The sequence below is a fragment of the Meriones unguiculatus genome, assembly GCF_030254825.1.
Source record: "Meriones unguiculatus strain TT.TT164.6M chromosome Y unlocalized genomic scaffold, Bangor_MerUng_6.1 ChrY_unordered_Scaffold_23, whole genome shotgun sequence".
Classification (NCBI taxonomy): domain Eukaryota; kingdom Metazoa; phylum Chordata; class Mammalia; order Rodentia; family Muridae; genus Meriones; species Meriones unguiculatus.
Window position 1 is genome coordinate 6,507,846 of NW_026843709.1, and position 72,089 is coordinate 6,579,934.

The following is a 72,089-nucleotide window of genomic DNA, read 5'->3' on the forward strand; positions in this document are numbered from 1 at the left end:
TTTGTGATGTCAAACCATTCTGATGTAATTATAGAATTTTGATGTCATAATACCCTAGTGACTACATAATACCATTATGATGTCATTATAGCATTGCAATGTTATAATAGCATTTTGATATTATATCATTGTGATGTCATAATACCATTGTGAACCTATACCTTTATGAAGTCATAATAGAATTTTTAAATGTCATAATGTCAGTAGAATGTCAAAATACCAATGTGATGTCATAATACATTTATACAGTTATTGTAGTATTGTGATGACATAATACCACTGCGATGTCATAATAGACTTCTGATGTCATGATAGAATTGTGATGTCATAATACAATTGTGAAATAATAATACCTTTGTGATGTCATACCATTATGATGTCATTATATCATTTTGATGCCATAATAGGATTGTTATATTATAATAATAGTGTAATAGCATTGTGATGATATATGAACATTGTGGTGTCAGAATACCATTATGAAATAATACCTCTGTGAAGTTATAATAGCATTGTGAATTAATAATAACATTCTGATTTTGTAACAGCATTGTGATGTCATCATAGCATTATGATTTGATCTAACATTGTTGGTATAATGTTCTCTTGAAATATATACACCTTACCCTTATTTATTCAAATGCTGATTTCTACCTCCCACTCTCTGGTTTCAATCCAGATATTGCGTTGTGATAATTGTTCTATGCATCTTGTTTCACCTTTGTGTAAACAAGCCAGAAAAAAGCAACTAGCCACAATGTTGAGCAATAGGAGGAGCCGGAGGGCAGGAAATGAGTGGGAGTAGAGAGGGCCAGGAAGCAGAGCTTGGAGAGCAGAGAGGGAGGGAAAATCTTGGAACAGAATGGAGAGAATGAAACAGACCTAAGACTTCACAAAAAGTAAGTATAATGGGTAAAATATAAATGTTAGTTAATTATAAGGGCAAAGAGGTTTAGGAGGGAGTAACTATTGACCAGCATTGTGTTCTAGGTTAACTAAATAAACTGTTTAGGATTAATAGCAAGCATTAATAAAAGATAAACCAATAATAAATATTAATCATCACCTACAACATACCGTTGTGAAGCCTTTATAACATTGTGATGTCATAACACCATTGTGATGTCATATCATTGTGAAGATATAATAGCATTGTGATGTCATAATAGCATTATGATGTTAAAATACATTGAGATGTCATATACCTTTGGGATATTGTGACAACATTATGTTGTCACAAGGTATGTCATCATACCTTGGTGATGTCATAATACCATTCGGAGCTCATCATAACATTGTGAGGTCCTACTATCGTGATATCATAATTCCATTGTGATATGATATCATTGTGATGATATAAAAAAATTGTGCATTTTGAGGTCATAATGCCAGTGTGAAATGAAAATTCCATTGTGATTTCATACCACAATGATGTCATAATAGCATTGTGATGTCTTAATAACATTGTGATGTAGTAATAGGATTGTGATGCCATAATTCCATTGTTATGTCATTACATCAATGTGATGTTGTAAGACCTGGGGTTTCATAGCTCAGGAGTTTAAGATCATGCCCTTCCCAGAAACTCCCCCAGACCAAGACTCATTGCAAAAGCAAGAGGTTTATTAACCATTGCACAATGGGGTCACCCCTGCTGGTCAGCAAATAGTGGCATCAGGAGACAAAGGCCTTTAGGTTTTTAAAAGAAAAAATTGTGGGAGATTTGAAGTTGCAGTCTTGGCAATTTAGGATTGGATGAGGAAGCTATAAAGTAAGATAATTGGTTAGTCTTAGGTGCTCAAGCTTGGCCAGTCCTGCCAAGTGTGGATGCAGCTGCAAATTTAAGGTGGGTGTGGTTAGGTCATCCTTGAAGATTAGGGGCTGCAGACTTTTGGCTGCAGGTCAAAAGCTACTCAGAAGAAGTCTGGGTTCATTGCTAAGAAATGGTATCTCAAAGACAAGGGTCTGGTCCTTTTTTTTCTTTTTTTGCTGAGTGAAGGTCATTGCTTGCCTTTTTTTATATCTGTCCTCATAAATGGGGTCACATTCCTCCATTCTCTGGAAAGGTACTAAGAGGCTTTAGCTTAACCTGAACCTAAAACTCAAAGCTATAGGCTTTAGAAGACATACAGGTTAAAAAGTTAGTCTAACCCTTTCAATGTCTAATGCCATATCGAGGTCATAACCCTATTGTGATTTCATAATAGCATTGTGAAGCCATCATAGCATTGTGATGTCATAATACCATTGTAATATCAAAATTCCCTTTTGCTGTCATACCGGAAGATTTTATTAATGACATATGTGACACTATTCCTGAACTAAGAGTCTTGGACAGGAACTGTCATCTCTCATTTGTGTTCTATCAGACGCCCAGTTTGAGGTATGTAGGGCTGTTCAGGCTTTCTCTCAAGCAAGCTATGTCCTACTCAGTGTTTAGTGAGGAACCCTCCTGGTCTTGGGGTTTATAGTAATGCCTAGGCCTTCAGGACAGAATAATGGTCCTACACTATATGCCTAGGACACAAGAACAGCTCTGTTTACTTCAGTGGTGCTCCAGACAAATCCTCTAAACATAGTGTTAATGCCAGGCCTGCTTGTTCAGCAGAATCTTTTCTCCATTTTCACAGCCATTCTATAAATTGTCAACATATTATTTTTACTGCTTATGTGGAAATTTCATATAATATACAACACACTACTTTTCCATTGCTCCCAAGTACAAATTCATAACCATGTGTCACACTAAATTTTTGTTTGTTTAAAATACACCAATTCCAGTATGTGTTGTTCATATACTCATTGAAAAATGATCAGTCTCAGTCCAAGTCCCTTAAAGAAAAGTGAGTTCATTCTTGCTATACCCTGCAACCACCTCCAAGAAGTCCTGAAGAGCTCTATACTTCATCCTCTTGATCACAGTTTTTCACTCTGTATAACCTATGCTGCCCCCTCACTCTTCTACTTCCAGTCCCACCCACCTTCCTTCTTCTAACCTTATGCCCTTTCTCTAGTTCCCTGATAGGAGAGGGGAACTCTTTCCCTCTTATCTGACCCTAACTTAACAGGACTCATCAAGGCTGGCTGTACCATCTTCCTCTCTGGCCTGATTCTCAGGGCATTGTTCTCCTTCTTTCCTCAATTCCCTCTACTTATGACACTCTTCCTGCCTCCTCTCCTGCAGGTTTCCCAGATCTCTGAGGGGATGGATAATTTCATAGGCAAATCCCATTTAGAGCCAGGTGTTTCAAGGTCTCCCTCTGCATGATATCATACTGTGGTTCTCTGTATGTAATCCCAATAGATGTAGAAGGAAGCATCTCTGTGGATCTAAGAAAATGGCATGGATCTATGAGTTGAGGGCAGAGAAAAACATATTTTAATAACTACCACCTGGATGACTTGAAAATTTCAATAGGGTAACCTGCTCCAACATGTTACTTAACTGCCACCCAATCCCCCTGTGGAAGACTGGCTTGGTCACAACAGATGACCTATTGGAACTTTATCTCCCATTATTAGGAGACTTCCTAATAAGTGAATACATACCATATTTGTCTTTCTGAATTTTAAGTACTTTATCCAGGATGATTATTCTTCTAGCCTAGAATTCCCTGAATCTTCTTCCACTTCCCATTGAAGCTTTTCTATTTACATGTGGAGTACCCAGAGAAGAAATGGCTGGAAAGTATTAGGCAGTATGGCCTTGTTAGATAATATAATTCCTATTGGATTGATATTATAGGAGGGTGTGCTTTAAGGGTGATATGTCAATGAAAATGAGCAGACAGAATGGAGTCTCTGTTTCAGTCTCTATCACTTTTTATAATTGTTTCTATCAGTCTTGGTTTCTCTATTTATGAAACTATCTCCCTAGCTCTTTCTCCCCAATCTGTAAATGTCTGGGAACATTTGGAGGTATGGACTTGTTAAATAATATAATTTCTTTTGTTTCTGTAACTTCTTTCTCAGCACTTTTGTCTTTTGTATACAGGAGGGCTACTGTTTTTTTTTTGAGTTAATTTTGTGTCTAGCAACTTTGCTGAAGGTGTTCTTCAGCTGTAAGAGTTCCCTGTTAAGATGTTTTTATGTCACTCAGGGATACTATTATATATCATCTGCAAATAGTGATATTTTGACTTCTTTTTTTCAGAATTCTATCTCCTTGATCTCCTTTAATTGTCTTATTACTCCATCAAGGACTTCCAGAAATATGTTGAAGATATGGAGAGAATGAGCAGCCTTGCTTTGTTCCTAATTTCAGTGGGTTGATTTAAGTTTCTCTCCATTTAGTTTGATGTCAATCCATATTTAAGCCTCAAGGTTTGACTATTAATATGATGTATATTATTGGCATCCTGGGCTCTTTTTTATCTGTGAAAAATAAACTTTGGTGACTTTATCTGCCAATACATTTTCTTTAGACAGGGGTCTTGCCAAATTAGAATGAGCTCTCAAATATCCTATAAAAACGAGAAAGTTTTTTATATCAAATTTTGAATTTGAAAAAATAAAATTCCAACAGGAGAAGATGTCTGAATTTGACCTAGGTAAAGTGAGCTACATATGCACTATTTGTAACAATCTTCAAAGACTGCTTATTAAAACGTTGAAACATAGCCAATACTGCAGAAAACTCTGCTCTTTGCTCAGATGTGTTAGACACTTGAAAATACATTTTTTCTTTTATAAGTATAGGCAGCAACACCAGATAATGAACCATCAGTAAATACAGTTAAAGTTTCAACTATTGGGCTAACTTTTGTTTTAAATGGAAAAACTACAAGTTGCACCTATAAAAACTGAATTAATTTGCATTTCTGTGCCTTAACAGGTTGAACTCTGTCATACTAAGCTGACAAATGTTGAAATACCATATATGTCAGATCTCTGACAAGTCTGAGGTCCAGCAATTTCGAGTTACTCTTTCTCTACCTTTATCAACTTCTATAATGTTCATCCTATAAAACAGGATATGTTCATATTATACACCTAGGAAAAAAAGAGCAGCTGTGTTTCCTGCTATGGTACTCCAGACAAACCCTCTAAATGTAGTCTTAGTGCCAGGAGTGATTGCTCAGAGATGCCATCTGAGCTCATAGGGTCTGAGGTAGTTGGGTAACCACTAGTTCATGGTTAGGATTCTCTGTTACATAATGAGTTCTTTGTAGTATGTGTTGTCATTTCAGTTCTTGATTTTAGCCATTTTCATGACTTTAGTAAGGTAAAATCTCAGGGCCTTTTTGATTTACATTTCCCTGATGGCTACTGATGTTGACCATTTCTTTAAGTGTTTCTCTGCCATTTAAAAATTCCACTGCAAAGATCAAAAAAACTCAAGTGACAACATATGTTGGAGAATTTGTGGAAAAAGGAGAACCCTCCTCCACTGCTGGTAGGAAATTAAAACTTGTACAGCCACTCTGGAAATCAATCTGGCATTTTCTCAGACAACTAGGAAGAGTTCTTCCTCAAGATCCAACCATACCTCTCCTAGGCATATATCCAAAAGACGCTCAAGTACACCATAAGAACATTTGCTCAACCATGTTTGTAGCAGTTTTATTTGTAATAGCCACAACCTGGAAACTGTTAGCTGGTTCTTTGAGAAAATCAAGAAGATAGTAGACAAAAACTTAATAAAAAGCCAGAGAGACACTATCGAAATCAACAAAATCAGAAATGAAAAAGGGGACATAACTACAGACATTGAGGACATCCAAACAATAATTAGGACTTACTTCAAAAGTGTATATGCCACAAAATTTGAAAGTCTAAAAGAAATGGACAAATTTCTTGATTGATTCAGCTTGATTACCAAAGTTGAATAAAGACCAGGCAAATCAATTAAATATTCCTATATCTCCTAAGGAAATAGAAGTGGTCATCAAAAGTCTCCCATTATAAGAAATCCAAGATTGCTAAAACAATGCTCTACAATAAAATATCTTCTGGAGGCATCGCCATCCCTGATCTCAAGCTGTACTATAAAGCAGCAGTAATAAAAACTGCCTGGTACTTTCATAGAAACAGAATGGTGGATCAGTGGAACCAAATAAAAGACCCAGAAATAAACCCACACTCTTATGGACACCTGAGTTTTGACAAAGATACCAAAGCCATACAATGCAAAAAAGATAGCATCTTCAACAAATGGTCCTGTAATAACTGGATGTCTACATGTAGAAAAATGCAAATAGATCAAAATTTATCACCCTGCACAAAACTAAAGTCCATGTAGATCAAAGGCCTCAACATAAAACCAGACACACTAAATAAGTTAGAAGAAAAATTGGAAAAGAGGCTTTAACTCATTAGCACAGGAGAAAACTTCCTGAACCAAAAATAGCATTGGCTCTAAGAGCAAAGATCAGTAAAAGGGTCCTCATGAAACTGAAAAGCTTCTGTAAAGCAAAGTACACAGTCATCAAAATAAAGGGACTGCCTACAGATTGGGAAAGACTCTTCAGCATGGCTCTATGTCATAGAGGGCATATATATATATATATATATATATATATATATATGCTGAAAAGCAACAAATCAAATAATCCAATTATAAACAATGGAAAAGAGAGGTAAACAAAGGATTCTTGATAGAGGAATATTGAGTGGCAGAGAAACACTTAAATAAATGCTCAACCTCCTTAGCCAACAGAGAAATGCAAATCAAAACAAACCTGAGATTTCAACATTAGATGCATCAGAATGGCCAAGATGAAAAACTCAAGTGACAGCACATGCTGAGAAGATTGTGTAGAAAGGGAAACCCTCTTCCATTGTTGCTGGAAATGTTAACTTGTAAAACCACTCTGGAAATCAATCTGGTGCTTTCTCAGAAAACTAGGAATGTACTTCCTCAATATCCAGCTATACCACTCCTAGGCATATACCCAAAACAGGCACAAGTACAAAATAAAGATATTTGCTCAACTATGATTGTAGCAGCTTTATTTGTAATAGCCAGAACTTGGAAACAACACATATGCCCCTCAACTCAAGAGTAGATGAATAAATTGTGATACAGGTACACAATGGAATATTACTCAGCAATCAAAAATAGGAAGTCATGACATTTGTAGGTAAATGGTGGAAACTGGAAAGGATCATCCTGAGTGAGCTAACCCAGAAGTAGAAACATATGCATGATATATACTCACTCATATAGATATATAAAAAAATATAATATTTAAAATAATATAATAAAAAAGCTAAAATGTTATGCTCAGGATGCGAGTAAGCACTGCACTCAGGGTCAGCCGCTTTGGACTCAGAGAAGAGCATGTCTGATTGCATGCGGGTTGAGGCCCCAGGTCCCGCCTCTGAGATAAAGGTATTGGATGGGTCTGATGCTCTAAATGAACATTGGTGCAAAGTCCCAATTTATTTCTAATATCACAGATCAGACCTCTATTCTTGCCTGATGCGTCTAAAACAAAAAGGGGGAACTGTAGAGAGCTGTGGAATGCTGCGCCTTAAAGATGGAGCTGGTTTCCACCTTCCACCTTCCCGATGGTGAGTGCTCTCTTTCACAAACAATTCCACATTTGGCTAAGGCTGAAGATCTGGCTTGCTTCCATGTATGTGGACCTATCTGTATTGCCCACATGGCATGCTGGGGTTGGCTACCCAGAGGCTATTTAAGCTGTGGGCTGGCTTTCCCCAGGGTCAGATGACTGTTCAAGGTTCTTGAATAAACTGCATTGAAAAAAAAAATATATATATATATATAATGATAAGGAAATATAATAAAAAAGACCAAAATCTCTAGAACTAAAGAAACTAATCAAGAGAGAGGACTCTGGCTAAAATGCTCAATCCCTTTGTCTCTGAGAGACAAAGAGGATGGACATCAGAAGAAGGAGAAAACAGGGAACAAGTTAGGAGCCTGCTACAGAGGGCCTCCGAAAGGCTATGCCCTGAAGACTATCAAAGCAGATGCTGAGACTTGTGGCCAACTGTTGGGCAGAGTGCATTGAATCAAATGAAAGTAGTGGAACATAGTAAGATCTGGAGATGACAGGAGCTCCAAAAGAAGAGCAAAAGAACCAAAAAACAAATGACCACAGGGTTCATTCCTGAGGCCCCTACTCCAACCAAGTATGGAGATAAACTATAACCCTGCACAGATGTAGCCCATGGCAGTTCAGTGTACAAGTGGGTTCCAGAGTAATGAATACAGGGACTGCCTATGACATGAACTGATTGGCCTGCTCTTTGATAACCTCTCTTTGATGGGACAGCAGCCTTACAAGGCCACATAAGGTGACAATCCAGCCACTCCTGTTGACATCTCATAGAGTAGGTTAAAAAGGAAGGAAAAGAAGACCTCTCCAATAAGAGGACTTGATGAGGGGCATGTGTGGAGATTGGGGCGGTAAAGTGGGATTGGGAGTGGAGGAGAAAAGAGTTTATGATGGAGACAAAGTGAAAAAAGTGTAATTAATAAAAATTAAAAAAAATAAAAAAAGGAATATATGACTTTTTTCCTGAACTATGAGTCATATCTGGGTGTATGCTTTCAGCTCCCCAGAAGGAGGCATACAGGGCTGCTCAACCTTTCCTTCAAGCACGCTGTCCACTTGTCCTCCTTAATAAGTGGCTCTGGAAACTCTTACTGGCTTTCACCTCTTTCATGACATCATTCTCCCTCTAAGCCAACCAGTACCAGAAAGAATACCAAGGATTCTATGGGGATGAGTAAACAAACTTTCCTCAGAGTCCATTATCTCTGATCCTATGCATATGTGACTTATTCTTGTGAAACCCAACAAGCCTTTATCTCATCCCTTTATCCAGATCCCAGACCTTTATTCCTGTTTACCTCTGTGTCAATGTCAGTGAGGAAATGAAACTTTAATGTTTATTTAATTGGACAGCATCCTAAGTAAAGAAGCTGATGTAGGATTAAGGGGAATATACTGAAGACCAAGTTAGTCTCCAATTGTGGTCTTGGATCTGAAATTTCCTAGGTTGTGACTTTGAACTGAGTCATTACTTGTGTACTCACTAAAAGTACCTTAACATTTGTATTGATATAATAGGCTAGTGTGATCTAGGGTTCTCTGGGATATTGAGTCTTTAAGAGCAGGGAAAAGAGAAGTAAACTAGACAATTCCTAGGACAGATTGGAAACAGAGAAAGATTGATGTAAAAGTAGAAGATAGGGGAAATAAACTATTTGACAGCTGATGCTGTTCCACACTAGTGTTCTCAACCCTCTTTGAACAGGATTGCATTGTCTGACCTGTGTGGATGAGAAGTTGTGTCCTATTCAGTGATGAGTCCGGAACTATCCTGGTCCTGGGATTTGCAGTTAAAACTGAGCCTTAAGGACAGAGAAATTGTTCCCTGTTATATGCCTAGAACACAAAAGTAGCTGTGTTTCTTTCTGTAGTCCTTCAGTCAAACTCTCTAAACATAGTGTTAGTGCCAAGACTTCTTGTTCAGAAGTGCTACCTGAGTTCAAGGGATCTGATGTAGCTGCGTAACCACTAGTCCATGGCTAGAATTCTCTGCTACATGATGAGTTCCTGGAAAGGATGCCTTACAATGGCAAATTCTGCCCTTCTTTTCTCCATGGAATGTCACTGTAATAGTTATCAACATATTATTTTAATTGAATATGGGGGAATTTCATTTAATATCCATCACACTCCTTTTCCATTGCTCCCTAGTTCAAATTCCGACCCATGTGTCACAATAAAAATCTTTATGTGGGGGGACATGATGGCAAGGCCAGGAGAACGCTACATCTGAGAAGCAGGACAACATTTTCCATACAGTGAACAAGAGCCTGTACTCTGGTCCCTAAGTTTCCCAGGGGAAAGGAAACCCTTACAGTGTGGGAATCATTCGGGTCCACTCTCTCTGGTCCCCCAGCCAGAACATGGAAGTGATCCCAGATCAAACAGGCACTAGATCACCAGACCAGAGCCACATGCCTGCATTTCCTGATCACCTTCTCAGGCTGCTTGCTGAGAACAAAGAACACCAGAGACTGAGAGTCCCAGCCACAAGAAAACCCCCACAGGGAAGGAAGGAAAAAATACAGACTTGGGTCATCCAGTATTTTCCTGGAAAAAGTCTCACAGACCTGCAGGTACAAGCTGCTATCACTGAACTGGGCTCCAGATAAAGGCCCAGTCAGCTGCTGTGTGTCAGCTATCTGGCACAGATAGAACTGTGTGCCCCAGGGCAACAGAGACTGGGAGTCCCTGTTGGGAGAAAACTCCACAGGAAAAAAAAGGAAATGGTACTGACGTGGGTCACCCAGTCTTTCTCTGGAAGAATTCTCACAGACCGGATCAAGATCTGAAGATAGAACTGGTAAAATTAATGAAAACACAAATGGAGGAAATTGTGGAGAGAAAGAACTTAGGGAAGAAAACAGAAACTACAGAGGTTAGCATAACCATTAGACTACAAAGATGGAAGAAAGAATCTCATGTCTGGAAGATACAATCGAAGAAATAGATGTATCTGTCAAAAAAATGTTAAATCTAAAAAAAAAATCCTCATACAAACCATCCATAAATTCAAATAAACATAAAAATATAAAACCTAAGAATAATAGAAATAGAGGAAAAAGAAGACTCCGTGCTCCAGGGCCCAGAAAATATTTTCAACAAAATCATTGAAGAAAATTTGCCCAACTTAAAGGAGAAGCCAATAAGAATATAAGAGGCCTACAGAACACCCTATAAATTAGACCAGGAAAGAAAATCCTCCAGCCACATAATAATCAAAACATTAAGTATACAGAACAAAGAAAAAAATACTAAAAGCTGCAAGGGAAAAAGGCCAAGTAACATATAATGGCAAACCCATTAGAATCACACCTGACTTTTCAACAGACTATGAATGCCAGAAGGGCCTGGACAGATATCATGCAGACCCTAACAGAACACAGAAGTCAGCCCAGGCTACTACACCCCACAAAAATCTCAGTCCTCATAGATGGAGAAAACAAGATATTCAACTACAAATCGAAATTTCAAAACACAAATACAGCTTTACAGAAAACACTAGAAGGGAAAATACAACCCAAGAAAACTACCTAATTTCAAGAAAACACAGGAAACAATTAACCTCGCTACTGTAAAACAAAAAGCAACCAAGCCCACAACCATATGACCATAGCCAACATCAAAGGATCTAACAGTCACTGGTCATTAATCTCTCTCAACATCAATGGACTCAATTCTCCAATAAAATACACAGACTAACAGAATGTAAATGTAAACAAAACTCAGTAAACTGTTGCATACAAGAAACACACTAAGGCAAAAATATAGACATTACCTGAGGGTAAAGGCTTGGAAGACATCTTCTAAGTGAATTGACCCAAGAAGAAAGCAGGAGTAGTCATTCTAATATGTCATGAAAAATACTTTCAACCAACATTAATAAAAAGAGATGGGGAAGGACACTTCATACTCATCAAGAGAAAATTCCACCAGGAAGACATCATAATCCTGAACGTCTAAGCCACAAATGCAAGGGCACTTATATTTGTAAAAGGAAAATTGATAAAACTTAAACCACATATAGATCCCCAACATTAATTGTGGGTGACTTCATCACCCCAATCTAAACAAAGGACAACTCAGCAAATCATAAATTTAACAAAGAAACAATGTCTATAACAGAGTTTATGAATCAAATAGACTTAACATATTTACAGAACCTTAGACCCAAGCACAAAACAATTTACCTTTTTCTCAGCACCTCATACCATATAGTTGGTCACAAACCAAGCCTCAACAGATACAAGGAGATTGAAATAATCCCTTGTATCCTGTCTGATCACCATAGTATAAAACTGGACCTCAACAACAATAACAGAAATAGTAAAAAGACTACACACACATGGAAACTGAACAACTTGCTACTAAATGACCGCTGGGTCAGGGAAGATATAAAGAAATGAAAGTCTTCCTAGATAACCCAACGAAAATAAAGACACAACATGACCAAACTTGTGGTCCAGAATGAAAGTGCTAAGAGGAAAATTCATAGCACTAAGTTCCTTCAAGAAGAAATTTGAGACAGCTCATTCAAGCAACTAAATGGCTCACTTAAACCCCCCCCCAAAAAAAAAAGTAGAAGAAGACACACCAAAATTGAGTAGACAGCTGGAAATAATCAAACTCAGGCTGAAATAAATCAATTAGAAACAAATAAAACAATTCAAAGAATCAATGAAACCAAAGCTGGATCTTTGAGAAAATCAACAAGAGAGAAATACCCTTAGCCAAGCTAACTAATAAAATGCAGAGAGACACCACCCAAATCAACAAAATCAAAAATGAAAAGGGGGACATAACTATAGACACTGAGGAAATCCAAACAATCATTAGGACTTACTTCAAAAGTCTATATGCCACAAAATTTGAAAATCTAAATGAAATGGACAATTTTCTTGATCGATTTGACTTACCAAAGTTGAACCAGGACCAGGTAAATCAACTAAATAGTACTATATCCCCAAAGAAATAGAAGCTGTCATCTAAAGTCTCCCATGCAAAAAAAAAAAGCCCAGGACCAGATGGCTTCAGCACAGAATTCTACCAGATCTTCAAAGGAGAGCTAACACCAATTCTCTTCAAACCATTCCATAAAATAGAAACAGAAGGAACATTACCAAACTCATTCTATGAAACCACAGTCACCTTGGTACCTAAAACTCACAAAGACTCAACAAAGAAAGAGAATTTCAGGCCAATCTCCCTTATGAACATTGATGCAAAAATACTTGCAAACTGAATCCAAGAACACATCAAAGATATCATCCACTATGACCAAGTAGGCTTCATCCCAGGCATGCAGGGGTGGTTCAATATATGGAAATCCATCAATGTGATCCACCATATTAGCAAACTGAAAGAAAAAAAAAACACATGATAATCTCCCTAGATGCTGAAAAAGCATTTGACAAAATCCAATATCCATTCATGTTTAAAGTATCAGAGAGATCAGGGATACAAGGCACATATCTAAACATAGTAAAGGTGATATACAGCAAGCCTATAGCCAACATCAAATTAAATGGAGAGAAACTTAAAGCAAACCCACTAAAATCATGGAAAAGTCAAGGCTGCCCACTCTCCCTATATCTCTTCAACATAGTGCTGGAAGGCCTTGCTTGAGCAATAAGACAGTTGAAGGAGATCAAGGAGATACAGATTGGAAAAGAAGAAGTCAAATCATCACTATTTGCAGATGATATGATAGTATATGTGAGTGACCCCAAAAACTCCACCAAGGAACTCCTACAGCTGATAAACACCTTCAGCAAAGTGGCCAGATACAAAATTAACTCAAAAAAATCAGTAGCACTCCTGTATACAAAAGACAAAAGGGCTGAGAAAGAAATTAGGGAAACAACACCATTCACAATAGCCACAAATGACATAAGGTACCTTGGAGTAACCCTAACCAAGGAAGTCAAAGACTTGTATGAAAAAAATTCAAGTCTCTGAAGAAAGAATTAGAAGAAGATATGAGAAGATGGAAAGATATCCCATGCTCATGGCTTGGCAGGATTAACATAGTAAAAATGGCCATTTTACCAAAAGCAATCTGCAGATTCAATGCAATTCCCATCAAATTACCAACACAATTCTTTACAGACCTGGAAAGAAAAATTCTCAACTTCATATGGAATAACAAGAAACCCAGAATTGCTAAAACAATCCTCTACAATAAAAGATCTTCCGGAGGTATCTCCATCCCTGATCTTAAGTTGTACTATAGAGCAACAGTTTTAAAAACTGCATGGTACTGGCATAGAAACAGAATGTTGGATCAACGGAACTGAACAGAGGACCTAGAAATAAACCCACACACTTATGGACACATGATCTTTTAGAAAGATGCCAAAACCATACAATGGAAAAATGATAGCATCTTCCACAAATGGTTCTCGTCCAACTGGATGTCTACATATAGAAAAATGAAAATAGATCCATACTTACCACCCTGCACAAAACTGAAGTTCAAGTGGATCAAAGACATCAACAGAAAACCAGACACATTAAATTGGCTAGAAAAAAATATGGGGAATACCCTAGAATTTATTGGTACAGGAGAAGACTTCCTGAACAGAACACCATCAGCACAGGCTCTAAGAGCAACAATCAATAAATGGGACCTCATGAAGTTGAAAAGCTTCTGTAAAGCAAAGGACACAGTCATCAAAACAAAGGGACTGCCTACAGATTGGGAAAGAATCTTTACCAACCCTTTATCTGACAGAGGACTCATATCCAGTATATATAAAGAACTAAAGAAGCTGAAAAGCAGCAAACCAAGTAATCCACTTAAAAAATGGGGAACAGAGCTAAACAGAGAATTCTCAACAGAGCAATATTGAATGGCAGAGAAGCACTTAAAGAAGTGCTCAACCTCATTAGTCATTAGGGAAATGCTAATCAAAACAACCCTGAGATTTCACCTTACACCCCTGAGAATGGCCAAGATCAAAAACTCAAGTGACAACACATGCTGGAGAGGTTGTGGAGAAAGGGGAACCCTTCTCCACTGCTGGTGGGAATGTAAACTTGTACAACCACTCTGGAAAGCAATCTGGCACTTTCTCAGACAACTAGGAATAGCGCTTCCTCAAGATCCAGCAATACCACTCCTAGGCATATATCCAAAAGAGGCTCAAGTACACAAAAAGGACATTTGCTCAACCATGTTTGTAGCACCCTTATTTGTAATAGCCAGAAGTTGGAAACAACCCAGACGCCCCTCAACTGAAGAATGGATGCAAAAATTTTGGTACATCTACACAATGGAATACTACTCAGCAATGAAAAACAAGGAAATCATGAAATTTGCAGGTAAATGGTGGGACGTGGAAAGGATCATGCTGAGTGAGTTGTCCCAGAAGCAAAAAGACACACATGGTATATGCTCACTCATATAGACATGCAACGTAGGATGGACCCACAGGAATCTGTGCATCTAGAGAGCCCGAGCAGGAGAGAGGACCCTGGCTAGAGTTTTCGATCCCCCTCCTGAGGGGCGGGGAGGATGGACATCAGAGGAAGAAAATAATAGGAAACAACCTAGAAACCTGCTACAGAGGGCCTCCGAAAGCAAGAAGAAGAAATCAGAAAACATACTAGGAACATACCACAGAGGGCCTCTGAAAGCCTCTGCCCTGCTGACCATCAAAGCAGATGCTGAGCCTGATGGCCAACTCTCGGGCAGAGTGAATGGAATTTTATGTAAGAAGTGGGAAATAGTAAGAGCTAGAGAGGACAGGGTCTCCACAAGGAGAGCAACATAACAACAAAATTTGTACACAGGGAACTTCCCAGAGACTCATACTCCAACTAAGGACTATTCATGGAGATAACCTAGAACCCCTGCACAGATGTAGGCCATGGCAGGTCGGTGTCCAGGTGGGTAACCTATTAATGGGAAGAGTGACTGCATCTGACATAATCTGATTGGCCTGTTCTTTGATCACCTCCCCCTGGGGGGAGCAGCCCTACGAGGCCACAGAAGTGGACAATGGAGCCACTTCTGACGAGAACTGATAGACTAATATCAGAAAGGAGAGGAGAACCTCCCCTATCAGTGGACTTGGGAAGGTGCATGCATGCAGAAATGGGAGGGAGGGTGGGATTTGGAGGGGACGAGGAGAGGCTTATAGTTGGATACAAAATTAATAAAGTGTAATTATTAAAAAAAGAACAATGTTGAGAGAGAGAGACAGAGAGAGAAAGGAAGACAGTTTGTGTAGACAGTACAGTAGATTTCAGGAGTACAGTACACTTTGGTGCATTTGAGGAAATTCAGTTGAGTGCATGAGTTGGTGCAGTTCAGTTTGTGGAGTTCAGAAGCAAGTTTTCCAAGTAGAGCAATTCAGTGAGAAGCAGAGAGAAGCCAGTTTGAATCAACAATATTGGAGATATTTTGAACCACAAAGAACAGCTGAGTTGAACCAGACAGCCAGAGTTCAAAACTAACTAGAAAGAGTGAGCTTATTCAGCAGAAATCTCAGAGGGTGAAAACATTCTAGATCTACGTTACCAGATGGAGTCTGGAAGCTAAAGCCTTTAGGGTCTGATTTGCCAATTATTAGATTGAATGGAGGGTAGAAGCTCTAGGCCTAGGCCTGGTGATAGTTATACCAAAAAGCTCTGGGTAAGCTCATGTACCCTTACATCTTGGGTATGTCTTTCATCTCATCCCTTCATCTGTGGAAATAAAGACTACAACTACAAAAAAAAAGATGTTTTGATTTAATATTCCAAAAACAGGTTTAAACATTGTTTTAACTATTGAATAAGCAGGTACCTCGGTTGTTTTTTGTCTTTGCTTCTGTTTTTTGTTTTTGTTTTTGTCTGCTGGCTTCCATTTTGGTTTCAGGTTTTGTTTTACTGTGACATCTGGGAAACTTGGAGATCCAAGTCTGGTCCAGGGAATCTCCAGAATGATCCAGTTCCTGTGAAACTGGCCCATAAAGGTTCTATGCCTTTTGGGACCAGTAGAGAGAGTCACTGGGATTCTATTCTGTGTGATAACAGGGTTGCTTGTGCCTGCTAAACTTATGGAAGCTGTGGAAAGGGCCATGGAGGCTATGCTCCTTTTGGCATCTATGTGTGTAGAGGGGACACATGAGGGGTCCACTCCTTCTGGAATCTGTGGGACTTGTGTCTGGTAGAGGCTGGTCAAGTCCTAGTATTTGGGTATTCTGGTTACTCCAAGGTGACAATGTTAGATATCTATGTTCCTTATGTATCTCTCTGTGTGTATGTTCATCTGTAGACTTGGATACTTTTAGACATGAGACAATTTGAATCAACACCTCTGAGTTTGGTCCTAGGCCATCGGAGTTAAATTCTAAGAAACGTTTTAAAATTTATCAGGTATTTCAAAATAGTAACTCCTGAGCAGTCTAACAAAGAACTTAAAACAGTTTCTCAACCCTTTGTGGGAAATGAAAAACCTTGGTGTTTATTATTATTTTTTTTATTTTACAAAGTAAAACCAAGCCAGGATGTTTAAGCCAATTAAACAAAAACTGCAGTTATTAAAATGTATCAGGAAAAAAATACTATAAAATATGATGTTCTTCATTTAAAAAGCTAGAGATTCTTCAATGGAAACTGTTTGATTATGCTCTTTTACAGGGGGAAAAAAAGACTAGAGTTCCATGTTAACCCAGGGTTATGCAGGGTTATTCAGATCATTGTTACCCATTATATAAAATATATGCCTGGTTGCCAGTAATTATATAAAGGATGTAATGCTTTTTCTTTCTGACGTATAGATTTGGTACAGCCAGAATAGTCCATTGTTGCTTAGGGCTACAGGTTAAGTTTAGTTCTCTGTTTAATGTTAAATAAAACTTTTGTCGTGTAATTTTTTGCTATTAAGTTTTAATACAATATGATAGAATTAATAAGATTTGCTAGCCCCTTTATAAATTATGTTTAATTAAAAGTTTTGCTTTGATTTCAGCTAAAAAGAGCAGATTTAAAGTCATGCTAAAGATTATAGTCGAGTTCAAGTTTGAATTTTACTTAGTCTATTTATTTACGTAGTACTTTTTAAGGTTAAATCTAAAATGGATAACCATAAAGTTCCCCCTTGTACATCTACCTAAAATTTGATTTTAAAACATAGATTTAAAAAATATATAAAAATTGAGATTATAACATCCTGTTTTATAGGAGGAGGTTTAGAGCGGATAATAAATGTAGATAAAGAATAACTCAAATACGCTAGCTTCACACTTGTCAGAGATCTGATAAATATGGCATTTTAATGTTTGTATTATGACAGAGTCCAACTTGTTGAGGCACAAAAAATTAATTCAGTTTTTATAGATGTACCTTATAGTTTTTCCATTTAAAGCAAAAGTTAGCCCAATTGTTCATACATTAACATATTTACTAATGGTTCATTATCTGGTGTTGTTGCCTATGCTTATAAAATAAAAACAATATCTTTTCAAGTGTTTATCACATCTGCACAAATGTTGGAGTTATCTGCAGTGTTGCTTGTATTTCAAATTTTAATAAGAAGTCTTTGAATTTTTACAGATAATGCATATGTAGCTCAGTCTTTGCCTATGTCAGAAACTGCAGGTGTATTACTGACATCTTCTCCTGTTGTAATTTCGTTTTTACAAGTTCAAAATTAGATACACACACACACACACATGCACACACACACAAACAAACAAGCAAAAAACAAAAAAAAACAAAAAAATATCTTTCCATTTTTATAGGACGTTTGAGGGCTCATTCTAATTTGGCAGAACCCCTGTTAAAAGGAAATGATTTGACAGATAAAGTCACCAAAGTTTATTGTCCACAGTTAAAAAGAGCCTGGGATACCCATAATATGCACCATCATAAGAGTCAAACCCTAGACTTAACTATGGATTGACTAAGGAACAGGCCCACCGTAAAGTCAAGTCTTGCAGTACTTGTCCTCAATTTCAGCCTGCTTCTCATTTTGAAGTCAATTGTAAAGGACTCATTCCAAATTGGTTTTGGCAAGTGGATATTACTCATATTCCTGAATTTAAACAATTAAGATATGTACATATTTGCATAGAGACCTATTCTGGATTTATTTTTGCCAGTCCTCAACTAGGAAAAGTGGCAAAGATTATTCTTGCTCATTGTCTACAGGCTTTTCATGTTCTAGGAGTTTCTAAGCAATTTAAAACTGACAATGGAACAGGATATTCTAGCAAATCTTTTAAAAGATTTTGTCAACCGTTTCAAGTTTCTCATATAATTAAAATACCTTACAATCCTCAAGGACAAGGCATGGTAGCACATGCTCACTAAAAAAAATTAGATTTATTTGCAAAAAGCAAAGAACGAACAGGGAGATATACCCTGGACACTTAAGAATTATCTTAATCATGTTCTATTCATTCTGATTTTTTTAAAAATTGGATAAGCATATTAAATCTGCAGCAGATAGATTTTGGCATACAGAGACAAACTTTTGCTAAAGTAAAATGAGATATCTGTTAACAAATCAGTGGCATAGGGCCGACCCTGTTCTCGTATGTGGACAAGGATCTGTCTTTTTTTTTTTTCAGAGTAAAATGTGCAGCATGATGGCTACCATAAAGTCTGGTGCAACAGATGAGGAGTTTTCTCCTGACAATAGTAATTATTTCAATGAAGACCCCTCTGTTCAAGATGATGGTTTATTGGGCTTAAGTACCTAATCCACCTCTACTACATCCAGTTTTCTGGGATGATCCAGAAGTTCTTGTTTATGTCAACAACACTTGGATGCTGGGTTTTTCTGCTTTTGAAGAAACACAAGTAAAACAGACTCTTAGCTTTTCAGAAATAGGAAGAGGTCATCCTTTTTGCATTATCAGAGAGAGTATTCATCAGGACTGCTGACCAGTATCCCCTGTCCAGATTATAGTTTGGGATGCCTGCTACTCTAAAGTTTAGGTGGCAGCTCAATCCTCTCTTTGCAACCAGGCAAAGTGGAACATTGGAGGGTATTATTGACCCTTCCTATGGGAGTTAAAAATGACAGTCTTACATCTCCAATGAGTTATGCACCCTGTCAGAAAGGGGATCGATGTACTTGTCCTCAACTGATGGTTCCTTGGACAAGATGCACTGGAGAAATGCCCATCATCTTCTCCTGGGACAATGAACTTGCATTTACAGTTGTGTACTGTACTTTTCTATTGTTAAGGGTAGTAAGAACTTGGCTTCTGGTAAAGGCAGTCAAAATTCCTTTGTTTTAGAAAAAGCTATTAGTGCTGGACTTTGGAGGACTTCAAATAAAAATTGGCAAACCTATACATGGAAATTGGGGGCTCCTGTGGATATATAGGCATTCTCTCTGGGAATGCAAGTAGCTTTGCTAAATTAATCAAGTATACTTCTGTTCTGTTTTGGCATGTGTTAATCCTTATTTATGGCTAATTGGAAACATTGTAGCAAGACATTTTAAGAACAAAGATACCTATTCAAATCAATGTCTATATTACAATCTCACTGATTGCGTTTGTGCTGATAATAATGCTGTTTCAGTATTAGTTTATAAGCAACCTGCTTTTGTTATGATTCCTGTTTTAGGGTATCTGATTCTTGGTATGATGAAACAGAATTCAATCGGACTAAGTTTCAGAATCACCTTGATGGTATTTGGTCTACCAAAAACTTTTCATTGGACATGTTAACAATGAGAAATAAGATCTATGACATAGAATCTGGCAAGAAACCTAAGATGGAATTGGCTAATTACAACAACTTCAACATATGCAAGTGCAGTTGCATGAATTTAAATTAAAGATCTCCGATAACTCATTTGATATGGACATAAGTCAATGATGTGTAAGAGTAAAATTGTATTTTTTTTCTGAATTAATACAGAGGCTTGTAAAAATCACACCCGAGACCTTGATGACTAGTGAGTAAAAATGCACATTTCACCAACCTAAGACAGTCTCTCCATAAAACAAAAAAGGGGGAACTGAAAGAGTCTGGTAATTGGAATTCTGCCTCTTGGCCATGGCAGATGTGAGTCTTATCTAATTTCCATGTCTCAGAGACTGTCATTGGTAGCCTCTGCAAGTGGGCTGTACTGAAACTGCAACCTCCCGGCAACCTTGACTACCAGACAGCAAACTTGGTGTAACATTGAGTGAATTCCTGGATGTTTTACCAGGTGGCACGGATATACTGTGAAAAAAATTTGCTTATACCCTATATAAATGCTTTATAAGTGTTGTTTGCATGTTCAGTAAACTGAGAATTGAAAAGAAATCTCTCCTGTTTCCATTCTTCATATTTTTGTCCCCCCATTTATACTCCCCCTTTTAGATATACCCTGTTAGACTAGCCCATAGGATTGTCAGGTTACCTTCTCTTTTCCCTGTTCTTAAAGACTCAATACCCGAGGGAAGCCCAGACCCAGCCAGCCTATTATATCAATAAGAATGTGAAGGTACATTTAGTCAGTAGGCCAGTAAGTTCTCAATTCAAAGTTACAAATTAGGAAATTTCACATACAAGACCACAGTAGGAAATCAACTTGCCATTCAGTACATTTCCCTTAATCCCACATTCTCAGATATTTATTCACTGGGGAAAAAGAGCTAGATAGACAGATTCAGAAATAGAGAGACCTATACCAACAGAAACAAAGATACAAAGTGACAGAGACCGAGAGACAGAGACTCCATTCTGTCTGGTCACTTTCATTGGCATATCAACCTCAGATTACACCTCCTATAATATAACTCCAATAGGAATTATTCTAATAAGGCCAAACTGCATAACCATTCCCAGACTTCTCTCTGGGCACTCCATATGTAAATAGATGAGCTTCAAGGGACACTGAAATTCAAATCATTAGGAAGGGGAAGAAGTTGGAGGGACTTCTAGGCTAAAAGAACATAGTTATGCTGAAAGTTTGTCATTCAATACAATGATTAAAATCCCAGAAACTTCCAAGGACTAAACAGGACTGACAATCTCCTTTGGGGAAAAGCTGGAATGTTTCCACAATGGAGTATTACTCAACTAAGAAAATGACATCATGATATTTTCAGGAAAAATGATTGAACCAGGAATTATTTTACTGGGTGAAGTATCTAAAATTCAGAAAGACAAATATGATATGTATATACATATTAGGAGGTCTACTAATAGTGTGGGATAAAGTTCCAATAGGCCATCAATTGTAACCAAACCAGTGTTCCACTAGAGAGATTGAGTTGGGGCCAGAAATTTTCAAGCCACCCAGGCTGTTGTTATTAGATATGTTGCTCTCTGCTGTCAAGTTATTGATCAATGCAATATTCTTGCATCCACAGTGATGCTTCCTTCTTCATCAAATTGGATTGCACACAGAGACACACAGTCTAATATTATGCAGAGAGAGATCTTAAAACACCCAACAACACTCAACTCTAAATGGGATTATGCTATGAAATACTCCCTCCCCTCAGATCTCTGTGAAGCCTGCAGAATAGTTGGCAGGAAGAGTGTAATAAATAGAGGTAATTGAGGACAGAAGGAGAACAAAACCCTGATATTTAGACCACAAAGAAAGATGATGCAGTAAGATATGATGACACCTCATGAGCTAGGGTCAGTTAGGAGGGGGAGGAGGACATACCCTATCAGGGAATTAGAAAAAGGGCCTAAGGATAAGAGAAGCACGGTGGGTGGATCTGGGAGGAGAAGGGGGATGGGGCAGCATAGAGAAAACAAAGTGAACAAATCATATTAAATAAATACATTGGAAAAACTGTGCTTTTCAGGACTAATGGCTTCTTCTTTTGGGTGGTCCCAGGGTATGGCAAAGATGAACTCAATTTCCTTTAAGGGACTTTGCACTGAAAATCTGATCATGTTCCAATGAATAGAAGAAAAACACATACTTGAATTGATGTATTTATAGAAGAAAAATTTTTAGTCTAACACATGGGAAGGAATATGAACCTGGGAGCAGTGGAAAAGTAGTATATTCTATGAAATTCCCTCACAATCAATAAAAAAGTTAGGTTAACAACTTTTATAACGACTTTTAAAAGGAGAAAAGATTCCTCTGAAGGAGTGCACAGTTTGACTTTGTAAGGCATGCTTTCCAGGAACTCATTATGTAGCAGAGAGTTATAGCCATAAACTAGTGTTTCTGAGCTACCTCAAACCTCCTGAGCTCAGGTAGTGCCTTGAATCAAGCAGTCCTGTCTCTAACACTACATTTAGAGGGTTTGTCTGGAGGACCACAGCAGGAAACATAACTGCTCTTGTGTCATAGGCATATAACTGGGATCTATTTCTCTGTCTTGAAGGCCCAGTTTTAACTTTAAACCACTGGATCAGGAGGATTGCTCACTGACTACTGAGTAGGACAGAATTGAGAATACAGCCAGTACAGAAAGATTTCAAAGACTTTATTGCCACTCAGTTCTCCTTTTACTTACACTCACTGATCTTTCTGTTTCAGCCAAACCATTCCCAGGAATTGCCTGGTTTAATTCTCTTTTCCTGCTCTTAAAAGCTCAACACCCCAGTGAACCCTAGACCTTTCCAAACTATTATATCAATAAGAATATGAAGGTACATTTAGTGAGGACATGAGTAACTGCTGAGTTCAAAGTCACAACCAAGTATATTTCAGATCCAAGATCACAGTAGTGACCACCTTGTCATTGGTACATTCCCATTAATCCCACATCATCACTTTGAAGCTTCCCTACTTAGGAAGCTGTCCAATTCAATAAACAGTAAAGTTCCATTTCCTACCTGACATAATATGTTGACAACTTTTACAATAACTTTTAGCATGAAGAAAAATTCTGCTAAAGGAGGGCAGAGTTTGACTTGTAAGGCATGCTTTCCAGGAATTCATTATGTACCAGAATGTCCTATCCATGTCTAGTGGTTATGCAGCTACCTCAGACCCCTAGAGCTCAGATGTCACCTTTAAAGTAACAGTACTGAAACTAACACAACATGATGAGGGTTTGTCTGGAGAGCCACATCAGGAAACACAGCTGTTCGTGTGTCCTAGACATATAACACAGATCCAGGTCTCTGTCCTGAAGGCCCAGTTTTAACTGTAAACCTCAGGTTCAGGAGGATTGCTCACTGACCACTATGAATGTCACAGATGCAGATCCAGCCAGCAGCCAGGCCAGCCAAGGCAACCCGTCTCATAGAAGTTTGATGACACTAGTGTGGATAGAACCAGCTGTCAAAGAGTTTACTGACCCTAGGTTCTCATTTTACACTCACAGATCTTTTTGTCTTTAAGCCAACCAGTCCCAGGCATTGTCTGTTTTCCTTCACTTTTCTCTGCTCTTAAATACTCAATATCCCAGGGAACCCTGGACAATGAGTACATATTATATCAATAAGAATAAAAAGGTACATTTAGTGAGTTCATAAGTAACTGCTGAATTCAAAGTCACAACCTAGGAAATTTCAGATCCAAGACCATAGAAGGAAACCTCCTTGTCATTTGTACAATCCCCTTAATCCCACATCACTTTGAAGCTTCCCTTCTTAGTAGGCTGTCCAATAAGTTTCATTTCCTACCTGACATTGTCACAGAGATAAACAGGAGTAATTATGTGCGATCTGGATAAAGATATGGGATAAAGACTTGTTCTGTTTGACAAGAAAAAAATCACATATGTACAGGATCAGACACACTGGAAAATGAGGAAAATTTATTTACTCTTCTCAATGGAAACGTCAAGCCTCTCTATGGTGCTAATTGGCTGAGAGGGACAATGATTTAATGCAACAGCTATAAGCCAGTAAGAGTTTCAGGAGCCAGTTATTAAAAGAGCCAAGTAGACAGCATGCTTGAGAGAAAGGCTGAGAAGTCCTGCATGCCTCAATCTGGGCAGCTGAAAGCACGCAACCCAGAGATATCAGTTCCTGTGTCCAAGACTCTTATTTCAGGAAAATTGTCACAGATTTCTTTCAAGTGGTCATTAATTAATTCATGTGTCCTTGACGTGTGACTTTCATATTTTGACAGATTCAATTATTATTTGTTAAATGCACAGAAATTTCCTTTGTCAGTGAAATACTTATTGTTTAACCACTCCCTGACCAAGGCAACACTCTGAACAACAAGCATATATATGAGACCTTGTTTTTATGGAGACCATCCATCCTGTTATGTCATCAAGCAGTCATCTTGTACTCCTTCATCAAAACTTATAGCTTTACATACTGAAACACAAGCAGGAGGCAGAGAGAGGGAGACAGAGAGAAACATAGAGAAAGAGTTACAGAGACAGATTCAGAAATAGACAGACTGAGACCGACAGAAACAATGATAGAATGTGAAAGATTCCATTCTGTCTGATCACTTTCATTGGTATATCAACCTCACAACACACCATTCTGTAATATAATTCTATTATCTAACAAAACCATACCTCCTAGGCCTTCCCAGACATTTCCTCACTGGGGAGTAAACATGTAAATAGATGAGCTTCAAGAGGACATTGCAATTCAAATCACCAGGAAGCGGACGAAGATGGAAGAACTTCTAGAATTAAAGACCATAGGTATCCTGATATTTTGTTATTCAATACAAAGATTAAAGTCCCAGCCACTTCCAAGGACCAAAGAATAGGACTTACAATCTCCTTTTGGGGAAAATGTGGATTAATCCATAACGGAGTATTATTCTGCTAAAAGAAATGACATCATGATATTTTCAGGCAAATGAATGTAACCAGAAGAAAAAAAAAAACATCCTGAATGAAGTGACTTAAATGCAGAAAGACAAATGTGGTATGTATTCAATTATTAGGAATCTCAGGTGTAGAAGGTACAATAGAAGAAATCGATGTATCTGTCAAAGAAAATGATAAATCCAAAAAATTCCTGACACAGACTGTCCAAGAAATCCAAGGCAATATGAAAAGACAAAACCTAAGAATAATAGGTATAGAGTAAAAAGAAGACTCCCTTCTCCAAGGCCCAGAAAATATTTTCAACAAAATCATTGAAGAAAATTTCCCCAAGTTAAAGGAGAGGACAATAAGAATACATGAAGCCTACAGAACACCCAACAAATTTGACCAGGAAAGAAAATCCACCAGCCACATAATAATCAACACAGTAAGCATACAGAACAAAGAAAAATTAGTAAAAGCTGCAAGGGAAAAAGGCCAAGTAACATATAATGGCAAACCCATTAGAATCACACCTGACTTTTCAACAGAGACTATGAAAGCCAGAAGGGCCTGGACAGAAATCATGCAGACCCTAAGAGAACACAGATGTCAGCCCAGGCTACTGTACCGTGCAAAACTCTCAGTCCTCATAGACAGAGAAAACAAGATATTCAATGACAAAAACAAATTTCAACAATACCTACAAACAAATCCAGGATTACAGAAGACACTGGAAGGCAAAAGACAACCCCCAAAAAATAGCTTCTTTCAAGAAAACACAGGAAATAAATAGCCTTACTACAGTAAAAAAAAAAAAAAAAAAGCAACCAAGCACACAACCTGATGACCACAGCCAACATCAAAATCAAAGGATTTAACAGCCACTGGTCATTAATCTCTCTCAACATCAATGGACTCAACTCTCCAATAAAAAGACACAGATTAACAGAATGGATACATAAACAAAACCCAGCAATCTGTTGCATACAAGAAACACACCTAAGACACAAAGATAGACATTACTTGAGGGTAAAGGGTTGGAAGACGACTTTCCAAGCAAACGGACCCAGGAAGCAAGCAGGAGTAGCCATTTTAATATCTTATAAAATAGACTTTCAACCAAAATTAATAAAAAGAGAAGGGAAGGACACTACATACTCATCAAAGAAAAATTTCACCAGGAAGACATCACAATCCTGAACATCTATGCCCCAAATACAAGACCACTCACATTTGTTAAAGAAACATTGATAAAATTTAAACCACATATAGATCGCCACATATTAATAGTGGGGGACTTCAACACCCCACTCTCAACAAAGGACAGGTCAACAAAACAGAAATTGAACAAAGAAACAATGTCTCTGACAGAGGCCATGAATCAAATGGATCTAACAGACATTTACAGAACTTTACACCCAAACACAAAAGAATTTATCTTCTTCTTAGCACCTCATGGAACCTTCTCCAAAATAGACCATATAGTTGGTCACAAAGCAAGTGTCAACACATACAAGGTGATTGAAATAATCCCTTGTATCTTCTCTGATCAACATGGAATAAAGCTGGACCTCAACAATAACAGAAATAGCAAAAGCCTACACACACAAGGGAACAACTTGTTACTAAATGACAGCTGGGTCAGGGAAGAAATAAAGAAAGAAATTAAAGTCTTTCTAGAAATCAATGAAAATGAAGACACAACATAACCAAACTTGTGGGACACAATGAAAGCAGTTCTAAGAGGAAAGTTCATAGCACTAAGTGCCTTCAAGAAGAAATTCGAGACAGCTCATTCAAGCAACTTAATGGCTCACTTAAAAACCTTAGAAAAAGAAGAAGCAGAAACACCAAGAAGGAGTAGACAGCTGGAAACAATCAAACTCAGGGCTGAAATCAATCAATTAGAAATAAATCAATACAAAGAATCACTGAAACAAGAGCTGGTTTTTTGAGAAAATCAAAAAGATCGACAAACCCTTACCCAGGCTAACTAAAAGTCAGAGAGACACCACCCAAATCAACAAAATCAGAAAAGAAAAGGGGGACATAACTACAGACACTGAGGAAATCCAAACAGTCATTAGGACTTACTTCAAAAGTCTATATGCCACAAAATTTGAATATCTAAATGAAATGGACAATTTTCTTGATTGATTTGACTTACCAAAGCTGAACCAGGACCAGGTAAATCAACTAAATAGTCCTATATCCCCCAAAGAAATAGAAGCAGTCATCAAAATCTCCCATCCAAAAAAAGCCCAGGAATAGATGGCTTCAGCACAGAATTCTACCAAACCTTCAAAGGAGAGCTAACACCAATTCTTTTCAAACCATTCCACAAAATAGAAAAAGAAGGAACATTACCAAACTCATTCTATGAAACCATAGTCACCTTGGTACCTAAACCTCACAAAGACTCAACAAAGAAAGAGAATTTCAGGCCAATCTCCCTTATGAACATTGATGCAAAAATACTTGCAAACCAAATCCAAGAACACATCAAAGATATCATCCACTATGACCAAGTAGACTTCATCCCAGGCATGCAGGGGTGGTTCAATGGTTCAATATATGGAAATCCATCAATGTGATCCACCATATTAACAAACTGAAAGAAAAAAAAAAAAAAACACATGATAATCTCCCTAGATGCTGAAAAAGCATTTGACAAAATCCAACTCCATTCATGTTTAAAGTATGGGAGAGATCAAAGATACAAGGTACATATCTAAACATAGTAAGGGTGATATACAGCAAGCCTATAGCCAACATCAAACTAAATGGAGAAAAGCTTAAAGCAAACCCACTAAAATCAGGGACAAGTCAAGGCTGCCTACTCTCCCTATATCTCTTCAACATAGTGCTGGAAGTCCTTGCTAGAGCAATAAGACAGTTGAAGGAGATCAAGGGGATACAGATTGGAAAAGAAGAAGTCAAATTATCACTATTTGCAGATGATATGATAGTATATGTGAGTGACCCCAAAAACTCCACCCGGGAACTCCTACAGCTGATAAACACTTTCAGCAAAGTGGCCAGATACAAAATTAACTCGAAAAGATCAGCAGCCTTCCTGTATACAAAAGACAAAAGGGCTGAGAAAGAAATTAGGGAAACAACACTGTTCACAATAGCCACAAATGACATAAGTAACCCTAACCAAGGAAGTCAAAGAATTGTATGAAAAAAAATTCAAGTCTCTGAAGAAAAAATTAGAAGAAGATATAAGAAAATGGAAAATGTCCCATGCTCATGGCTTGGCAGGAATAACATAGTAAAAATGGCCATCTTACCAAAAGCAATGTATAGATTCAATGCAATGCCCATCAAATTACCAACACAATTCTTTACAGACCTGGAAAGAAAAATTCTCAACTTCATATGGAATAACAAGAAACCCAGAATTGCTAAAACAATCCTCTACAATAAAAGATCTTCTGGAGGTATCTCTATCCCTGATCTTAGGTTGTACTATAGAGCAACAGTTTTAAAAACTGCATGTTACTGGCATAGAAACAGAATGGTGGATCAATGGAACTGAACAGAGGACCCAGAAATAAACCCACACACTTATGGACACATTATCTTTGAGAAAGATGCCAAAACCATACAATGGAAAAAAGATAGCATCTTCAACAAATTTTGCTGGTCACACTGGATGTCTACAAGTAGAAAATGAAAATAGATCCATACTTATGACCCTGCACAAAACTGAAGTCCAAGTTGATCAAAGCTCTCAACATACAACCAAACAAACCAATCAGCTAGGAAAAAAAGTGGGGAATACCCTAGAACTCATTGGTACAGGAGAAAACTTCCTGAACAGAACACAAACAGCACAGGCTCTAAGAGCAACAATCAATAAATGGGACCTCATGAAACTGAAAAACTTCTGTAAAGCAAAGGACACCATCATCAAAACAAAGGGACTGCCTACAGATTGGGAAAGGATCTTCACCAACCCTTTATCTGACAGAGGACTCATATCCAGTATATATAAAGAACTAAAGAAGCTGAAAAGCAGTAAACCAAGTAATCCACTTAAAAAATGGGGAACAGAGCTAAACAGAGAATTCTCAACAGAGCAATATTGAATGGCAGAGAAGCACTTAAAGAAGTGCTCAACCTCATTAGTCATTAGGGAAATGCTAATCAAAACAACCCTGAGATTTCACCTTACACCCCTGAGAATGGCCAAGATCAAAAACTCAAGTGACAACACATGCTGGAGAGGTTGTGGAGAAAGGGGAACCCTTCTCCACTGCTGGTGGGAATGTAAACTTGTACAACCACTCTGGAAAGCAATCTGGCACTTTCTCAGACAACTAGGAATAGTGCTTCCTCAAGATCCAGCCATACCACTCCTAGGCATATATCCAAAGGAGGCTCAAGTATACAAAAAGGACATTTGCTCAACCATGTTTGTATCACCTTTATTTGTAAAAGCCAGATGCTGGAAACATCCCCGATGCCCCTCAACTGAAGCCTGGATGCAGAAATTGTGGTACATCTATACAATGGAATACTACTCCGCAATGAAAAACAAGGAAATTGTGAAATATGCAGGTAAATGGTGGGACCTGGAAAGGATCATCCTGAGTGAGTTGTCCCAGAAGCAAAAGACACACATGGTATATACTCACTCATATAGTCATACAATGTAGGACAAACCCACCAAAATCTATCCATCTAAAGAAACTAAGCAAGAGAGAGGACACTAACTAAAATGTTCAATCCCCTCCTCAAAGGCAAAGGGGATGGATATCAGAAGAAGATAATAGGAAACAACCTAGAAACGTCCTACAGAGGGCCTCTGAAAGCCAGAAGGAGAAATCAGGAAACAAACTAGGAACATACCACAGAGGGTCTCTGAAAGCCTCTGCCCTGCAGACTATCAAAGCAGATGCTGAGCCTGATGGCCAACTCTCGGGTAGAGTGAATGGAATTTTATGTAAGAAGTGGGAAATAGTAAGAGCTGGAGAGGACAGGGTCTCCACAAGGAGAGCAACAGAAGTAGAAAATTTGAACATAGGGAACTTCCCAGAGACTCATACTCCAAGGACGATTCATGGAGATAACCTAGAACCCCTGCACAGATGTAACCCATGGCAGGTCAGTGTCCAAGTGGGTTACATAGTAATGGGAAGAAGAACTGCCTCCGACATAATCTGATTGGCCTGCTCTTTGATCACCTCCCCCTGAGGGGGGAGCAGCTCTACCATGCCACAGAAGAGGACAATGCAGCCACTTTTGACGAGAACTGATAGACTAAGATCAGAAAAGACAGGAGAACCTCCCCTATCAGTGGACTTGGGGAGGTGCATGCATGCAGAAATGGGAGGGAGGGTGGGATCGGGAGGGGAGGAGGGAGAGGCTTATGGGGGGGATACAAAATTAATTAAGTGTAATTAATAATAATAATAAAATGAGTAAATTAAAAAAAAGCAAAAACACAAAGCTCTAAAAAGGATTCCCCCAAGAAAATTTCCCCTCCCTCAGAGTCTGGGAATCCTACAGGAGAGTTGGCATGAAGAGTGATATAAGTACAAGGAATTGAGGATACAAGGAGAAAAATAACCTAAGAATCAGGCTGCAGAGGAAGATGAAGCAACCTGACTTGATGAAACCTGATAACCTAGTGTCATATAGAAGGGTGAGGAGTACTTCCACTATCAGGGAATTAGAAAAAGTTCATAGAGACAGAATGAGGAGGCTGGGTGGGACTGGAAGGAGAAGAAGGAGGGGGCAGGAGAGGCGATTTAAAGAGAACAAATACTAACAAATAAATACACAAAAAATCTGTAATCAAGGTGATGAAGGATAGAGCTCTTCAGGATTGATGGCTTCTTCTTGGAGGTGGTTCCACAGTGCAGCAAGGATGGACTCAATTTTTTTTAAGTGTCTTGGCACTGGGACTATGATCATGTTGCAATGAGTATATGAACAAGACATACATGAATCTATATATTTTAAAGAAAAAAAATAATAATTTGGTATGACACATGGAAAGGAATTTGAACCTGGGATCAATGGACAAGGAATGAATTGTATATTAGGAGAAATTCCCATAAATCAATTCCCACAATAACAATAATATGTTGACAACTTTTACACTGACTTTCTACGTGGAAAAAATAACCTGCTAAAGGAGGGCAGAGTTTGACTTTGTAAGGCATGCTTTCCAGGAACTCATTGTGTAGCAGAGAATCCTACCCATAAACTAGTGGTTACCTCAGACACCAGGAGCTCTGGTGGAACCTCTTAACAAAAAGTCTTGACACTAATACTGTGTTCAGAGGGTTTGTCTGGAGGACCATAGCTGCAATCATTGCAGCTCTTGTGTCCCAGATATATAACACAGACCCTGTCTGTGTCCTGAAGGCTCAGTTTTAATTGTAAACCCCAGAATCAGGAGGATTTTTCACTGACCACTTAATAGGACACAGCTGCTAATCTAGCCAGGTCAGACAAGGCAACTCTGCTCATAGACAGTGCTCACAGAGGGTTACAAACACTAGTATGTAACATTACTAGTTGTCACATAGTTTATTGCTCCTCAGTTCTCCTTTTACATTCACAGGTCTTTCTCTGTTTTAGCCAAACCAGTCCCAGGAATTGTCTGGATTCCTTCGCTATTCCTTGCTCTTAAAGGCTCAATACCCCAAGGAACCCTAGACCCTACCAGCCTATTATATCAATAAGAATGTGAAGGTACAATTACTGAATACTAAATGAGTTCAAAGTAACAACCTAGGAAATTTCAGATCCAAGACAACAGTAGGAGATCATTTTGTCATTCGTTACATTCCCTTTAATTCCACATCATTTTGAAGCTCCCCTACTTAGGAAGCTGTCCAATTCAATAAACAGTAAAGTTATATTTACTACCAGGCATTGTCACTGAGGTAAACAGGAGCAAATGTGTGGGATCTGGATAAAGGAATGAAATAAAGTCTTGTTGAGTTTCAGAAGAAAAACTTACGTGTGCACAGCATCAGAGATACTGGAGACTAGGAAAGTTTGTTTACTCATCTCCATGGATACCTCAAGATTCGCTCAGGTGCTAATAGGGTGAGAGGGAAAATGATGTCATGAAACAGCTGAAAGCCAGTAAAAGTTTCAAGAGCCAGTTATTAAAAGCACCAAGTGGACAGCTTGCTTGAGAATAAGGCTGAGCATCCCTACATGCCTCAATCTGGGCAGCTGAGAGCACACAACCCAAGGATGACAGTTCCTGTGTCCAAGACTCTTATTTCAGGAAAAGCGTCACATATTTTTATCCAAGTGGTTATTAATAGTCACATGTACTTGACATGGGAGTTTCACCTAATCACAGATTCCATTGTTATTTGTTAAATGCACAGATATGTCCTCAGTCAGTGAATTACTTGCAGTGAAAATGCTCCCTGACCAAGGCTACTCTTTGAACAAAAAAAGCATTTAATTGGGTTCTTGCTTATATTATTTACAGAGACCATCCAGGATATCATGTCATCAAGGAGTCATCTTGTTGTAGTCCTTCAGCAGAACTGAGAGAATTTCATACTAATCCATAATTTTCAGGCAGAGAGAGACTGAGAGAGACAGAGCAAGAGCTACAGAGACAAACTTGGAAGTAGAGAGACCCATACATACTTTCTGTTAACTTATTTGTAACAGATAATCCTAGCCATGAACTAGTGATAACCAGCTACCTCAGATCACATGAGCTCAGGTGGGACCTTCTAATAAGCAGTCCTGGAACTAACACTACATTTAGAGGGTTTGTCTGGAGGACACAGCTGTTCTTGTGTCATAAACATATAACACAGACACATTTCTCTGTCATGAAGGCACTGTTTTAATTTTAAACCTCAGTACCAAGAGGGTTTCTCACTGACAACTGAGTAGCATATAGCTGGTGATCCAGCCCAGTCAGCCAAGGCAACCCTGGTCATAAAAAGGTGCCAACATTAGTGTGGAACAGCACCAGCTGTCAAATAATATCTTGCCCTCAGTTCTTTTTTTATACTCATAGAACTTTCTCTGTTTCAGCCAAACCAGTCCCAGGAAGTGTCTGGTTTCCTTCTCTTTTCTCTGCTCTTAAACCCCAGAGAACCCTAGGCCTGGCCTGCCTATTATGTCAGTAAGAATGTGAACTTATATTTATTGATTATGTGAGTAACTGCTTAGGTCTAAGTCACAATCTAGGAATTTCAGATCCAAGACCACAGTAGACCACCACCTTTTTTTTTTTTTCAGTACATTCACCTTATACCACATCACTTTGAAGCTTTCCTACTTAGGAAGCTGTCCAAATAAATAAATATTAAAGTTTCATTTCCTATCTAACATTGTCACAGAGCTAAACAGGAATAAGGGTGTGGGATCTGAATGAAGGGATGAGAAATTCTTGTTGGGTTTCACAAAAAATGTCACATATGCACAGGATCAGAGGACACTGTGGAAAGTTTGTTTACTCATCTTCCATGGAAATCACAAGATTCTCTCTGGTGTTGATTGGCTGAGAGGGAGAATGATGTCATGAAACAGGTGAAAGTCAGTAAGAGTTTCAGGAGCCAGTTATTATAAGGGCCAAGGGGACAGCCTGCTTGAAAGAAAGGCTGAGCAGCCCTACATGCCTCAATGTGGGCAGCTGAAAGCACACAACCCAGAGATGTCAGTTACTGTGTCCAAGACTCTTTTTACAAGAAAAGTGTCATATATTTCTTTCAAGTATTCATTAATAAAGTCACATCAACATGTGAATTTCACATTATCACAGATTCCATTACTATTTATTAAATGTGCAGATATGTCCTCAGACAGCAAATCATTTACCAGGAAAATGGTCTGTGACCAAGGCAAACCTTTGAACAAAAAGCATTTAATTGGGATCTTGCTTATATTTTTACAGAGACCATCCAGGATGTCACATCAACAAGCATTCATCTTGTTGTAGTAATTCTGAAGAACTGAGAGCTTTTCATACTGAACCAGAAGAGCAAGGCAGAGAGAAGGAGACTGAAAGAGACAGAGATAGAAAAGAGCTAGAGAGACAGATTCAGAAATAGAGAGAAAAAGACCAAAAGAAAGAAATAGAAAAAAATGACAGAGACTGACAGAGACTCTATTCTGTCTGGGCACATTTATGGGCATATCAACCTCAAAACACACCTCCCCATTTTATAACTACAATAGGAATTATATTATCTAACTAGACCATACCTCCTAACACTTCCCATAGTTTTCCTCACTGGGTACTAAACATGTAAATAGATGAGGTTCAATGGGACATTGCAATTCAGCTAAGAAAAAGACATCATGATATTTTCAGGCAAATGGATGAAACCAAAACAATCATCCTGAGTGAAGTAACTAAAATGCATAAAGACAAATATGCTATGTATTCACTTATTAGAAGGTCTCCTAGTAGTGGGAGATAAAGTTCCAATAGGCCATTAAATTGTAATCAAACCAGTCCTCTTTTAGGGGGATTAGGTGACAGTGAATTGAGCTGTTGAGACAGAGCATCCTATGGAAATTTTCAAGCAACCCAGGCTTTTGTAATTAAAATATGTTGCTCTCTGCCCTTAACAGGTACATCAGTGCCGTGTGTTTGGATCCACAGAGATGCTCCTTCTGCATCAAATGGGATTTCATAAAGACACCCACAGTCTGATATTATGCAAAGTGAGACCTTAAAATACCCAGCTCTAAATGGGATTTCCAATTAAATTCTCCCTTCCCTCAGAGCTCTGGGAAGCCTGCAGGAGAGGAGGCAGGGTTGGTGTCATAATTAGAGTGCTTTGAAGATACAAGGAGAACAATGCCTTGAGAATCAAATTGCAGAGAAAGATGACACAGCCACCCTTGATGAATCATGATAAGCAAGGATCATATAGAAGGATGTCAAGGCCTTAGATAGAAGGGGCAGAAGGACCTCTCCTATTCAGGGAACTAGATGTAGGGCATAGCGGTAGATGAAGTAGGGCTGGTGGGACTGGAAGGAGAAGGAGAGGGAGCAGCAGATGGGATACAAAGTGAACAATTCATAATAAATAAGTAAGAAATACTGATCAAGTTACGAAGTATACAGCTCTTCAGGACGGATGACTTCTTGGGGGTTGTACAAGAGTGCAGCATGGATCAATTCAGTTTTCTTTAAGTGTCTTGGCACTTAGACACTGATCGTGTTCCAATGAGAATATCAACAACATATTCAATTGATGAAATTTAAAGAAAAGAAAAAAACATGGTGTGGCACATGGAAAGTAATTTGAACCTGGGATCAATGGAAAAGGAGTGTTATATATGTTCCATGAAATTCCCACATAATCAATAAAAATAATATATTGACAACATTTACACTGACTTTCAACCTGGAAACACAAATTCTACTAAAGGAGGTAAGAGTTTGACTTTGTAAGGCATGCTTTCCAGGAGCAAATTATATAGCAGAGAATACTGCCCATGAACCAGTGGTTACCCAATTACCTCAGACCCCTTGGGCACAGGTGGCACCTCTTAACAAGCAGCCCTGTCACTAAGTTTAAAAAGTATGTCTGGAGGACACAGCTGCTATTGTGTTCTAGGTATATAAAACAGACCCATTTCTCTGTCTTCAACTCCCAATTTTAACTCTAAACCCCAGGACCAAGAGGCTTCCTCACTGACCACTGAGTAGAACACAGCTGCTGATCCAGCCAAATCAGCCAAGGCAACCCTCCTCATTGAGGGCTGACAACAATAGTGTTAAATAGCACCAGCTATCAAAAAATATCTTAACCTCAATTCTTCTTTTACACTCACAGATTTTCTCTGTTTCATGTAAATCAGTCTCAGGAATTATCTGGTTTTCTTCTCTTTTCTCTACGCTTAAAGACTCAATGCCCCAAGTAACCCTAAGCCCAGGTTGCATATAATGTCAATAAGAATGTGAAGGTACATTTACTGAGTATGCAAGTAACTGCTCAGTTATAAGCCACAACCTAGAAAATTTCAAAACCAAGACTAAGTAGAAGACTTCCTTATTTTTTGGTACACTCCCTTTAATCCAATATCACCTTAAAGCTTCCCTTTTTAGGAAGGTGTCCAATTCAATAAACATTAAAGTTTTATTTCCTACCTGACATTGTCACAGAGTTAAACAGGAGTAAAGTTGTAAGATCTTGATAAAAAGATGAGATAAAGACTTATTGGGTTATACAAGAAAAAGTCACATGTGCACAGGATCATGTACAGAGATACTGTACACTGAGAAAAGTTTGTTTACTGATCTCCTTGGAAACCTCAAGATTCTCTAAGGTGCTGATTGGTTGAGTGCTACAGCCACTCCAGTGTCGCCATAGTAGCATAAGCTACAGGGTGGGGGGATATGATTTCCCCGGAAATACGCCCCCTGGAAGGTCCCTGACAAACTCATCCCACTTGGAAAAGAGAAAAGAGACGTGTTCTGAGATTTCTACGCTTCTTCAGTTGTGGCTCTGGGGCGGGAATAATAAATTCTTTGATCTTTCTCTGTGACACCTGAAACAGCACAACTAACTTTATAAAGAAATTTATTATTAGTAGATTGTTAAAGGCTTTAATAAAAATAATAAGTTTAAGAAAGGTAATGAGTTAGATTTAGTATTAATAGGCATTAAGAATAGTAAAAACATGGCCATAGTAGAGGACAATGCAGCCACTTTTGATGTGAACTGACAGACTAAGATCAGAAAGGAGAGGAGAACCTCCCCTATTAGTGGACTTGGGGAGTGGCATGCAAGCACAGGGAGGAGGGAGGGTGGGATTGGGAGGGGAGGACGGAGGGGCTTATGGGGGGATGCAGAATGAATAAAGTGTAATTGATGAAAAAAAAAGAATAGTAAAAATATAATAGGCTCCTTCTTAAGAAATAATAGCATGAGAGGTGCAGCTGGCGGGAGTTTCCCCCTCCCTTCAGTACCTTGTACCTAGAGAAGATCATAAATCTTGGGCTGGACATATGGGAGGAGGGTTAACAAAGGTGTAGTTAGATTTTGATATAGAGAGGGATTTTGGCAGGCATCTGACTTAGCTCCTGACTTTTCTCTTCACTGGTTAGCAATAATGAAACTATATTTGAAGTTTCTTTTCCTTTGTTTGCTTTGATCAAAAAATTTTTAGGCCAAGATTACTTGTGGGTACTGCTTTATGTTTGACTGCATTTTGAGTTAAAATGTAAACTTTGTATTCTTGGTAAAAGTCTAAATGTTCTGGGAAGTATGCCAATTTTAAGGTGCCTTTTGTGAAATCATTATAAAAATACTAGCTTGATTTCAGTAAAATTGCATCAGAGTCAAAACCATCAAGGTGTCTCTGTCTGTCAATTCTTCGCCAAAACCATGTCTTCCTGTCCATGTTCTCCTGAGCCTGACTGCGCCAGTGCATGGCAGTTGAGAGGGCAAATGATGACATGAATCCAGTGAAAGCCAGTAAGAGTTTCAGGAGCAAGTTATAAAAAGGGCCAAGTAGACATCCTGCTTGAGAGAAAGGCTGAACCGCCCTACATACCTCAATCTGATCAGCCCAAGGCACACAAACGAGAGATGTCAGTTCCTGTGTATAAGACTCTTAATTCAGGATATGTGTCACATATTTCTTTCAAGTGGTTATTATAAATTCATGTGTCCTTGACATGTTAGTTTCACATTATCACAGATTCCACTGATTTTTGTTAAATGCACATATATGTCCTTAGTCAGTGAAATACTTGCTGGGAAAATGCTCTCTGACCAAGGCAATTCTTTAAATAAAAAGTGTATACTTAGGACCTTGCATATATATTTTCACATATATATTTTCAGAGACCATCCAGGATGTCACATTGGCAAACAGTCATCTTGTAGTACTTCAGCAGAATTGAGAGCTTTTCATACTTAACCGCAAGAAACAGGCAGAGAGAGGCAGACAGAGAGAAATAGCTAGAGAAACAGGTTCGTAAATAGTGATATGAAAACTGACAGAAAGAAAGATATAAATTGATAGAGACAGACAAGAGACTCCATTCTGTCTGGTCACTTTCATTGGCATGTCATCCTCAAAGCATACCCTCTTATAATATAACTCTAAAAGGAATTAAATTGTCTCACAAATCCATATCTCTTAACCCTTCCTAGACATAACTTCATTTCCTCATATAAATATACGAAGTGCAAGGGGACATTGCAATTAAAATCACCAGGAAGTAGACAAAGATGGAGGGGTTCTAGGCTAAAAGAACTCAGTTATCCTGACAGTTTGCAATTCATTACAATGATTAATGTCCCAGCAGCTTTCAAGATCTAAAGAACAGGACTGATGATCTACTTCAGGGAAAATGTACATTATTTCCATAACAGAGTATTATTCAGCTAGAGAAAATAACATCATGATATTTTCAGGAAAATGGATGGAACCAGGAAAAAATCATCCTGGGTGAAGTAACTAAAATGCAGACAGACAAATATGGTATGTATTGACTTATTAGGAGGTCTCCTAGTACTGGGGGAATAAGTTACAATAGGCTATCTGTTGTGACCAAACCAGTCTTTCACTAGGGAAATTGGGTGGCAGTGAATTGAGTTTTTGGGCCAAGGTATCCTACAGAAATTTTCAAGCAACCCAGACTGTTTTTATTAAAATATGTTGCTCTCTGCATTCAAATGATAGTCATGCTCTTGCATCCAAAGGGATACTTTCTTCTGTATCAAATGTGATTGCATACAGAGACCCACAGTACTTTAATATGCAGGAAGAGACCTTAAAACACCTAGTTCTAAATGGGATTTTCATATGAAATTCTTCCTCCCCTCAGAGTTCTGGGAAGCCTGCAGGAAAGGAGACAAGGAGAGTGTCATAAGTAGAGGGACTTGAGGACAAAAGGACAACAATGCTCTGATAATCAGGCCACAAGGAAGATGATGCAGCCAGCCATTATGAGAACTGATAAACTAGGGTCAGCTGTAAGCGTGAAGAGGCCCTCCCTTATCAGGGAACAACTTAGGAAATTTCAGATACAAGATCACATTAGGAAACCATGTTGACATTATTTACATTCCCCTTAATCCCACATCTCTTTGAAGCTACTTACTTACTGGGAAAATGCTCCCTGACCATGGCAACTCTTTGAACAAAAAGCATTTAATTGGCACCTTGCTTATATTTTTACGTAGACCATGCATGATGTCACATCATCAAGCAATCATTTTGTTATAGTCCTGTAGCAGAACTAGAGCTTTTCATACTGAACCACAAGGGGCAGGCAGAGAGGAAGTCAAAAAAGAAATTGTTAGAGATACAGATTGAGAAATAGAGAGACTGAGAATGACAGAATCAAAAATAGAATGTGACAGAGACTGTGAGACAGAGACTCCATTCTCTGGTCACTTTCATTGGCATATCAACCTCAAATCACACCCTCCTATAATATAACTCCAAAATTAATTATATTATCTAACAAGGCCATACATCCCCCATTCCTCCCTGGGGACTACATATGTAAATAGATGAGCTTCAAGGAGACATTGCAATTCAAATCATCACGAAGTAGAAGAAGATGGAGAGACTTTTAGGCTAAAATAACATAGTAGGGGGAATCCAAATGGCGGCGGTCATTTTGCATAGTATTTAGAGGATCTGAAACTCCGATTTGGATGCAGGTCAACCGTGGACAACTCTGTGGACTTCTACTGGGAAACTGATTCACGGGCACTTCCCCATAAAGTGCAGAAGCAGTGGCGGAGGTAGCCAATCCTGCAATAGAGGAGGCAGAGGTACTGCAGCCAACAGGGTGGCAGCAGTGCAGTTACTGGAGTTACCACAACTAGCATCTGAAGCAGAGGAGAGGCCAGGTAGTTCACACAGCTTGTCTGCTCACAGTGCTGCCTGCTCCAAGTACAGATCTCTCTCCTTGATATTTGAGTCTGAGAACACTCAAATCCCTGACATTTCCCCCACAACCTCAGATCTCCAGCCTTGCCTTGGGGCGGCAGCGGGGGCGGGGAGGGAAGTAGCAGAGGAAGCATATAGTGCTTCCCAACTCAGAGAGCAGAGCCCAGCCTGCTGGTGCTCACAGCTTCAAAAACAGAACACATAGATGGGCACACAAAGTCCACAACAGAGTACTTGTCCTGCCTGCAGTGTCAGCCACCAACCTCAGAGTACAGCCTGCAGACCCCTCCACAGATTGAAGACCACTGGGTATTCAGGAAACAGGCACAGGCACTTTGTGCCCACAATCTGCGCTTTCTAACCACTCCAACATCCACATCCCCTCCTGTAGTTACTCACCACCCCCATTTCCCAAGCACCTACACCCCATATCTCTAGCACTCTCATTCAAGACTCATCCACATGCATGCACAATACACATGCACACAACTTACTCCCCCACAATAACGAATTCGTGCCAGTGGATTTTTCGTCCCTCAGGTACATCTTAAGCAGCAACACACACTCTCAAACTACTCGACCTCCTGAACTCTCTGAAGAATACTCCAGAGACCAGAGAAAGACGGATCCAGTCTGAAGTTCAGATTCAAGGAAAAAACAGTGAAGATTACATATAAGCAAATGGCCAAAGGTAGGCGTAAGAAAAATCAAGACACCATGGACCCACCAGAAACTCCCAAAGTCAATGGATATTTTAATTCAGGGAAATCACAGGAAAATTACTTTAAAACTATGCTTATGAGGTTATTATAGGAACAAAAAGAGGAAATGAACAGAGCTCCCAAAGAAATACAGAAGACTATAACTACCCACATACAGGAAAAATTAGAGACATTTAGAGAAGAAAAAACAAACAAAAAAATAGGAGCCACATTCACTCAGATGAAGGAAATGGTTCAAAACATGAAAACTAAATTAGAATCTATAAAGAAAACACAAACAGAGAAATCCCTGGAACTGGAGAACTTAGAGAAATGATCAGGAGCCACAAAGATAAGCATCACCAATAGAGTTCAAGAGATAGAAGAGAGAATCTGTTACTGAAGACACACTTGCTGAAATTGATTCCTCCCTCAAAGAAAATGTAAAATCAGAAAAGGTCCAAACACAAAACATACAAGAAATCAAGGATGCCATGAAAAGACAAAACCTAAGAATAATAGCAAAAGATGAAAAAGAAGACTCCAGGCTCCAAGGACCAGGAAATATTTTTAAGAAAATCATAAAAGAAAATTTTCCCAACTTAAGGGAAGAGATGTCCCTGAACATACAAGAAGCCTACAACACCAAATAAACTAGACCAGAAAAGAAATACTTCATGTCACATCATAGACAAAACACTAAACCTACAAAACAAAGAAAAAAATATTAAAGGCAGCAAGGGAAAAAAGGTCAAGTAGCATATGAAGGCAGACCAATCAGAAGCACACCAGATTTCTCATCAGAAATTATGAAAGCCAGAAAGGCCTGGGCAGAGGTCGTGCAGACTTTAAGGGAACACAGATGCCAACCCAGACTACTATATCCCGCAAAACTTTCAATCAACATAGAGGGAGAAAAAAAATATTCCATGGTAAAACTAAATTTAAGCAATACCTACACAGCAACCCATCCTTACAGAAGATACTAGAAGGTAAACTCCAACCTAATGAAAACAACTACACCAAAGAAAATATAGGATACAGATAATTTCCCAACAAAAAATTAAAAGACAAAAAAGCAATGAATCATAGTAAGACCACCAACTCCACAATAAAAGGAACTAACAGTCATTGGTCACTATTATTTATCAACATAAATGTACTCAACTCTCCCATAAAAAGACACAGACTAAGAGAATGGTTGAGGAAACAGGATCCAACATTCTAAGAAACATCCAAGAAACACACCTATACAAAAAAAAGAAAGAAAGAAAGAAAGAAAGAAAGAAAGAAAGAAAAAGAAAAAGAAAAAGAACACTACCTCATAGTAAAAGGCTGGAAAAATGTTTTTCAAGCAAATAGACCCCCAAAACAAGAGAGGGTTGTGATCCTAATATATAATAAAATTGAATTTCCACCAAAATTAATCAAAAAAGATGAAGAAGGACACTTGATACCTAAACCAAAGACACAACAAAGAAAGAGAATTTCAGGACCATTCCCTTATTGATGTAAAAATACTCAATAAAATACTTGCAAACCAAATCCAAGAACACATAAAAGATATCATCCACCATGACAAAGTAGGCTTCATCCCAGCCATGCAAGGGTGTTTCAATATATGGAAATTCATCAATGTGATCCACCATATAAAAAAAACTAAAGGAGAAAAACCACATGATCATCTCCTTAAGATGCCAAAAAAGCATTTGATAATGTGCAACATCCATTCATTTTTAAAGACTTGGAGAGATCAGGGATACAAGGCACATACCTAAACATAGTAAAGGCAATATACAGTAAGTCTATAGCTAACATCAAACTCAATGGATTTAAATCAATCCCAGTGAAATCAGGGACAAGGAAAGGCTGACCATTGACTTCATATCTTTTAACATAGTACTTGGAGTCCTAGCTAACACAATAAGAAACCTAAAGGAGATCAAGGGGATACAAATCAGAAAGGAAGAATTCAAAATATCACTCTTTGCAGATGATATGTTAGTATACATGAGCGAAGCCAAAAATTCAACCAGAGAACTCCTTCAACTGATAAACACTATCAACAAAGTGACTGAATACAAAATCAACTCAGAAAAATTAGAAGCCCTTCTCTATACCAAAGACAAAAGGGATGAGAAAAAAATTAGCCCCTAATAACATAAAATACTTTGGGGTGACTCTAAGCAAGCAAGTGAAAGACCTGTTTGAGAAAAAATTTACATCTCTGAAAAAAGAAATTGAAGAAGATATCAGAAGGTGGAATGATCTCACATGCTCATGGATTGGTAGTATTAACAGTGAAAATGGCCATTCTACCCAAAGAAATCTACAGATTCAATGCAATTCCTATCAAAATACCAACACAATCCTTTCCAGAACTTGAAATAAAAATCCTCAGCTGTATATGGAGATACAAAAAACACAGAATTTCCAAAACAATCCTGTACAACAACAGATCATCTGGAGGTATCTCCATCCCTGATCTCAAGATGTACTACAGAACAATAGTATAAAAACTGCATGGTATTGGCATAGAAACAGGAAGGAGGATCAATGGAACTGAATAGAATTCCCAGAAATAAACCCACACATCTGTGAGTACTTGATTTTTAACAAAGAAGCCAAAACCATTCAGTGGAAAAAAGACAGAACCTTCAACAAATGGTTCTGGTCCAATGGGATGTCTATTTGCAGAAAAATGAAAATAGATCCATACTTATCACCCTGCACAAAACTAAAGTCCAAGTGGATCAAAGACCTCGACATAAAACCAGACACATTAAATCGGTTAGAAGAAAAAGTAGAGAAGACCCTAGAACTCTTTGGCACAGGAGAGTACGTCCTGAACAGAACACCAACAGCACAGGCTCTAAGAGCAACAATCAATAAATGGGACATCATGAAACTGAAAAGCTTCTGTAAAGCAAAAGACACTGTCATCAAAACAAAATGACAGCATACAGACTGGGAAAGTATCTTCATCAACCCTAGAGCTGACAGAGTGCTAATATCCAGTGTATATAAAGAACTCAAGAAGTTAAAAAGAAACAAATCAAGTAATGCAATTAAAAAAATGGGGCAAGGAGTTAAACAGAGAACTCCTGCAGAGGATTGTAATGGCAGAAAAACACGTAAAGAAATGCTCAAAGTCATTAGCCATCAGGGAGATGCAAATGAAATCAACCCTGAGATTTCACCTTACACCCATCAGAATGGCTAAGATCAAAAACTCAAGTGACAGGACATGCTGCAGAGGTTGTGAAGAAAGGGGTACCCTCCTCCAAGCTGCTGGGAATGAAAACTTGTACAACCACTTTGTAAAGCAATCTGGTGCTTTTTCAGACAATTAGGAATAGTGATTCCTCAAGATCCAGCTATACCACTCCTACGCATATATCCAAAAGATGTTCAAGTACACACAAGCACATTTGCTCAACCATGTTCATAGCTGCTTTATTCATAATTCCCAGAACCTGAAAACAACCCAGATGCTCCTCAGTTGAGGAATGGGTGTAGAAATTGTGTTACTTTTACACAATGGAATACTACTCATCAATTTTTTTCACCTGAAATTTGCAGGCAAATTTCACGGTGAAAATGATCACCGTGAGTGAGGTAACCCAAAAGCCGAAAGACACACATAATATATACTCAGTTATATAGATCTAAAGGTAGGATAATATATTGAAATCTATACACCGAAAGAGGACAAACAAGAAAGAGGACTTGGGGTAAGATGACCAATCCTCACTTAGAAATGGGATGAACATTGGATATAGGAGAAAACAAGTAACAGGACAGGAGCCTACAACAGAGGGTCTCTGAAGACTCTACCTAGCAATGTTTCAAAGCAGATATTAAGACTCATAACCAAACCTTCAGCAGAGTGCAGGGGATCATATGAAAGAAGGGGGAGTTAGTAAGACCTGAAGAGAACAGGAGTTCCACAAGGACCAAATATATCAGGGCACAGGGGTCTTTCTTGAGACTGATTCTGTTTCTCCAACCAAGGACCATGTATGGATATAACCTAGAACAGATATAGCCTATGGTATCCCAGTATCCAAATAGGTTATCTAATAAGGAAAACAAGGACTATTTCTGACATAAACTAAATGGCAAGCACTTCCACCCTCTGCCCCCAAAGGAGGAGCAGCCTTGCTATGCCACAGAAGAGGACATTGCAGCCAGTCTTGAAAAGACCTGAGAAGCTAGGGTCAGATGGAAAGAGAGGAGGTCCTTCACTATTAGAGAACTTGGAAAGGGGCAGGGAGAAGATGAGGGAAGGACAGTGGGATTGGGAGGCAGTAAAGGAGGGTGCTAAAGCTGGGATACAAAGTAAATTACATATGATTAATATAAAAAACAAAAAAGTACATAGGAATCTTCATAGTTCGTCATTCAATACAATGATTAAAGTCCCAGCAAATTCCAAGGAATAAAGAACAGGTCTGACAATCTCATTTGAGAAAAATGTGGAATATTTCCATGACAGATAGTTCTTCAGCTAAGAAAATGACATCATGATATTTTCAGGCAAATGGAAAGAACCAGGAAAAACCATCCTTGGTGAAGTAACTAAAATGCAAAAAGACAAATATGGTATGTGCTCACTTATTAGGAAGTCCTCTAGTAGTGGGGGATAAAGTTGCAATAGGACATCTATTGTGACCAACAAGTCTTCCACTAGGGTATTGTTGGGCCAGGCCATCTTATGGAAATTTTCAGGCAACCCAGGTACTCATTAATAAAATATGTTGTTCTCTGCCCTCATCTGATAGCTCACTGCCATGTTCTTGGATCCACAAAGATGCTTTCTTCTCCATCAATTGGGATTGCCTACAGAGACCCACAGTCTGATATTATACAGAGAGAGACTTTAAAATACCCAGCTCTAAATGGGATTTCCCTATCAAATTCTTTCTCCCCTCAGATCTCTTGGGAAGCCTGCAGAAGAGAAGGCAGGAAGAGTATCATAATTAGAGAAAATTGAGGACACAAGGAGAACAAAATGAGCTGAGAATCAGGCCACAAAGGAAAATGATGCAGCCAGCCTTGAGAAGACCTGATAAGATAGGGTTGTATAAAAGAGGGAGGAGGACCTCCCCTATCAGGGAAGTATTGAAAGGGAATAGGGGTAGAAGAAGGAGAGTGGGTAGGACTGGAAGTAGAAGAGAGGGATGGGGTAGCAGAGGAGATACCAAGTGAAAAAAATCATAATAAATAGAGTAGAAAAACTCTGATCAAGATGATGAAGTATAGAGCTCTTCAGGACTTATTCATAGGGCTAGTGCAAGGGTGTGACAAAAAATAACCCAGTTTTCTTAAGAGACTTGGCACTGAGACTCTGATAATGTTCCATTGATTATATGAATAATATATATTAAAATTGATAAATTAAAAAAAACTTTAGTGTTACACATAGGTAGGAATTTGCACCTGGGAGCAATGGAAAAGGAACATATCTAATATTATCTGAAATTTCCACATAAGCAATAAAAATAATATGTTGACAACTTTTACAATGAATTTTAACCTGGATAAAAGATTCTGCTAAAAAAGGGCAGAGTGTGACTTTGTAAGGCAAGCTTTCCAAGAACACATTATGTAGCAGAGAATCCTAGCCATGACCTGATGGTTACCCAGCTACCTCAGACTCCATTGAGCTCAGGTGGCACCTCTAAACAAGAAGTCCTGGCAGTAACAGTACACATAGAGGCTTTGTTTAGAGAAGAACTGAAAGAAGCACAGCTGATCTTGTGTCTTAAGCATATAACTTGGAATCATTACTCTGCCCTGCAGGCCCAGTTTTAACAGTAAACTGCAGGACCAGAAGGATTGCTCACTTAACACACTATAGGATACATAGGCTACAAGAGCTGATCAAGCTAGGTCAATAAAGGCAACCCTGCTCAAAGAGGGTTGACAACACTAGCCTGGAACAGCACCAGCTGTCAAATAATATATTGTACCTTTGTTTTCATTTCATACTCACCGAAATTTCTCTGTTTTAGCCAACTAGTGCCAGGAATTGTCTGGTTTCCTTCTCTTTTTCTTGCTCTTAAAGACACAGTACCACAGGGAACCCTAGACCCTGCTAGCTTATTATATCAGTAAGAATGTGAAGGTACACTTAGTGAGTAAGCAAGAAAATGCTCATTTCAAAGTCACAACCGAGGAAATTTCATATCCAAGACCACATGAGGAGACTACCTTTTCATTCACTATATTCCCCTTAATCCCACATCTCTTCAAAGCTTTCTTATTAGGAAGTTTTCCAAATCAATAAACATTGAAGTTTCATTTCCTACCTGACATTGTCACAGAGCTAAAGAGGAACAAAGCTGTGATGTCTCAATAAAGGGTTGACATAAAGGCTTGTTCAATATCATAAGATAAAGTCATGTGTGCACAGGATCAAAAATACTGGTCACTGAGGAAAGTTTGTTAACTCATCTCCATGGAAAACTCAAGATTCACTCAGGTGCTGATTGGCTGAGAGGGAGAATGAAACAGGTGAAAGCCAGTAAGAGTTTGAGGAGCCAGTAATTAAAAGGGCCAAGTGGACAGCCTCCTTTACATAAAGGCTGAGCAGCCCTACATGTCTCAATCATGTCAGCTGAAAGCACACAACCCAAAGATGACATTTGCTGTGTATAATACTCTTAGTTCAAGAAAAGTGTCACATATTGATTTCAAATAGTCATTAATAAAGTCTTGTGAACTTGACATGTGACTTTCACATTATCACAGATTCCATTATTATTTATTGAATGCACAGATATGTCCTTAGTCAGTGAATTGCTTACTTGGAAATGCTCCCTGGCTAAGACAAATTTTGAAAAAAAAAGTGTGTAATTGGGTGTTTGGTTATATTTTACAGAAACCATCATGATTTCATGACAGCAAGCAGTCATATTTTTGTAGTCCTTCAGCAGATCTGAGAACTTCTCATACTGAACCACCAGTGGCAGGCAAAAGGGGAAAGAGCTAGAGAAACAGATTCAGAAGAGAGAGACCTAGACCAACAGGAAGAAAGATATAAAGTGACAGAGACTGAGAGACAGAGATTCCATTCTGGTCACTTTCACTGGCATCTCAACCTCAAAGCACACCCTCCTTTAATAAAACTCCAAAAGAAATTATGTTATCTAACTAGGCCATAACTCCTAATCCTTCTGAGACATTTCCCCACTGGAGACTAAACATGTAAATAGATGAGCTTCAAAGAGACATTGCACTTCAAATCACGAGGCAGTGAAAGAAGATAGAGGTACTTCTAGACTAAAAGAACATATTTATCCTGAAAGTTTGTCATTCAATACAATGATTAAAGTCCCAGCAAATTCCAAGGACTAAAGAACAGGACTGGTTTTAGGGAAAATGTGGAATATTTTTAAAATGGAGTATTATTCAGCTAAGAAAATGACATCATGATATTTTCAGGCAAATGGATGGAACCAGGAAAATCATCCTGGGTGAAGTAAATAAAATGCAGGTAGACAAATATGGTATGTATTGACTTATTAGGAGGATTCCTATTAGTGAGGGATAAAGTTCCATTAGGCCATCTATTGTGAACAAACCAATATTCCTCATGGGGAATTATGTGGCAGCGAATTGAGTTCAGAGCCAGGGCACACAAAGGAAGTTTACAAGAAACCCAGGCTGTTGTTATTAAAATATGTTGCTCTCTGCCGTCAACTGAGAGTCAGTTCCACGTTTTTCTATACACAGAGATGCTTCCTTCAGCATCAAATGGGATTGCATACAGAGACCCACACTCCAAGATTATGCAGAGAGAGACCTTAAAACACCCAGCTCTAAATGGTATTTCTCTTTTTAATTCTACCTTCTCTCAGATCTCTGCAAAGCCTTCAGGAGAGGAGGCAAGAAGAGTGTCATAAGTAGAGGGAATTTAGGACACAAGGGGAAAAATACCCTGATAATCTGACCACTGAGGAAGATGATACACCCAGCCTTGATAATACCTGATAAGCTAGATACCAGATGGAAGGGGATGGACGACTTCCCCTATCACAGAACTAGAGAAAGGGCCTAAGGGTAGGAGAAGGAGAGTGGGTGGACTGGCGGGAGAACTGGGAGGGGGCAGCAGAGGGGAAACAAAGTGAACAAATTGTGAAAAATAAATACATAAGAAAATCTGTGATCAAGATGATGAAGTATAGAGCTCTTCAGGACTGATGGCTTCTTCTTGGGGGTGGCTTCAGGGTGTGGCAAGGATGAATTCAGTTTTCTCTAAGGAACATGGCACTGAGACTCTGATCATGTTCCAATGATTATATGAACAACACATACTTCAATTGATGTATTTAAAAATACTAAGTGTGGCACATTGGTTGGAATTTGAAGTTTGGAGCAATGGAAAAGGAATGTAATGTGTAATATATGAAATTCCCACATAAGCAAAAAAATAATATATTAATAACTTTTCAAGTGACTTTTAACATTGAGAAAAGTTTCTGCTAAAGGAGGGCAGAGTTTGACTCTGTAAGTCATGTTTTCCAGGAATTCATTACATAGCAGAGAATCCTAGCGATGAAGTTACCCAACTACCTTAGAAACCATGAGATCTGGTGGCACCTATTAACAAGAATTCCTGACACTAATACTATATTAGGAGTGTGTGTCTAATGTACCACAGTCAGAAACAATTCTGCTGGTGTGTCCTATGTATATAACACAGAACCATGTCTCTGTTCTGAAGGCCAGGTTTTAAATGTAAACGAGGTCAAGGAGTATTGCTCACTGACCACTTAGGAGGACACAGCTGCCAATCCAGGCAGGTCAGACAAGGCAACCCTGCTCATAGAGTTTTGCCAACACTAGTGTGGAACATTACTAGCTGTTAAATACTTTATTGCCTATCACTTCTCCTTTTACATTCACAGATCTTACTCTGCTTCAGCCAAACCAGTCCCAGGAATTGTCTGGTTTCCTTCTCTTTTCCCTGGTTTCCTTCTCTTCAGGACTCAATTCCCCCGGGGACCCTAGACAATGCCAGCCTATTATATTAATAAGGATGTGAAGTTAAATTTACTGAGTACAGAAGTAACTACTCAGTTCAAAGTCACAATCTAGGAAATTTCACATCCAAGACCATGGTAGGAAACCACATTGTCATTAGGTATATTCCCCTTAATCTCACATCACTTTGAAGCTTCCCTACTTTGGAAGATGTCCAATTAAATAAACATTAAAATTTCATTTCCTACCTGATATTGTCATAGAGATAAACAGTTTTAAAGGTGTCAGAACTGGATAAAGTGATGAAATAAAAACTTTCTGGATTTCACAAGAAGCAGTCACATGTGCACAGGACCAGAATTACTGGACATTGAGGAAAGTTGGTTTACTTGTCTCCTTGAAAACATCATTCTCTCAGGTGCTGATTGAATGAGGGGGAGAATGATGTCATGAAACAAGTGAAAGTCAGTAAGAGTTTTGGGAGCCAGTTATTAAAAGCGTCAAATGGACAGCATGCTTGAGAAAAAGGCTGAGCAGCCCTACATGTCTCAATCTGGAAAGCTGAAAGCACACAACCCAGAGATGTCAGTTTCTATATCCAAGACTCTTAGTTCAGGAAAAGTGTCACATATTTCTTTCAAGTCGTCTTTAATAGTCACCTTTCCTTCCTTATGTGAGTTTCACATTATCAAAGATTCCATTGTTATTAGTTAAATGCACAGATATGTCCTCAGTAGTGAGTTACTTGCTGTAAAAATGCTCCCTGACCAAGGCAACTCCTTGAACAAAAAGTGATTAATTGGGACCATGCTTATATTATTTAAAGAGACCATCCAGGATATCATGTAAGCAAGCAGTCATCTTATTGTAGTCCTTCAGCAGAAATGAGAGCTTTTCATACTGAACCACAAGCACAAGGCAGAGAGAGGGAGACCGAGAGAGACAAAGAAAGAGCTTCAGAGACAGACTCAGAAATAGAAAGACTCCAGTCCATGCTTTCAAGGAACTCATTATGTAGCAGAGAATACTAGTCAAGAACTAGTGGTTACCAGCTACCTCAGACCTCATGAACTCTGGCGGCATCTCTGAACAAGTAGTCCTGTCACTAACACTATGTTTAGAGGAATTTCTAGAGTAGACAGCTGCTCTTGTGTCCTAGGCTTATAACATGGACACGTTCCTCTGTCCTGAAGGCCCAGTTTTACTGTAAACCCCAGGACAAAGAAGGTTCCTCACTGACCTCTTAGTTGGACCCAGTTGGTGATACAGCCCAGTCAGCCAAGGCAACCCTGCTCATAGAGGGTTGCCAACATTATTGTGGAACAAACAAGCTGTCAAATAATATTTTGTACAGTTCTCCTTTAATACTCACTGATCCATCTCTGTTTCAGAGAAACAGCTCCCAGGAACTACGTGATTTCCTTGTCTTTTCAATGCTCTTAAAAACGCAATACCATAGGGAACAATAGGCCATGTGTGCCTATTATGTCAATAAGAATGTGAAGGTACATTTAGTGACTAAGCCAGTAACTGCTCAGTTCAAAGTCACAACCTAGAAAATTTCAGATCCAAGATCACAATAGGAGACCATCCTGTCATTCAGTACATTCCCATTAATCCCACTTCACTTTGAAACTTTCCTTCTAAGGAAGCTGTCCAATTAAATAAACATTAAAATTTCATTTCCTACCTGACATTGTCATGGAGGTAAAAGGTGTAAAGGTGTGGGATCTGGATAAAGGGATCAGATAAAGGCTTGCTGGGCCTCACAAGAAAAAGTCACCTGTGCACAGTATCAGAGGTATTGGACCTGAGGGAAGTTTGTGTATTGATCTCCATGGAAAACTCAAGAAACAGGTGAAAGCTGGTAAGAGTTTCAGGAGCCAGTTATTAAAAGGGCCAAGTAGAAAGTCTACTGAGAAAGAGAAAGGCTGAGAAGCCCTACATGCCTCAATCTGGGCAGCTGAAAGTACACAAGCCAGAGATGACAGTTCCTGAGTCCAAGACTCTTAATTCAGGAAAGGTATCATATATTTCTTTCAAGTGGTCATTAATAAAGTCTCGTGTCCTTGACATGTGAATTTCCCATTATCACAGATTCCATTATTATTTGTTAAATGCTCAGATATGTTGTCAGTCATTGAATTACTTAATAGGAAAATGCTCTCTGATCAAGACAAATCTTTGAATAAAAAAGCGTTTAATTGGAACCTTGATTATATTTTTAAAGAGACCATCCAGGATGTCACATCTGCAAGCCGTCATCTTGCTGTAGTACTCAGCAGAACTGAGAGCTTTCCATACTGAAGCACAAGCACAATACAGAGAGAGAGACTGAGAAAGACACAGAGAGAAATAGAGATAGAGAGACAGATTCAGAAATAGAGTGACCAGGACCAAAAGAAACAAAGATAAAAATTGACAGAGACAGAGACAGTGACTCCACTCTGTCTGGTCACTTTCATTGGCATATCAACCTCAAAACACACACTCCCTTATTATAACTACAGTAAGAATTATATTATCTACCAAGGACATAACTAATTTCTTCCCAGACATTAACTCATTGGAGACTAAACAAGTAAATAGATGAGCTTCAAGGGGACAATGCAATTCAAATAACCAGGAAGTGGAAAAAGATTTAGGGACTTCCAGGCTAAAAGACTAAAATATCATAGTTATCCTGCTATCAGGATAGATTCACATTCAATGCAAGGATCAAATTCCCAACAACTTCTAAGTATGAAAGAACAGGAGTGCAGTCTCCTTTGGAGAAAATAAGTAATATTTCCATGACAGAATATTATTCTGCTAAGAAAATGACATCATGATATTTTCAGGCAAATGAATGGAACCAAACATATAATATTAATCCTGGGTGAAGTAACTAAAATGCAGAAAGCCAAATATAGTATGTATTCACTTATTAGGAGGTCTTCTAATAGTGGGGGGAAAGTTCAAATAGCTCTTCTATTGTGACCAAACCAGTCCTCCACTAGGGGGATGGGGTGGCAGTTGATAGAGTTTTGGGGCCAGGGCATGGTACAGAAATATCAAGCAACCCAGGCTCTTGTTTTTAAAATATTTTGCTATCTTCTCTCAACTGATAGATCAATGTCAGGTTCTTAATTCCAAGATGCTTTCTTTTGCATCAAATAGGAATACATATAGAGACCCACAGCATGATATTATTCAGAGATAGACCTTAAAACACCCAGCTCTAAATGGAATATCCCTATGATTTTCTTCCCAAGCTCACAAATTTGGGAAGCCTTCAAGGGAGGAGGCAGAAAGAGTGTCATAAGTACAGAGACTTGAGGACACAAGGAGAAAAATGCTCTGAGAATCTGGCCTCAGAGGAAGATCATGTAGCCAGCCTTGATGAGATCTGATAAACTAGGGTCATACAGAAGGGGATGAGAACCTCCCCTATCAAGGAAATAGAGAAAGGGTATAGAGGTAGAAAAAGAAGAATTGGTGGGACTTGAAGTAGAAGAGGGAGGGGGCAGCAGAGTTCATACAAATTGAACATATCATAATAATAAATAAATACATAAGATAACTATGATTGAGGTGATAATGTATAGAGCTCTTCAGGACTGATGGCTTCTTCTTGGGTGTCGGGGGTCCAGGATGTGGCAAGGATGAACTCAGTTTTCTTTAAGGGACTTGGCACTGAGACTCTGATCATGTTCCAATTGACTATATCAACAACATATACTTCAATTGATGTATGTAAAAAAATGAGAAAAAAATAGTTTGAGACATGGGTAGGAATTGAAAGGTAGTGTAATGTATTTACATGAAATTCCCACATAATTAATGAAAAAAAATTATGTTTAGAAACATTACACTGACTTTTTAAAATGGAGAAAAGATTCTACTAAAGAAGGGCAGAGTTAAACTTTACAAGACATTTATTCAAGGAACACATTATGTAGCAGAGAATTGTAGCCATGAACTTGTTGTTACCCAGCTACCTCAGATCCCATGAGTTCAGGTGGTACCTCTGAACAATCAGTCCTAGCACTAATAATACTCTTAGAGTGTTTGTCTAGAGGATACAGCTGCTCTTGTGTTGTAGGCCTATAACATGAACCTGTTTATCTGTCCTAAAGGCCTAGTTTTAACTGGAAACCCCAGGACCAAGAGGTTTTCTCACTGACCACTGTTAGGACACAGCTTCTGATCCAGCCAGGAGAGCCAAGGAAACCCTGCTAATAGAGGGTTGCCACACCAATGTTTAACAGCACCAGGTGTCAGATAGTTTATTGCCCCTCAGTGCTCCTTTTACACTCACCTTTCTTTCTCTGGTTGAGGCCAAACCAGTCATAGGAATTGTCTGGTTTCCTTCTCTTTTCTCTGTTCTTAAAGACACAATACTCCAAGTAACCCTAGGACTGGTTTGCCTATTATATCAAAAAAGAAGAAGGAGGAGGAGGAGGAGGCAGAGGAGAAGGAGGAGGCGGAGGAGGAGGAGGAGGAGGAGGAGGAGGAGGAGGAGGAGGAGGAGGAGGAGGAGGAGGAGGAGGAGGAGGAGGAAGTAGATTTAAAGATTTAATGACTATGGGAGTGACTGCTCCATTCTAAGTTACAACCTGGGAAATTTCAGAACCAAGACCACAGTATGACACCACCTTGATATTCAGTACATGACCCTAAATCTCACATCACTTAGAAGCTTCTCTACTTAGGAAGCTGTCCAATTCAATAAACATTGAAATTTCATTTCCTACCTGACACTGTTACAGAGGTAAACAGGAGTGAAGGGGTGGGATATGGACAAAGGAATGAGATAAAATCTTGTGGGTTTCACAAGAAAAAGTCACGTGTTCACAGGATCAGAGATACTGCTTACTGAGGAAAATTTGTTTACTCATCTCATTGGAAATCTCAAGATTCTCTCTGGTACTGATTGTCTGAGAGGGAAAATGATGTCATGCAACATGAAGTCAGTAAGAGTTTCAGGAGCCAGTAATTAAAAGGGCCAAGTGGACAGCCTGCTTGAGAGAAAGGCTGAGGAACCCTACATGCTTCCATCTGGGCAGCTGAAAGCACCCAACACAGAGATGACAGTTCCTGTGTTCAAGACTCTTAGTTCAGGAAAAGGGTCACATATTTCTTTCAAGTGGTCATAAATAAAGTCACGTGTCCTTGACATGTGAATTTCACATTATCACAAATTCCATTATTAATTTTTAAATACACAGATATGTCCCCAGTTAGTGAATTTCTGTGAAAATGGTCTTTCAGCAAGGCAATTCTCTCAACAAAAGTGTTTAATTGGGACCTTGCTTATATTTTTTAAGAGCCTTTACTAGATGTCATGTCAGCAAGAGGTCATCTTTTCATAGTCCTTCAGCAGAACTCACAGTTTTCATACTGAACCACAAGCAGCAGGCAGAGAGAGGGAGACTGAGAGAGACAGAGAGACAGCTATAAAGATAGATTCAGTAATAGAGAGACTGAGACAGAAAGAAACAAAAATATGAGGAGACAGAGACTGCATTCTGTCTTGTCACTCTCATTGGCATACCAACATCAAAGCACACCCACCATATAACTCCAAGAGGAATTATATTATCTAACAAATCCATACATGCTAACCCTTGCTAGATTTTTCTGCATTGTTGACTCAAAATGTAAATAGATGAACTTCAATGGGTCATTACAATTCAAATCGCCAGGAAGTAGAAATATTTGTAGGGATTTCTAGGTTAAAGAACATAGTTATACTGAGACCTTCTCATTCAATACAATGATTAAAGTCCCAGAAACCTCCGAGGTCTAACGAACAGGACTGACAATTTACTTTGAGAAAGATGTGCTATAATTCCATAAAGGAGTATTATTCATCTAAAAAAAATGATATCATGATATTTTCAGACAAATGTTTGCAAATAGGAAAAATTATCCTGGCTGTAGTTATTAAAAGGCAGGCAGACAACTATGATATGTATTCACTTATTAGAGATCTAACAGTGTGGGGAAAAAGTTCCAAAAGTCCATCTATTGTGAACAATAGTATTCCATCATGTATTCCATCATGAAGACTGTGTGGCAGTTAATTGAGTGGTTGGGCCAGGGACTCCTATGGAATAGTTAAAGCAGCCCAGGTTGTTGTTATTAAAATATGTTGCTCTCTGTCCTCAACTGATAGATCATTGCCATGTTCTTGTATCCACAGAGATGCTTTCTTCAGCATCAATGGGATAGCATCCAAAGAACCACAGTCCTATAATATGCAGAGAGACACCTTAAAACCCCCAGCTCTAAATGGGATTTCCCTATGAAATTCTCCCTCCCCTTAGATCTCTGGGAAGCCTAAGGAGAGGAGACAGAAAAAGTGTCATAGTAGAGGGAATTGAGGACACAAGGAGAAAAACTCTCTGAGAATCAGGCTTCACAAGATGATGATGCAACCTGCCTTATTGAGTCCTGATAAGCTAGGGTAAGATACAAAGGTGAGGAGGACCTCCCCTGTCAGAGACGTAGAGAAAGGCCATAGGGGTAGAAGAAGGAGGGTGAATGGGACTGGAAGGAGAAGAGGGTGGGGGCAGCAGAGGAGATACAATGTGAACAAATCATAAGAAATAAATACATAAGAAAAACTGTATTCATGGTGATGAAGTATAGAGCTCTTCAGGATTGATGGCTTCTTCTTGGGGGTGGTGACAGGGTGCCGCAAGGATAAAAACAGTTTTTTTCAAGAGAATTGGCACTAAGACTCTGATCATTTGTCAATGATTAGATGAACAATATATACTTCACTTGATAAATTTAAAAAAAATAGTTACATGGGTAGGAATTTGACACTGGGAGCAATGGAAAAGGAGTATAATGTATATTACATGAAATTCTCATATAAACTATAAAAATAATATGTTGACAACATTTACAATGACTTTTAACTTGGAGAGAAGTTTCAGCTAAAGGAGGGTAGAGTTTGACTTTGTAAGGCATGCTTTCCAGGAACTCATTATATAGCAGAGAATCCTAGCAGTGAACTAGTGATTACACAGCTACCTCAGATGCTATGAGGTCAGGTGGCCCCTCTGAGCAAGCAATCCTGGCACTAACACAACATTTAGAGTGCTTGTCTGGAGGATCACAGCAGGAAACACTGCTGCTCTTGTGTCCTATCCATATAACATGGACCCATTTCACTGTGTTGAAGGACCAATTTTAAATGTAAATACCAACACCAGGAGTATTCCTCACTGACTGACCACTAAGGACACAACTGCCAATTCAGCCAGATAAGCCAAGGGAACTCTGCTCATATATGTTTGGCAATACTAGTGTGGAACAAAACCAGCTGTCAAAAGGATATTTCATCTCATTTCTCTGTTTGCAGTCACATATTTTTTCTGTTTCAGCCAAACCAGTCCCAAGAATTTCCTGGTTTCTGAAGGAGTCTGGTAATTGGAATTCTGCCTCCTGCCCATGGCAGATGCTGGTCTTATCTAAGTTCTATGTCTCAGAGACTTTTCTTGCTGGTCTCTGCAAGCTGGGTGTTCTGAGCCTGAGAAGTAGATCTTAAGCTTCTTGCAACCTTGGGAACCAGAGAGAAAAGTTGGAGTAAACTTGAGTGAATTCTTGGATGCCTTGCAGGTGGCACATATGTGTTGCTACTGTGAAAAAAAAAATGGTTGTACCTTTTGCTCTATAAGTGTTGTTTGCATGTTCAGTAAACTGAGACTTGATCAGGAATCTATCTTTTCTTCCTTCTTCATGTCTCAGTCCCACCATTTACATTCCCACATTCAGATGGACCCTGTTCGACTAATCAGCAGGACAGGTCAGCTGGCACCTGAAAAACGGACCTTGGAAATGAAGGACAACATGAGAAAGGCTGTTTTGTTTGTTTTTTTTTTTTTTTTTTGGAGCTCTGGATGCCTAAGAAAAAAATTACTTTGTATAGACAGCCCATCACAAGGAGGAAGACAAGGTAGTCAGGCAGTGAATCATGGGACAGAGAAATAGCAGGGAGATGTTAATGAGGACTTTAAAGTCAATGCTAATAAAAGCGAGGAATTGGAAGAAACACCCTTATCCCCTTTAGTTTGACAATAAAGTTTGTCCCTGGTTCCCAGTTGAAAGTACCATCAATCTGGAAACTTGGAAAAAGGAATTTCACAAGCTAAAAAGTTACTTGAGGAAATTAGAGCAGCCAAACAGGCAGAAAAAAAGCACTTCAAAAGTTATTTCAAATGTTCTTAAAGGAGCTCAAACAGTTTTGTGTAATTTGAGAGCAGAAATTAATTTAGGAATAAGATAGTGAGGATGAAACGAGTCACAGGAAGAAACTCACAAGTCTCTTAATTCAGACTGTCCTTCTGTGCCCTCTGCCCTCAAGGCTTTCCCTGCCACATGTGGAGGAGATATGGTACCACTGCAGGAGAATATTACTGTTCTCAGAGAGAAAGTCCAATTATAAAGGGAAAAAGTTCAGTTGTTAACAGAATTAGAGAAATTAAAATTACAAAATAATAATAATAATAATAATAATAATAATAATAATAATAAAAAGTAGAATGTTTGCACTGGTAAATTTATTTATTTATTTTTTATTAATTACAGTTTATTCACTTTTTATGCCCCACATAAGGCCCACCTTTTCCCCTCCCAGTCCCACACTCCCTCCCTCTTCTTCACACATGCCCCTCCTCAAGTCCAATTATAGAGGAGGACTTCCTCTCCTTCCTTCTGATCTTATTCTATAAGATCACATCAGGAATGGCTGCATTGTCATCTTCTGTGCCCTGGTAAGGCTGCTCCCCCCTTAGGGGTAAGTGATCAAAGAACAGGCCAATCAGATTACTTCAGAGGCAATCCCTTTTCCCATTACTATGTAACCCACTTGGACACTAAGCTGTCATGGACCACATCTGAGCAGAGGTCCTAGGTTATCTTCATACCTGGTACTTGATTAGAGTATGAGTCTCTGGGAAGACCACTGTGTTCAAATTTTGTGGTTCTGTTGCTCTCCTTGTGGGGTTACTGTCCTCTCCAGAACTTACTATTTCCCACTTCTTACATAAGATTCCATGTACTCTGCCTAACAATTGGCCATAACTCTCAGTGTCTGCTTTGATGATCTGTAGGGGAGAGCCTTCAGAAGCCTTCTATGGCAGGTTCCTAAGTTGTTTCCTGTTTTCTTCTTCTTCTGATGTTCATCCTCTTTGCCTTTCAGGATGAGGATTGAGCATTTTAGTCAGGGTCCCCTCTCCTGGTTAGTTTCTTTAGATGTACAGGTTTTAGTAGGTTTATCCTATGTTATATGTCTATATGAGTGAGTATATACCGTATGTGTCTTTCTGCTTCTGGGACAGCTCACTCAGGATGATCCTTTCCAGGTCCAACCATTTACCTGCAAATTTCATGATTTACTTAATTTGCATTGCAGAATAATACTCCATTGTGTAGATGTACTACAATTTCTGCATCCATTCCTCAGTTGAGGGGCAACTGGGCTGTTTCCAGCTTCTGGCTATTACTAATAAAGCTGCTATAAACATGGTTGAACAAATTTCTTTATTGTGTACTTGAGCCCCTTTTGGATATATACCTAGGAGTGATATGGCTGGATCTTGAGGAAGCGCTATTCTTAGTTGTCTGAGAAAGTGCCAGACTGATTTCCAGAGTGGTTGTACCAGTTTGCATTCCCACCAGCAATGGAGAAGGGTTCCCCTTTCTCAACAACGTCTCCAGCATGTGTTGTCACTTGAGTTTTTGATCTTGGCCATTCTCATGGGTGTAAGGTGAAATCTCAGAGTCATTTTGATTTGCATTTCCCTAATAGCTAATGACATTGAGCATTTCCTTAAGTGTTTCACTGCCAGTAGATATTCCTCTACAGAGAGTTCTCTTTTTAGCTCTGTTCCCCATTTTTTCATTGGATTACTTGGACTACTTTCTGCTTTTCAGCTTCTTTAGTTCTTTATATATACCGGATATTAACCCTCTGTTATATAAAGGGTTGGTGAAGATTCTTTCCCAATCTGTACACAGTCATTTTGTTTTGATGATGGTGTCCTTTGCTTTAAGGAAGCTTTCAAGTTTCATGAGGTCCCACTTATTGATTGTTGCTCTCCAAGCCTGTGCTATTGGTATTCTGTTCAGGAAGTTGTCTCCTGTGCCAATGAGTTCAAGGTAATTCTCCACTGTTATTCTAACTGATTAAATGTGTCTGGTTTTATGTTGAGGTCTTTGATCCACTTGGACTTTAGTTTTATGCAAGGTGATAAGTATGGTCATTTTGCAAAATCAGTATGCATTTTTCTACATATAGACACCCAGTTAGAGCAGCACAATTTGTTGAAGATGCTATCTTTTTTCCATTGTATAGTTTTGGCAACTTTGTCAAAGATCAGGGGTGCATAATTGTGGTGGTTTATCTCGGGTCTTCTGTTTGGTTCCGTTGATCCACCATTCTATTTCTATGCCAGTACCATGCAGTTTTTAAAACTGTTGCTCTATACTACAACTTAAGATCAGGGATGGAGATACCTCCCAAAGATCTTTTATTGTAGAGGATTGTTTTAGCAATTTGTGGTTTCTTGTTATTCCATGTGAAGTTGAGAATGTTTCTTTTGAGGTCTGTAAAGAATTGTGTTGGTAATTTTAATGGGAATTGCATTGAATCTGTAGATTGCTTTTGGTAAAATGGCCATTTTTACCATGTTAATCCTTCTAAGCCATGAGCATTGGAGATCTTTCCATCTTCTGATATCTTTTCTAATTCTTTCTTCAGAGACTTGAATTTTTTTTTTCCTTACAAGTCTTTGACTTGATTGGTTAGGGTTACACAAAGGTACTTTATGTCATTTGTGGCTATTGTGAAGAGTTGTTTATGTAATTTCTTTCTCAGTCCTTTTGTCTTTTGCATACAGGAGGGCTACTGATTTTTTTTTTAGTTAATTTTATATCTGGACACTTTGTTGAATATGTTCCCTGGTATATTTCCCTGGCAGAATTTTTGGGGTCACTCACGCATACTATGATATCATCTGCAAATAGTGATAATTTGAATTCTTCCTTTCAAATTTGGATCCCCTTGATCCCCTTCAACAGTCTTATTGCTCTAGCAAGGACTTCCAGAACTATGTTGAAGATATATGGAGAAGGGGGCAGCCTTGTCTTGTCCCTGATATCAGTGGGATTGTTTAAGTTTCTCTCTGTTCAGTTTGATGTTGGCTAAAGGTACCTGTATATCACTTTTACTATGTTTAGATATGTGCCTTGTATCCCTCATCTCTCCAATACTTTAAACATTAATGGATGTCGAATTTTATCAAATTCTTTTTCAGCATCTAGGGAGAATGTGTTTTCTTCTTCTTCTTCTTCTTCTTCTTCTTCTTCTTCTTCTTCTTCTTCTTCTTCTTCTTCTTCTTTCAGTTTGTTAATATGGTGGATCACATCGATGGATTTCCATATGTTGAACCACCCCTCCATGTCTGGCATGAAGCCTACTTGGTCATATTGGATGTTATCTTTGATGTGTTCTTGTATTCAGGTTTGAAAGTATTGTGTTGAATAGTTTTGCATCAATGTTCATAAGGGAAATTGGCCTAAAATTGTCATACATTGTTGGGTCTTTATGAGATTTATGTACTAAGGTGACTGTGGCTTCATAGAATGAGTTTCTTAATGTTCCTTCTGTTTCTACTTTAAGGAATAGTTTGAAGAGAACTATAGTTAGCTCTTCTTCAAAGGTCTGGGAGAATTCTTCACCGAAACCATCTGGCCCTGGGTGTTTTTTTTTGTTTGGGATAATTTTGATGACCACTTTTATTTCCTTGGGGGATATACCGCTATTTAGTTTATTTACTTGGTCCTGATTCAGCTTTGATAAGTTGAATTGATCAAGAAAATTGTCCATTTCATTTAGGTTTGCAAATTTTGTGGCATATAGACTTTTGAAGTAAGTCCTAATGGCTATTTTGATTTCCTCAGTGTCTGTAGTTATGTCCCCTGTTCATTTCCGTTTTTGTTGATTTGGATGGTGTCTCTCTGCCTTTTAGTTAGCTTGGCTAAGGTTTTGTCTATCTTGTTGATTTTCTCAAATAACCAGCTCTTGGTTTCCTTGATTCTTTGAATTGTTTTCTTTGTTTCTTATTGGTTGATTTCAGCCCTGAGTTCGATTATTTCCAGCTGTCTACTCCTTTTTGCTGTGTCTACTTCTTCTTTTTCTAGGGTTTTTAGATGAGCCATTAAGTTGCTTGAATGAGCTGTCTTGAATTTCTTCTTGACAGCACTTAGTGATCTGAAATTTTCTCTTAGCACTGCCTTTATCTTGTCCCACAAGTTTGGAATGTTTTTTCTTCATTTTCATTGAGTTCTAGGAAGACTTTAATTTCTTTCTTTATTTCCTCCCTGACCCAGTTGTCATTTAGTAGCAAGTTGTTCAGTTTTACTGTGTGTGTAGACTTTTTGCTATTTCTGTTGTTTTGGTCCAGCTTTATTTTCTGGTGATCAGCAGGATACAAGGGGTTATTTCAATTTTATTTTATCTGTTGAGGCTTGCTTTGTGACCAACTATGTGGTTTATTTTGAAGAAGGTTCCATGAGGTCCAGAGAAGAACGTATTTTCTTTTGTGTTTGGGTATAATGTTCTGTAAATGTCTGTTAGGTCCATTTGATTCATGACCTCTGTAAGAAGCATTGTTTCTTTGTTTAATTTCTGTTTTGTTGACCATTCCTTTGTTGAGAGTGGGATGTTGAAGTCTCCCACTATTAATGTGTGGGGATCTATGTGTGGTTTAAGTTATATCAATCTTTCTTTTACAAATGTGGGTGCCCTAGCACTTGGGGCATAGATGTTCAGGATTGTGATGTCTTCCTGGTGGAATATTCCCTTGATGAGTATGAAGTGTCCTTCCCCATCTCTTTTGATTAATTTTGGTTGAAAGTCTATTTTACCAGATATTAGTATGGCTACTCCTGCTTGCTTCTTGGGTCCATTTCATTGGAAAGCTATCTTCGAACCTTTTACCCTCAGTGTCTATATTTGTGACTTAGTATGTTTCTTGTATGCAACAGATTGCTGGGTTTTGCTTTGCTTGTGCATCCATTCTGTTAGTCTGTCTTTTTATTGATGTTGAGAGAGACTAATGAACAGTGGCTGTTAGATCCTTTGATTTTGATGTTGGCTGCAGTCATAAGTTTATGTGCTTGGTTGCTTTTTGCTTTACTTTAGTGAAGTTAATTATTTCCAGTGTTTTCTTGAAAGTAGCTAGTTTTCTTGGGTTGTATTTTCCCTTCTAGTGTCTTCTGTAACGCTGGATTTGTGTGTAGGTATTTTTGAAATTTGTTTTTGTCATTGAGTATCTTGTTTTCTCCGTGTATGAGGACTGAGAGATTTGTTGGGTATAGGAGCCTGGGATGACATCTGTATCCTCTTAGAGTCTGCATGATATCCGTCCAGGCCCTTCTGGCTTTCCATGTTTCTGTTGAAAAGTCAGGTGTGATTCTAATGGGTTTGCCATTATATGTTACTTGGTCTTTTTCCCTTGCAGCTGTAACTTGTATGTCTAGTGGTTTGGTCAGTTTTGTTAGGGATAACTGGTTGCCACTTGAAGTAGTATCTGGGGTTTGATCTCAGGGATCCTGGGCTTTTGTAGGTCTGAGATTGGGAATCTATGTCCCAGTACCCAAGTGATAATTTGTGGTGGGTGGGTACCACTTTCCTGGCAACAGCAGGCTATCTGGTGCAGAGCAGACATTAATAGTGGGAGACTTCAACTTCTGGGTTGGGCTGGTCTGCCGGACCTATTCCAGGGATATACTGGCTGGCCTAAGTCCATTCCCTTTGCTTCATACCCTGTGAGGATTTCTCCCGACAGTGACTCTCTGTCTCTTTTCTGCCCTGGGGCACACAGCTCAGTCCCTGCCACATAGCTGGTAAGAACTACTGTATGAGTCTGAGGGTTGAGCCCATTTCAGTGATAGGGGCTCTTACTCACAGGTCTGTGAAACTTTTTCCAGGGAAAGACTAGGTGATCCAAGTCAGTATCATTTCCTTCCTTCCTTGAGGAGTTCTCTCATGATAGGGATTCCGAGTCTCTGGTGTTTTTTGTTCCCACCAGTCAGCCTGAGAAGGTGATCACGACACACAGGCATGTGGCTCTGGTTTGGGGACCTAGTGCCTGTGCTATCCTGGATCTCTTCCGGGATCTGGTGGGGGAACTGAGAATGGACCCAACTGATACCCACATGGTGGGAGTTTCCTCTCACCCAGAAAACATGATTGCTGTTGTTTTAGGGTCCAGAGTTCAGCCTCTTGGTTGCTGTATGGAAAATGTTGTCCTGCTCTTCAGAAGTAGTGTTCTCCTGGCGCAATCATCTTGTCAGTTCAGTTACTAAGGGAATTAGAGAAATTAAAATTACCAAATAATAATAATGATAATAATAATAACAAATATTAAAACTGGAATGTTTGCACTGTTAAAATTATTTATTTATTTTTAATTATACTTTACTTTGTACCACCCCTCTAGTTCCCTCCCTCTTCCCTTCCTAATACCGCCCTTCCTCTCCATTTTCCACACACTCCCCTTCCCAAGTCCACTGGTAGGGGAGTGTTTCTTTTTATATGGAATAACAAGAAACCCAGAATTGTTAAAACAATCCTCTACAATAAAAGTTCTTCTGGAGGTATCTCCATCCCTGATCTCAAGCTGTACTATAGAGCAACAGTAATAAAAACTGTATGGTACTGGCATAGAAACAGACTGGTGAATCAATGGAACCAAATTGAAGTCCCAGAAATAATCCCACACACTTATGGATATCTGATCTTTGATAAAGATGTCAAAATCATACAATGGAAAAAAAGATAGCATCTTCAACAAATGGTGCTTCTCTAACTGGATGTCTACATGTAGAAAAATAAAAATAGATCCATACTTAACAGCCTGCTGAAAATTGAAGTGCAATTGGATCAAAGACCTCACATAAAACCAGACACATTAAATCAGTTAGAAGAAAAAGTGGGGAAGACTGTAGAACTCATTGGTACAGGAGACAACTTCCTGAACAGAACACCAACATGCACTGGTAAATTTTAAAGTGTGATTTTGACTTTTAAAATTATAAATATGCTTTGTGATTCACTCCTAAAGAGGATGATTTGTTTTAATATTACAAAAAGTTTCTTTTTAAATTAAAATTTTAAAAAGCAGATACCATGTTTGCTTTTTGTCCTGTCTTTTTTTGTTTTGTTTGTTTGTTTGTTTGTCTCTGCTGGCTTCAGTTTTGATTTCTGGTTTGGGTTTCCTCACAAGGTCTTGGAAAGTTGGAGAGTTTCCAATCTGGTCAAGGGAATCTGGATGATGCTTTAATTCCTGGAAAAGGGACCCCTAAGATTCTACTCCTTTTGGGACCATGAGAGAGGGTCGCTGGGACCCTATTCTGTATGATAAGAGGGTTGCTGGAGATTGCTCTCCATCTGGAAGCTGTGGAAAGGGCCATGGGGTCTCTGATCCTTCTGGAATCTATATGTCTGGAGAGTACCCATGAGGGGGTCCACTCTTGCTGGAATCTGTGGGACTTGTGTCTAGTAGGGGCTGATCAAGTCCTGTTATTTGGGTATTCTGGTTACTCCAAGGTGACAATGTCGAAAATCTATGTTCCTTATGAATCTCTCTCTGTGTTTATGTTTATCTATATACTTGGATACTTTTAGACATGAGACAATTTCAATCAATACCTCGGAGTTAAATTCTATGAATCATTTTAAATGTTATCAGGTATTTTAAAATAGTAACCTTTGGGCGGTCTAAGAAAAGATTTAAAACAGTTTCTCAACACTTTTGGGGAAATAAAAAACTTTGGTGTTTGTTAGAAATCCTATTGTGGTGAGAGTTACACAGTGGGTTCACAAAACACACCATGAGACTGGTTCCATGTGGGAGGTTTATTAGGGGAAAGAGAAGGGTGTCACAGAGATATGAGGTGAAAGAGAAAGAGAGTGAGGAGGGGCTCCATGAGTTCTCATATAAGGTGACCCATAGCATGTGCAGGTGAGTTATTCCAGAAGCAGAAAGACACACACGGTATATGCTCCCTAAGAAACATATAATATAAGATAAACCTACTAAACTTGTACACCTAAAGGAACTAATCAAGAGGGAGGACTCTGGCTAAAATGCTCACTCCCAATCCTGAAAGACAAAGAGAATTAAAATAAAAGGAGAAAACAGGGAACAAGATAGGAGCCTGCCACAGAGGGCCTCTGAAAGGCTCTGTCCTGCAGACTATCAAAGCAGATGCTGAGACTTATGGCCAACTGTTGGGCAGAGTACCAACAGTTGGAATCTTATGAAAGAAGTGGGAAATAGTAAGATCTGGAGAGGATAGGAACTCCACAAGGAGAACAACAGAACCAGAAAATTTGAACAAAGAGGTCTTCCCAGAGACTCATACTCCAACCAAGTACCATGTATGGAGATAACCTAGAACCCCTGCACACATGTAGCCCATGGCAGAACTCCAAGGGAGTTCCATGGTAATGAGAAGAGGGACTGTCTCTGACATGAACTGATTGGCCTGCTCTTAGATCACCTCCCTCTGAGAGGGGAGCAACCTTACCAGGCCACAAAAGATGACAATGCAGCCAATCCTGACGAGATCTGAGAGACTAGGATCAGAAGGAATGAGAGGGGGACTTCTCCTATCAGTAGCCTTGGGTGGGACATTGGTGAAGAAGGGAGAGAGAAGGTGGAATTAGGAGCGGAGGGAAGAGGGGTTCATGGGGGATACAAAGTGAATAAAGTGTAATTAATAAAAGTTAAAAAATAAAATAAAAACAATGCTATTATGACATTACAATACTATTTGTTTTCACAATGAAATGACATTACAATGATGTTATGAAATCACAATGGTATTAAAGGCTTCAAAATGGTATGTTGTAGGTGATGATTACTGGAGGTGACAATTAATATTTACTACCAGTTTATGTTCTTTTTTTAATGCTTGCAATTCTAAATAGCTGTATAACCAATTCACCACACAGAGATTGGGCTTATTTAGTTAACTTAAAACACAATGCTTTTTAATAGTTACTCCCTCCTAAACCTCCAAGCCCTCATAGTTTCCTAACATTTATATTTTACCCATTATACTTGCTTTTTGTGAAGTCTTAGGTCTGGTTCATTCTCTCCAAGCTCCGAAGATCTTTCCTCCAGCTGTGCTCTCCAAGCTCTGCTCCCTCACCCTCTCTTCTTCAACTCATTACCTGCCTTCTGGCTCCTCCCACTCATTTCCTTCTCTCTGGCTCCTCCCACTCATTTCCTTCCCTCTGGCTCTTTCCATCACTGAAAATTGTTGCTACTTGCTTTATTTGGCTTGTTTACACAAAGTTGAGACAGGATGCTTAGAATAAGTATCACAATGCAATGTCCAGATTGAAATCAGAAAATGGGGGGGGTGTAGAAATAAGCATTTGAATGAAAAAGGGTATGGTGTAAAAACTTCAAAGAAACATTATACCAACATGGTATGACAACATCACAATGCTATGATGACATCACAATGTTTTTATGACATAATGATATTATGAAAACACAATATTATTACATTGAAATGCTATTATGACATGATTGTGTTATGATAGCATGATGGCGTTATGACGTCAAAAATGCTATTATGACATCACAATGGTATTATGACATCTCCATGCTATTACAACATGATTGTAGTATGACATCCAATGGTATTTTGACATCACAATGGTATGACGTATCAATGGTATCCTGACAACACTATGATATATCAGAATACATTTATGACATCTCAATTATATAATGATATAACAATTTTATTCTGACAAAATTTTATTCTTCCCAAATTTTTATGACATCTCAATGGTGTTATATCATCTCAATGGTGTCATGACATCTCAATATCATTATGACTTCAAAATGCTATTAGCACCTCTGCTATTATGTTATCATATGGTATGATATCATAATGGAATTTTAAAATCACAATAATAGTATAAAATAAATATGCAATTATGACATCACAATGATATCCTGACATCACATGAGTATTATCATTACACAATGGAATTATGACATTACAATTCTGTTTTGACATCACAGTGGTATTATAACATCACAGTGGTATTATGACATTAAAATGCTATAATGACATCACCTTCATGTGTCACCTTAATGCTATTAAGACATCACAATGTTAGGAAATCACAATGGTTTTATGTCTTCACAATTATAGAATATCCCAATGACATTGTGACATCACAATTGTACTATGACATCACAATGCTACTCTGATATCACAAAGCTATTAAAACAAGATTGTGGTATGACATTACAATGGAATTTTGACATATTAATGGCATTATAACTTGAAAATGCTATTATAACATCACAATAGTATTTTGATATCAGAATGATATTAAGACTTGTCAATGCTAAAATGACTTCATAGAGTTTTGAGTTCACAATGGTATTAGGACATCAAAATGATATGAAATCATAATGCTACTATGACTACACACTGCCTTTATGACATCACAAAGCTATTATGACACCACAAAACTATTATGACATCACCATACAATTATGACATCACAATGATATAGCGAAATGATTGTGGTAAGACATCACAATAGAATTTTGGCCATCACAATGCTACTGTGACTTTAAAATAGTATTATGACGTCACAATTGTGATGTGAAATCACAATGGTATTATGACATAACAATCCTAAGATGACATCACAATGTTATTATGAACTTGTAATGGTATTATGACATGATTGTAGTATGATATCACAATGAAATTATGACATCACAATGAAATTTTGATATCAAAATGGTATTATGAGCTCATAAGTCTTTGATGACATCACAAAGCTATTATGATACTACAATGGTGGTATATCATCACAATGGCATTATGACATCCCAATGCTATTATAATATCACAGTGCTATCATGACATGACAATTCTATCATGATATCACAATGCTAATATGACACCACAATTCTATTAAATCCTGGTAATGGTATGACAACTCAATGCTTTTAGCATAGCACAATGCTAATATGACAACACAATGGTGTTATGACTTCACAATGATATTACATCACAATGCTATTGAGACATCCTAATGGTCTTATAACATCACAACTGTATGATGACATCACAATGATATGACATCACAATGCTATTATGACACCTAAATTGTTAGACATCTCAATGCTATTATTAAAACATAAGGATATGTCATCACACAATTATTATGATATCACAATTCTATTATGACTTCACAAAAGATTGTCTTCAAAAATTTATTAAGACATCACAATGACATGACATTGCAATGCTATTATGACATCACAATTTTATTATGACATCACAATGCCATTAGGATATGATTGTGATGTGACATCACAATGGAACTTTGATATCACAATAGCATTATAACCTAAAAAATGCTATAATAGCATCACATTGCTCATATGATATCTCAATGCTATTATGACATCACAATTGTATTTTGACATCACAATGCTATTATGATATAACAATACTATTATGAAATCAAACTAATATAATGATATCAAAATGGTCTGACTTCACAAAGATATTATTATTTAAAATGGTATTATTACATCACAATTCTCGTATGACATCTCAATGCTATTATGACTTCACAATGATATCATGAATGACAATGGTTTGACATCACAAAGGTATTATTTCACAGTGCTTTTATGACATAACAATGGTATTATGACTTCACAATGCTATTATGAAATCACAATGCATTATAACATGACAATGCTATTATGACATCACAATAGCATGATATCACAATGCTATTATGACAACAAAATGGTATGACATCCCAATGGTATCATTACTTTACACAGTATTATGACATCACAATGCTATTATGATATCACAATGGTATTATGACATTACAATGCTATGATGACATCAAAATGCTATGATGAGATATAGGTATGACTTTGGAAAGTATGGTTTATGACTTTTGAAAATATGATATCAAAAATGAACTTTGACATGACACTGATATTATGATGTCACAGTAATATTATGACTTCATAATGGTATAACTTCCCAAAGGTATTAGGACATCACAATGATAAGACATTACAATGGTTTTATCATCATTAGGACATCACAATGATAAGACATTACAATGGTTTTATCATGTCACAATGGCATTATGATATCTCAATGCTATTATGACATTTCAATGATATGGCGTGACAATGTTTTTATGATATCACAATGGTTTTATGACATCACAATGGTAATATTACTACACAATTGTATTATGACCATGTATGATATGATATCCCAATGGTCCTATGAAATCACGATACTATTATGCCATCTCAACGCTATTAAGACATCACAATACTATTATGCCTTTTCAATGATAAGTTATCGCAGTGGTATAATGACAACACAACGTTATGATGATATTACAGTGGTATCACATCCCAATGGTGTCATGACATCTCAGTGCTATTATAACTTCAAAATGCTATTATGACATCATAATGCTTTTATGACATCACACAGTCTTTATGATATCACAATGGTATTATGACTTCACAATGACATTGTGACATCACAATGCTATCATAATATAACAATGTTATTAAGCAGCACAATTGTTTGACATCTGTTTTATGTGTTTATTAATATTAACATTTGGTATATTTTCTGGTAAAGCTGCTATTAATCCTATTGAGCTATATAATCAAATCACCACACAGATTCTGGTTATACTTAGTTAACCTAGAAAATAATGTTGGCCAATAGTTATTCCCTCCTAAACCTCTAAGCCCTCATAGTTTCCTAACATTTAGATTTTATCCATTATACTTGCTTTTTGTGAAATCTTAGGTCTTGTTTATTCTCCACGTAGTTCCTGGTTCCCCTCCAACTCAGCTTTCCTAGCTCTGCCCTCACGGTTTTTCCCCCTACTCATTTCCTGCACTCTGGCTCCTTTCCTCTTTCCTGTCCTCTATCTCCTCCCTTTTCACAACATTGTGGCTATTTTTTATTTTGGCCTGTTTATCACAATGCAATATCTGAATTGAATCCAGAGAGTTGGGGAGAGAAATCAGCATTTGAATGAATATTTGAATGAACATTCCAAAAGATCATTTTACCAACATTTCCCCCTTTAAGTCCAATAAAAGGCTCCTTTTCTCTCAATACAAAAATAATTATGAAATTTTATGAAATATGTAGTCCATGTCTATTTAGCAACTTAGAAGAAAGTATCTGATTATCCTATCTATCTTGACAAGTTAAAAGTTCTATACCTAAATTAACTTTTATCCTTATTGGTATTACCTATATAAAAGGATTTCTTAACTTTAAAAAAACTTAATCCTAATTGTGGCACTATGACTATCTGCTCTTTAACACCATCAGAGACTTGAGAAGGAGTAAAACTAGTTACTCCTGTAAACAGGAAGTGCATAGCAGTGTTAGCAGCTTCCAAAAAAAAAAAAAAAAAGAACAGTTTGCTACCTGAACAGTCACCCATAACTCTCTATAAAGTTGGAGCATCATCTTCATCTTTCTGGCTCAGAATATTTGACAGACATATATGTGAAGCAGGAACTATTTAGGACTTGCTTACCCTGTCTTGGGGGAGTTTGGCAGGTGACTTGTTCTGCATTAGCTTACCATTTTTGACAGAATTTGTCTGTCAGAACTGAGAGTATTTTCTTTACCCAAGTGACTTGTTTGCCACATGTGAGGCAATCTTCATATTGAGGTATTTCAATGCTCATTATCTTCTTCAGGCAGATGGGATGCTGCCAGGAGATGATCTGTCTCAATGTAAAATAATCTTCAAAATAATAAAAATTTTTAAATGCCATAATTTGTAGATCTGTGAACTTTCTAAATACTACCTATCTTTATATAATAAAATAGATCTGTCTACAAAATCATATCTATCTGTTAAACCTAGGATATATACTCCTATAATAAAGTAGACTAGTGTCTGACATGACTATGAGTTCAATAACTAGCAAATAACTTGCATTACTTAATACCCTAAACAGGTTTTAATAGCAGTTTAAAAGTATTGGTTTTAACCTTGAAATTGTTTCAGTATACTAAAGCTTATACCAATGTATAAAAAATAGACCTATTTTTGCATCAATATGCAAAGTCCTATACCATAGTTAAAATTAACCTTACTTAAGAATAGCAAATAAAACCCTAAGTATTATAATATTTTATATTCCTATAAAATATCTCAGTATATTCCTCATTTCACTTTGAATAAGATCATTAATAATAAACATCTT